Consider the following 71,610-nt stretch of genomic DNA (forward strand, 5'->3'; position numbering starts at 1 on the left):
TGATTCTCAAACTTGGGTCCTCAGGTGTTATTGGACTTCAACTCCCATAATCCCCAACCAAAGGCCACTGAGGCTGGGGATTATGGGAGTTGAAGTCCAATAACACCTGAGGACCCAAGTTTGAGAATCCCTGGTCTAAAGTATCATTCTGCAACATTGTAGATTTCAAAATAAGCTATTTGTGATAAAGCAGAGGGATGTTCAATGTGAGGTCTCATTCTCATGCAGAGCATTCAGATTGTGCTTATATAACTAATAAAATAATTTTGAATGGTATAATATTGAACATGTTTGTGATAACTTTTTAGCCTCCTTTCCTTAAGGAAAGTAAGCTTATGAGATCACCTGGCATTCTCTGTGTCTGTGAATCTGTGTGTGTCCATTTGTGTGTCCATGTGTCCACCGCTATCAACTTTGCAATGCCTGGACCAATATGAAGCATATTGGGTACAGTTGTAGGGACACATAGGGACCCCTCAATGGTATAGTTTGTGGTGATGTCATCCACTCCAGTTCAAGATGGCAGACATGTAAACATTTGAGATTCAAGTTGTGAACCACCTAACTGATTTGAACCAAATTTAATACAACTCTAGGGACACATAGGGATTAACAGCGTAGTTTGTGATGATGTAATCCACCCCAATTCAAGATCGTAGACTTGTGAATGTGTAAAGCTGAAGTGGGCAAACTTGTGAAGATCTGTCATGGCTCAGACTTCTGACTCAGAAGAGTCAGAGAAGGAGGATTCACCTGCTAGTGAGGGCTCAGAGGCACAGCAACAGGCTATGGCAGGGAGACCAGACTCTGGAGCTGAGGATTCACAACAGCTGCCAGACATGATTTCTGATGAGGAGGAGCCTGGGATTTCACCTGTCTTGAGAAGACATCTCAGTGGGAGTCACGCAGGCGCAGGAGATAACAAGAGAGGAAGAAGAAGTGCTGACTCAGGGAAGCCTGATTGGCTGCTGGTTCTCTTGAACCATACTAGGCTGGATTACTGTAACGCGCTCTACGTGGGGCTGCCCTTGAAGAACATCCAGAAACTACAGCTAGTGCAAAATGCGGCAGCTAGGGTTTTATCCGGAGCTGCCCGGTGGGAGCACATCACACCGATTTTGAAAGAGCTGCACTGGCTACCAGTTTGTTTTCAGGTCCAATTCAAGGTACTGGTTTTGACCTTTAAAGCCCTAAACGGTTTGAGCCCGGGATACCTGAGGGACCGCCTGCTCCCAAGCATTGCTGCCCGCTTGACGAGGTCATCTGAGGGGGCTCTGCTCCGGGTGCTGACAATGAGGGAGGCTCGGTTGTCATGCACGCGGGACAGGGCCATCTCTGTTGCTGCCCCCAGACTCTGGAATGCTCTCCCAGTGGCTATTCGCTCCTCAGTTTCCATCACAGCTTTTAGAAAAAATGTAAAATCTTGGCTTTTTGCCCAGGCATTTATTTGATTCTCTGCTGCTGCTCCTTATAATCTTTATTGCTTTTATGCTTTTTGTTTTAAATTTTTTAATCAGATTTTTAAAATATTTTTTCCCTACTTAATATTTTAATTGTGTCTTTTTTACCATCTTGTGTTAAAAAAATTTTTTGCTGTAAACGGCCTTGGAATTGCTTTAATGAAAGGCGGTATATAAATTTAACAATCAATCAATCAATCAATCAATCAATAAAATATTTAGCAGTCTGTCAATTGCTCAGATGCTGTTAGCAACATCGCTGACCGCAGTCCATGTGCTATTCTGAATTCCTAACTTTTCTGAATTCCGGTTTGCCCTTGTTTATGCTTTCCTGCTTTGTTCTGTTAATTCCTTGTTTCTGGTGTCCTTCGCTCTTTCATTCTTCGCTCTGTGTTTTCTTTTCAGTTATTACTCAGTTATTGTTAGGGGGGTACCTAGTTCAGTTCAGGGGGACTTAATTCATTTACTATTTTCTTTGTGAGCCTTTTATTTTCCTTTGTGTAGCTTTGCAGCTTTCTGTTAACTCACAGGGGGAGTGCTGAAGGGGGTTGTAAATCCTGTTGGGTGAGCTGAGCTAACAGATTTACGACAAGATGGTAATTATCAATTAAGATTATAGTGAAAGGAAAGTAGACAGATTAGTTCTTATGTAATGAATTAAAGTTTTTTTCTCAGAGCAGCTCACGTGAGCAGGGAAATGTGGAATCATCCCTGGCGAGTATACAGTGTACTGTGCTTGATTGGCCAGCAAACTCGCCTGACCTGACCCCATAGAGAATCTATGGGGCATTGCCAAGAGAAGGATGAGAGACATGAGACCAAACAATGCAGAAGAGCTGAAGGCCGCTAATGAAGCATCCTGGTCTTCCATAATACCTCATCAGTGCCACAGGCTGATAGCATCCATGCCACGCCGCATTGAGGCAGTAATTGCTGCAAAAGGGGCCCAAACCAAGTACTGAATACATATGCATGCTTATACTTTTCAGAGGTCCAATATTGTTCTATTCTTCAATCCTTGTCTTCTTGGTTCCATGTAATATTCTAATTTTCTGAGATTGTGGATTTGGGGTTTTCATGAGCTGTACGCCATGATCATCACAATTATAACAAATTAAGGCTTGACTTATCTCGCTTTGCATGTAATGCGTCTGTCTCATATATCAGTTTCACCTTTTAATTTGCATTACTGAAATTAATGGACTTTTGCACGATATTCTAATATTCTAATTTTCCAAGTTTCACCTGTATACTTTCAGTTTAATTCCCAAACTCTTAGGAAGTTATGTCAGTGATATGTGGGATTTGTAGCAGGACTTTGATTAAGGGGTTTCCTGCTGAAGGTGAGATCAACATGGGAATCAGGGAATCAGCAGCTAGAGAGCCAACCTAGCCAGTCAGCAGCACAGGTGCCAGAGAAAGGGTAAGAATATGGGACTTTTGAACACTGACACCATGTAGCTACACTGTCTGGAGAGAAGCACCTGAAAAAAATCAGTAGAATTCATTAAAGCAATCTTCCTGCTCAAATTCCTGGACATTTCATACCCAGAACAACACTTTTCCTCCATCCTAGACAGGATGTCCAATTCCTGAACTGCCCAATCTTGGACATGTGGCAAACCTACCATATTTAGCAGCTTTTTAAGGCCCATCGGCCATTTTAATAGGCCTGTATACACTTTTCAGAGATTTCACGGCTTTTCAAAAGAAGCTTGTAGCTTGACAGAAGTTAGCCTGCCAAGCAATGTTTTAGGTATTAAAAAGGTACACCAAACTGCAGAAGGAGATTTGGAATAAGAGCAACAAAGACTGCCCAGACTCTTCATTAATTTATATTTTATGTGTTGCTGGTTCTGTGTGATGATGTGGCTACAGAACAGGATTGTGCAGACGTTACATGGGGAGAGAGTGAATGTGCATAGAGGGGATGACAGTGGAATTTCACCTACTGGTCCCACTCTTGAACTTGTTCAACATAACCTCTAAAGTGCCTACCTGCCTAGAAAAAGTATGTATGATGTCCCTGTGTAATAACAAAGATAACAATCTTTGTTATCTCCAGACATGGACTGGGAAAGACTCTTGCCTGAACTATCAGGGACCTTGCTTTTTACAGGGCTCCATATCTCACTAGCAGAAGCACCTACACATGTATATTTGGTATGTGCATAGCTTCTTACAGAAACAATGTTGTATTTGTGTAGGGGGTAGGGGTAGAAAAAGCCTGCTGTCCCCCATCTACATTTAGTCTACTCCAGTGTAATGTCTGCCCAGTCCTGTTGCAGACACACAACCCTGGCTGCTTGTTGTTAGGTGGAGCAGCAGGTGAGGTGGGTAAAGCAAAAATAATGTGTTGGAGAATTACCCAAAATCTAAAGCTCTAAAGCACAATATATGAATAATCTGTTCTCATCAGTGCCCACTAGATGACAGTGCCCACTAGGAAATCTCAGTTCAAAAGTGGCAACATAAAAACTCACCTAGCATTTTTCCTCTGACTAGTTTATTATGGTGTCACAATAGAAGGAAAAACCCTGGATCCTTTCACTTGTCATCTGTAGTATGCATGCTGGCATTATATGAATTTAAAAGTTTCCAGGGTGATGTACACGGACTACAATAAGAGATGATACGTGTAGCAGGTTGAACTTGGGTCACACTTTATTAACTATTTACAGGCTCTATAATGGCATAATATCACTAGAGTGCAAGTAATAACCCTCCAGGGAGCTTTCCAGATTAGCCAATCAACAGCAGCAAAATGCTTCCATTCAGGCAAATCGCTTTCAAAACATAAATAGCAAAGCACACAGCAGGGGGAGCAGTCTCGCAAAAACTAACAACTAAAAAAACCAGCAACTTTTTACGCCAGATATAAGATGTCACAGCACTATATTGCAGTGATTAAATTCAACTCGCATTGGAAATATGAATGGCACCCTGCTGTCAGCGTTGGGACTGCGGTGTCACAACACCGGAAGTGTGGAAACACACTTCAAAGATACAACATGACCCTGTTGCAGAGTCTAATCTGGACAGCATCCTGGGGAAAGAGCTTCAGACACAATGACTGCCTTTCCAAGTAATAACCAAACTTGGAAACTGTTAGTGCTCCTGTGACTGCTCCAACCTGGATGGAGCTGCTCTGGGAAGAGCAGAAGGTTCCAAGTTCCCGCCCTGGCTTCTCCAAGATAGAGCTGAGAAAGACTCCTGCCTGCAACCTTGGAGAAGCCGCTGCCCGTCTGTAAAGACAATACTGAGCTAGATAGACCAACGGTCTGACTCAGTATATGGCAGCTTCCTATGTTCCTAACCTCTTCCAAGTCACACAGTTTACTGCATTGAGGGAGGATTGCTCAAGGCACCACCCACACAAGCTGCAAAGCTTTGAATGGGTGAGTCAAACAAATCCCTAATGGCATTTCATTCTCTAATGAAATCCCTAATGGCATTTCATCCACAAAACCCTGAGTGGCTGTCCCATAGATTTCCCCTTCCATACCTATGGTGCCTCTGCGTGAACACCAGGAGTTGGGTTTAAAAACCCCATACCTGCACTCACCTGACTGGGGACTACACAAATTACTGAAAACCAGTCACCAGGCACAAGGTACTTAGTGAAAAACAGGTTTTACCCCCAAAAGACAAGCCAAACAGGGGTGGTTAAAAAAAAATGTTCTTGGCCCTTGAAGCAACCAGCTGTGTCCTCAATGAGAAAAGGAGCCGGTGGGTGAATGTTGTGTTTATGTTGGACTGTGCAGGACATGGGCAGGGTTAGCTTAAAAGGCAACTGCTCCACTCCCTGGAAATTGGTCACCTCACCTCACCTGACTCAGGCAAGTGTACCGAACAAGGCCTGCTGCAACCCTGCCCACCCCAACACTGCATTGGGAGTCATACAAGGAGTGGCATTGTGGGAGTAAGTGTCATGGATCTCAATGAAACATAGTCCTTTCATTTAGGAGTGCAGCAGAAGTCCCAGCTCTTCCCTTCTGACTTATTTTACAATGAATTCTCGTCTTCATTCTCACCGGCTCTAACCCTAACCCTAACCCTAGGGTTAGGGGTGAGAATTCATTGTAAAAGTGCTGTGCACTTTGAGTGCCAGCATCATTTATTTACCCCAGCAGATCTGATGTTTGATAGTCGCACAATTACCCTCCAGGTTGTGATGAGAAAAATGCAATGTGTTACAGTTCTCCCCTCAGACACACTTTTTAAAAAATTGAACATGAAAAGAAAATACAAAATGTAGCAAAATGCCACTATGTGCATTTAGGAACATTTAAAAAGACCAGTTTCCACCACTTTCATACATAGATAATTATTACATCATCCTGATAAGAGCACAGCAACAGATTACATTAGAGAGCTAGACTCTGCATCCTTGAGATGCTTTCACTTTTGGCTGGTGTCTCTGTGTCAACTCCTACAATATCTCAAGTCTTGTCTCACAGCAGCTTGCCTATGAATTGACACATACCTTTGAAATAAATGCACCCAGAGTAGGGGAAGAAACATTTATACTTTTTCCCCATCAGCCCCTTTTGTGAGATACATTCTATGCACTTCTTACAAGACCCATCATGGAGGTAAGTGATTTTAAAACATCTCTAATGTTATAATACAGCACCTATGAAGGTGGAAGCAGTAGTGAGTTAGGTGAGGCTTGGAGCTCTCTCCCCTGCTCCATGCAGGTCCTCCACTGCTGCACTTCCTCTCTGGAAGAGGTCATGGAGGAGGAAGGTGGCTGATGGGATTTGGGGCTCTGAGCAAGGGAGCCCATCCCCCATGGCCAACCCCTAAAGGCAGCCCGGCTTATGAACCATTTACACAGTCTCCCAGTTATTAACTGGTGCTTCCAGAACAATATTCTGTTTGCTATCTTATTTCTGTGTTTCATTAAGGAGACACCTTTTACAGTGGTGATCAGGGGTGAAGCTACCATTGAGTGGACAGGTTCAAAGAACTCAACCATGAGCCACAGATGGACCATGCATGCTAGCCCTCCACAGTTCATTCCCAGCCAGTGTTGGCTAGCTGGGTGCATTTATTTTCTCTCCTCTCCCTCCCTAGGAGATGAAGGGAGATGAAGGGAAATAATTGTGCCCAGGCAGCAAACACTGGCTGGGAATGAGCTCTGGAGGGCTTGTGCAGGCCCTCTGGAGACTGGGCCATGCCTTTTTTGTGCATGATGCGCATGTGGGCATGGACCAGTCTCCAGAGGGGTCATGCTCATTCCCAGCCAGCATTTGCTGGCTGGGTGTATTTTTATTTCCCCTTCTCTCCCTCCAGTGAACGCTGGCTGGGAATGCACTCTGGAGGGCTTGTGCAGGCCCACTGGCGAACAGGCCATGCCCATTTGCGCATGATGTCATGTGCAAGGGGCATCACTGGTGTGAGCGGCTCATGCAGGGCAAGGCCACCGGGGATAGGGAAGAACCCATGCCTCCCTTCCCTGACTCCACCACTGGTGGTAATTCTTTTGTTTATCAGGGGGTTGGATAGCAGCTGTCCTATCCACCCCAAGCACAGCATCCTTCCAGTGGTTGTTGCTGATGTCTACCTTATATTTTCTTTTAGATCGTGAGCCCATTGGTGACAGGGAATGTTGGGGACTCCCCCCTTGACCTCAACATTCAACCCAGAGCTACCAACCCAGAATTATATGGAATTCAGGCCTGTGTCTAGTTCCATTTTACTAAGGAATAAATTGTGGAAGAGACCAGGGGCTGATCTCCCCTTTCCTGTTGCAAGAAGTCTATGTTAATCTTTGTCAATGATTGCTCTGCTATGCCAAAGAGGATTACTCAGTTGCTGTCTATAGAAATTCCACCCTAGAAGAACACCTGTAGATTTAGTCCTTTTACTAACACCTTCTGGGACCAGGCCCAAATCTGGGGACAAGAGAAGATGCCCATTTGCAGCTCAGAGATGCAGATTTGCTTTGGGCAATGTCCCCTCCTCAAGATAGCAGCTAACAGAAGATGAGATTAAGATCTCCCTGGACTGGGCTAATATCTTGACTAATTAAAAGACATTATCCAGAAGGTAACAGCATTGTCACCTTTCTGGGGACTCAAGAAGGGTGAGGATTTTTCAAATAGGCTCTATGGGGATCAAAGAGTGAGCAGCCTTTTGCCTACTAGCAATCTTGTGCCTAGAAGCAAGGTCTGCTCATGAGTAATCCAAGAATTTGCTGCCCAAGCCACGGGGCTAGAGGCAGGAACTCTTTCCATGGGAGAAGAGACTGTCTGTTTGTGTCTTCTGCTGCGCAGTGAGAAGTCAAGACTTCCTCAGCTATGGTACCTTCACTCTCTGCCTCGCTCTGAGCAAACTGTCTGCTTGACCAGCCTGCTTGACCACCAGAAGCCAGACCACCGCTCCCAAGTTGCTGTTCCCAGCTACAGCCTCTCTCCTTCAGCTGAAAGCCCCACCACTCTCAAGCCTCTGATCCTGGTCATATGCTGCCTTCACAAGCCTTGGATCCCTCTTCCCTCCTTCCTACTAATCACTGCTACCCCCTTCCTAAGCCCTCCCTCCTTCCTTCTTCTCTCTAAATGTTTTATTAGGATTTGTTAGATTATTAGATGGCTGTAATTACTGATTGCACACACATATTTTAGTTAGGCACATTACACTACACTTTGAATCGGAAACATGTTTTTATTTTGTCCTGATGAGCAACTTTTTATAATAAAGCCTATTGAACTTTCTGAGTGTGTCTCTCTCTATCTCTGTTTGTGCGCCCAGATCCTACATGGTCACCATCACCAAGATCCAATTCAGTTTGTGTGTGATGTGACTTTGCCTCTTTCCCTCTGAGCATGTACAGAGTGCGAAATCAGGTGTAGTTCACAACAGGAACCATTTTTATTCACCCATCCATCCATTCATTATATTTCTATGTAAACCACTGTGAGCATTTTTGTTGAAAGAAGTATATAAATATTCATTGTAGTAGTATTAAAATACTTTCAGCTAACTTAATAATTTCATATCCATTTCTCTTACAGTTAAACTATCCATTATGTAAACAAGTACAGGCTCCAGCAGCCTAACATATTAGAGTTCAGGTGGCCGTTGATATTCCATTCCAGTCTACAGCTGTGTATAACGAAACCGCGAATAATGAAACCTTGAGTCAATGGAAATTGGGGGATTAGGTTCTGGAACACCAGAAAATGACACCAAAAAGTCACCAAAAAGACAGGGGTGGTGGTGCAGAAATAAGAATGGAGCACAGCACTAGACCTTGGCCACCCTCAGCTCTCCTACTCTCCTAATCTCCAAGTGCTCCAGCAGTGGTCCTCAGCTCCTCCAGTAATGTGTACTTGTGAAGTTTCTCCACCCCGCAGTTGGTCCAATACATAGCAGCTGTCCGAATGGGTCCACACCACCATGGCTGCGAGGAGGGTCCTTGGGGTCAAGCCTCAGAATAAGCAAGGGAGGGGGCTACTTGTCATCCCAGTTCTCCTTCTTGGCATTTGTCAGTCACCATCACAGCCTTTCACACTCTGTCTTACTGCCCTTCATCACTGGCTGTCTCCATTTTATAGGCCCCATCACATGCTTCACATTTCCAGCCACTCTTAATTAGGCCCCCTCTTTACTACTCTTATTAGGCTTTTACAGGCATCACCTGTGGCATCCCCTTTCCCCCTCCCTCCCCTCCCTCACTCAGCCCCCTCCCATCACCTTGAGGTGCATCACTGACATAACTGCAATGCCCGTCATTCTCCATCCCTGTGTCACACCATCCTTCAGCAAGAGTTTCCTGGCTTCTTGCACTGCTTGTGGCCTCCAGCACCTTGTTCATGCTGGGAGGCCCCACCACCACTTCACCTCTCAGGCTGATGCCTGCCTCTGGAGCTCTGTCAATCCTAGAAGACAAAGCCACAGTTGCTCCAATAAGGCCAGTGGACAGAGGTGCTCTTACCCCTGGACTTTGGGGCTGATGTCCAGGCCTCCACATCCCCTGGGGCCCCCCAAATCCTCTGTAGTCTGTCCCAGGTGGTTTTTTCACCCAGCAGATCATAGTTATACTTAATTTGCAGGGGAGGGCGACCTCTAAAGGCCTTTAGGTCCAGGCTCCAAAATTACCTAGGTGCACCTCTGCAGGTGGACAGTCCCAATGGACAGCAACACAAACCCATGGTCTGACTGGTTGGTAGGCTGGCCAAAGAGGCAGAAAAGAATTGGTTTCAGTTCAACTAAACAAACATGGGAGTTTTTTCACCCTCAACAGTTGAAGTCCAACACTTAGCAGCACAAACTCCTGGCCTGATTGGTTGGTAGGTTGGCCAATGAGGCAGCACAGAATTGACTCCAGCTCAAGTAAACACACACGGGGGAGTTTCTTTACTCCACTGTTCCACTGCTAGAGTTAGCAGCACTCTAGCTCTCTCCAGTATCTACCCTGCAGTCCCAAAAATCAAGTTTAAAAAGCAGTGGCGTTCCTTCACTCTATCGCTGGAGTTTGCAGCACTTAATCTCTCTCCAGTAGGGATGTGCACGAAATGAGCTCGAAAAAAAATGCAAAATGCTCAAAATGTTTTGAGTGTTTCAGGTGCCATTTTGGAGGGCGTTTTTTCCAGAGAGAGCTAGTCTACCAATGGGGATCAGTAGGCCAGCTCTCCCTGGAAAAACAGCCCTCCAAAATGGCGCTTGAGACACTCAAAACATTTTGAGCATTTTGCATTTACTAATTGGGGTCAGTGGGTAGACCATGCCTCCACTCTGGACCTGGCGTGTTGGCCAGCCTTGGTGGACTGGTCAACCTGCTGCATGAGGTGGGTGACACTGGGAAAAATATATTAAAGAATAGTGCTGGGTATGGCAGGATGTGTCTAACTATTTAATCAATGTTGATTTGATGAAACACTTATGTAAAATCCAATTTCATTGAAATTAAATACTTTTCAGATGTGTGTGTGTGTGTGTGTGTGTGTGTGTACACACACACACACAACCCCACCAAAGTTGAAATGGTGAGTAACTTTAGCTGAGAAATATGGAGCACATTGCATCCACACTAATGAAGACACAGGGCAAATATGTGGAAGGAAAAGGCTACAACTTCAGTATCCAAACAGCCAAATTAAACACGCAATGGACTTGGGCTCTCCACCCTGGACTGTCTGAAGGGAGAGTGGAGAATGTTTGCCCAGGGCATCATGCTCACAAGTAGTCAGCAACAGAGACTCTTCTAGTTCTGGCATGGCAGGAACAATATTGATTCACCACAGATACCCCCACAAATTATTATTGCCTTGGGCCCTGCATAAGCTAGATAGCCTTGTATCCACCCATTGTGCAGGAGCAAACAACTCAGCTCCATAACAGTTTTTCAGACTATCGGGTGATTACACCCCTGCTCAGAGTAGGATCACAGCCCTAATGTTGATCCTCACTCTATGAGCAAGCCCAGCTAGGCTGATTAGTCTCTGCTGTCCAGCCTTTAAGGTTAGCAGTGCCTCCATATTAGAGAAGTTCTGTACCTGCCAGTTATGGCCAGGGTGAACCTACCTAAGGAAAGCAGTGAGAGGTAGGGAAAACAACCCCATCACAGGCTAATTGAATCAGGCAAAATTCCTATCTGATTCTCAAAAGGACAGCCAGCTAACGCCCGTGCTGCTTCCTTTGATGGGTGGCATGGATGTCTCCAAAATGCCAGGTGAGCAGCCGGGCAAGCACATGCACCCAACAGCTGTAACACCATGCCCATACAGCCCTCATTGCCAAGCAGATAGCTCTGTTTGCCACGTGCTTCCTAAAAGAGGCTGGGGGAAAGGTGCTGTACCCAAGGTGCATTTGGGTGAGCAGCAGCATCTACACTATAAGAAAAAACGAGGAAAACATACTCTCATTACAATTCACAATCTATGTCAACAATGGACACTTAATTCACCAGAGGCAACAGCTTCTCTACTAGCGTTAGAATATTCAAGGCAATTTAAATGTGATTGATTTATGTACTTGGATCCCCCTGGATTTTATAATGTACCTCTGATCTCTAATAAATGGAAAACAAGCTACTAGAAGGGCTATTCACATGTTATGTTGTCCAAGCTTACAGGTATCTATATGGACATACATGTTTTAATGTAATATGTGTATATGTGTTTATTTTAGAAGTCAACATGAGGACTCGACTTTTTAAAATGTAGAGTACAGACTGTGTGTACTGTTTGACAAGAGTTGAACATAATGTGTGTACTTACATACAGAACATACAGAACTGCAGTCATATGTATACCGTGTATGCTGATTGTACATGCTTTTAACAATGTGTGAATAAGAGTAGATGCAAGAGCCCTATTCAGGCATATAGGAGCTGTACAGTATACACTGTTACAACACCAACTGAAAGCCCTGCCCCCTATACTGATGCCTGCAGAGATAAATACCAAAGCTCAGAAGAGGAATATTTGGAAGCACTAGTGCATGATCTCCTGAACAGAGCTATAGGGGGAAATGATAAATGTTAAATGTTGCTTTAAGAAATAGAAAGGGTTGGCCAGATGATCAGCATAGTTTTATGTGCATTAAATCCACACACACACCCACACACTCTCTCTCCCTCCCCCCACCCACCCTGCCGCTGTCTCTGTCTCTTCCATGTCAAAAAGGGGGTTGGCAGGATCTTCCTGTACTTGTACCCAAAATCATCCCTCCTGAAGCTCCTGAGCTCTGATGGACCAAGCATTGTCCATTGGAAATCCTATTCAGCCACCTCTCTGGTTTCTGATATTTCAGCAGGTATTGCCTAGCCAATTTCAGACATATTTTCATAAGCATAAGGGCTATAAACTTCCTCTTTTAAAACAAAAATTAAAGCTCAGATTCTTAGAAAGTCATTTGTTCTTAAGCCTCATGGTGACAACCATGTTTTTAAACCACCCTGCCCTTCATGCTGGGATACTTGCTGCTTCCTGGAATATTGAGGGAATTTAAGTGGCCTCCACAAGAGTGTTTTCCAGGTGGCAACTTAACATTGCTTGGCTACATATAGACTTGGTGTACGTTTGTACAATCTGGGTTTTGACACCATCTTGCAAATGGAAACAGCAAGGTGCCGTTTGAACAGCCACAGCCTGTATTCAGATCTTATCTTGACCTTTCAGATTTAAAGCATTGTACTTGTGTGAGAAAATAGTACTGGATTTTCTTCATTTTGAGAACAGTTTGCAGGCTTGCTCTGTTTTCCCTGGGGTGTCACATGGAGGGGCTTATCAGTGGATACATCTTAATCTCTGCCTCTCTGCTTTTGAAATCAGCCTTTTTAAAAAAAAATCCCACTGTTCTTATGCAAAGCAACCAGCCTCTGCAACTGGCTTAAAGAAAACTTTCCCCCCAGTGCTGCTCTTGTGCAACAGTACCAGTGGTGCCTCCTTCAGTTGCAATTATTTTTCCTGCACGATCCCAGCGCTCTTACACAAATTCACCAGCGGGGTCAGGACGGGAGGGAAAGCTGACACGTCACCCGCCCTCTGCTCCTCTTCTCTTTCTCTCTCACAGGGAGCTGGGGGTTGCTTCCTCTCCTCCACCTTTCTCTCACTCTCTCCCCTGAAAGTCTTAGCATGAGAGGAAGTGGTGTAAAATCTGGTGCCTAACCCTAACTGGCTTCAAAACGTGACATACTTTGAAGCTGGTTAGGTTAGCTGTCAGGTTCTGCTCAATTTCGAAGTCTGGAAAGCACCGTGGCGATTATGCAGTGGAACTCCAGCCAGGAGGAACAAATCAAAGTAAAAGATACACTCCCTTTTGTTTTTGGTTTTTTTTTAATGAAAATGAACTGTAAAATGAAAATAATTTTTAAAAGAATAAAATAAAAATGAATGGAAACAAAATGAATGAAAATGAAAAGCCAAACAAAAAAATGAAATGAGAAAAAGTTGCATATTCCTAAAGTACATTTTTACTTTCTCATTTCGCATAATAATCACAACAAATACAAATTTTGATTTATTCCCTCTAAAGATAAAATAGGATAACTGATTAAAAATCAGGTTCTGGGCTTTAGATAGATAGTTCATATGCTGCAGACATAGGAGAATATTGCATGGGTGAAATGTCAGTTGCTAATAGTCAAATGAACATTGTTATAGAAATAATAATATCTACCATGTTAATACCATTCTTTTTACCACCCTTCTCAAATCATCCTTTACATCCTTGTTCCTAAGGCTATAGATTAATGGGTTGAGCATAGGAATCACAAGAGTGTAAAACACTGAGACAACTTTGTCTTGATCCATTGAGAAACTGGAGCTTGGCCTTAAATACATGAAGATGATGGTTCCATAAAAGATTACGACTACTGTCAGGTGTGAGGCACAGGTGGAGAAGGCTTTGCGTCTACCATGGATGGAGTGGATCCTCAAGATGGTCGAGAGGATGTGCATATAGGAAACCAAGATAATCAGAAAAGTAGTCAAGGCAATTATGGTTGGCAGGATGAAGTGCACAATATCAGTGATATGAGTGTCTGAACAGGACGGCTTCAGAATGGGTGGGGTGTCACAGAAAAAATGATTGATGACATTTGAATTGCAGAAGGACAGACCAAATATTAAAACTATATGAACAGCTGAATTTACAGTGCCACAGATATATGCACCTGTCACGAATGCTACACAGAGTTTGGTGGGCATCGGAGTCAAAAACAGCAATGGGTTGCAGATAGCAGTGAAGTGATCACAGGCCATCACAGCCAGAAGGCTACCTTCAGTGGTTACAAAGCCACAGAACACAAAGAATTGCATAGCACATCCTGTGAAGGAAATAGTTCTGTTCTTTGCTATAAAGGTCAGCAGCAACTTGGGAGCTATGGCAGTGGAATAACCAACATCTACAGCTGACAGGTTTCTTAGGAAAAAGTACATGGGTGTATGAAGCTGGGCATCAATCTTGGTTAGTATGAGTATTCCAAGATTCCCCATCAGTGTGACAATGTAGATCACCAGGAACACAGTGAAAAGTGGAATTTGGAGTTCTGGATGGTCCATGAATCCCACGAGGAAGAATTCTGTCACTACAGTGTGATTATATTTCATTATTTTTTTTCCAGAATAAAGTTCTGTTGTGGGGGGAAAGTCGCAATTTTGTGAGGAAAGAGCACATTATTCACAAAGTCTGACTGCTATTTCACCACATAATACATTAATTAATTCATTGATTCAGATATGTGAATAATATTTTAGAATATGTATCACTGAAAAATTGTGTCAAACTCATTAATTAATAAAATATATTACTCTGAATCATAGATCTGTTTCACACTGGCAGTAGCAATCATGTGGGTGCAAATTTATTCATTCATTCATTCATTCTATTTTTATACCACTCTTCTGAAATGGCTCAGGGTGGTTTACAATTAAAAACAGAAACCATTAAAACCAATAACAATTAAAACAGAAACATAAATATGAACACCAGATAAAAAACATCTTAAAAAACAATTAAACTATCAGAACAATTAAAACCCTGCAGCATCTTTAGGCTCAAACACACGTGGTGATTGTTGGAAGGCTTTATCATGTGTGTTTGGGGTGTACAGAACTGGTTCAGATTGAACCTTGTTTGATTTGAACCAGCCCGTTTTGACTGGTTCAAATTTGAGCCAGACAAGCCTCCCAAAAGAGAGGGCCAGTCTGAGTTTGGACCAGACCAGACCTGGTTAGGATCAAACCAGTTTGGCCCAGTTTGGCCAGTTCAATTGCCTTGAATTCAGTAGAGATTCCCCTTTACAAGCAAAGGGGGATTGCCTATCTTAAAAAAAGGTTTGGGGTGGGCAAGAGGACACCTTCCCCACTGCCACAGTGGTGGCTATGGCGATTGCTTTCTGGCAAGGGTGACTCTATGGTGGTGGTGGCCCCTCTTGGCCCTGCTGGTTCTCCCACACACACAAACTGTGGGCTGTCCTCCAGCCTGTGGTGCAGGGAGGAAGTGCCTGTGGAGCCGAGAGGGGTTGCTGCCAAAGAGCCACTGACACCGCTGGGGAGCTACCACCACAGCCGCCACCATGTCAGTGGGTAAGGTGCCCTCAGACGGCCACCCCCTGAGCCGCTTTTAAAATAGGAAATAACCCTTTGCTTGTAAAGGGAAAAACTTACCAGATTCCCCTTTACAAGCAAAGTACTCAAACATGGTTGAACCAGGTCGAACCAGTTCAACAGCATGAACTGAACCACAGCTGGTTCTAATGAACTGGTTCACAAACCAGGCTGTTCCATGCACACCACTGTGTGTAGTTGGGTGGTTCAAATTCGAACTGAACTGCCTGTGCCAGTTCCGTGCACACTCCTAATGTGTGCAGTCACTACACATTCACTGTAAATGCCAAACCTCAGCCTTCTAACAAAAGTATCCCTTTTGTTGTCTACTCACCCTTCCAGATTAATACACAAGCCTCAGATCAAGGTTGTAGGATGTTGCTGTCTGGACAACAGTCAACGCCAGCTTTTTTGCTAAGCTAACAGAGGATCGGGTCTCACAATCCGTGAGACCCGGTTTGGGGCGGTGAGCGGGAAGAGCGGGCTAAGTCCGCTCTCCCCACTCACGAGCGGGGAGGGCTCCCTCCTGGATCGGCTGCCCACACAATTGCCGGCTCCGAGATGAAGCCGGCGGGGGCTGCGGAGCTTGGGAGCCATGCGGCCCCCGGAAGCCCCAGTCTGCCCTGTGTGAGCCTACAGGGCATATTGGGGAGACCCCCGGAGCTGGGAAGCGGCTTTTTGCTCGCGCTCGCTCCGCAAACCTGGTTTTGGGGCAGGAGTTCTTGAGTGTGTTACCTGCTCCAGAACCACCGGGCTTGCAGCCGAGCCCAGTGGTTCTGTCGATTGGCAAAAATCGGGCTAACGGAGGCTAGCCCGGTTTTTGCTGATCGTCAGAATAGCCCCAGAGTATGATTTTATGATATTCCAAATTGTGCAGCCCCAAAAATACTTGTTTTCTCATAAATAAGCCACAGTGGGACTTACTCCAAGGTAAGTGTGCTTAGAACAGCAAACTGTATTTTTTTTCTCCTATGAAAGAAATGCTATGAAAACTCACAAGGTTTATAAACTTGGACTGGATAAAAGGCAAATCAGTAAAATAGGTTGTGTCACCTCCCACTCAAAGTTTAATGAGGCCACCTCGCACCCTCTGCTCCTCTAACTGAATCCTAAAAGGGAAGGCTATCCTACTGCTGCCTTTGCTCCTGCTACCTCCATACCATGAAGTTAATTTACTACATGTTTAAAAGTAACTGTGTGATTAGGTGACATTTGGATTTTCCACCCCCATATGTTCATGCAAGGACATCTGGGGACAGGGACGATGTGCTAGGTGAGCAGGGAGGGATGGTTGTTCCTTTCCATGTGACGGGCCAGTCTGGGGGAAATATATTGTTCAATTCAGCCTAGTCTATCCTGCTGAGAATATTTTTGGTCTAATTTAATAGGTGGAAGATATAAGTAGTTATATTGCAGAATGTACAGGCAGAAGGATATAATATTCATATATAGCATATATAGATTGCACAGGACTGTATTCCATTTTTAGTAACTTGAATTTATGAATTTTTAAAAAAAATTCATGTCACACTTACTGAATCTTCCTTGCTGTTATCTGGTAGCTGTGCTGCACACAGCTTGGCTTGTTGACGTATATGCATCAGGCAGATTCAACATTACATGGGTCTAGGGTTCTGTGCAGGGCTGTCCCTAGGGTACAGCAAATCTGGTGAGCAAAAGGTTCCATTGCCCCTTTTAGAAGGGCAGTTAAAACATTTATGGCCTTTGCAGGTCACAAGAGCAAAGGTTCTTACCCTGATGCAGGTGTAAGTCAGAGGGGTGTGCCTAGGGAAACATTGGCCCAAGACTCATCCCCTATGTATCCAGTTAAAAAGCTTTCAGACTTCCTTCTGGCACCTTGGAGAGCCACTGCCAATCAAAGTAGACAGCATTGGAGTAGACAGACCAGTGGTCTGAATCAGACCATTATTCCCAATGGCAGAAGCAGTGCAGCAGTGATGACATAACAGCTTGTTAAGACATGGAGCAGCCCCCACCTTGAGAAGCTTCATGGATGGGCTCTTGGCTGGTGTGGAAGCAGCAAGCCCTCTTAGTTTGCTGAGGAATGTGTCAGATAGATATAGATATAGATATAGATATAGATATAGATATAGATATAGATATAGATATATTAAACAACTTTAGATCAGATTCTTTAAGTATGTCAAAACCTAAACATATTTTTGCTCTAGATTGTAATCTGTTGCTTCCCCACTCCCCCCCCAAAAAAAATATCAGTCTCAGATATCACCAGAATAGATTGCCAGTGATCAGTCTTCCAGGAATCTTTAGACAGAACATGGATTCCATCTCAGATAGAGCTAGGTTGAAGAAACTTACCTGTGAAGAGGAAAGGATCTTATTCATTCCAGATATCTGAAAATAAAAGGCATTATATGTAGCTGTCACGTTAGTAGTTGGTTCAGTGTCTGCAGAGAATTGAACTCCAGAGGCTGAAGTCCTGATGGCTTCATTAAAATGTTCATGTCCTCTGGGCCCAATCACCTGCAGACTTGCTGCGTACAAAATATTTGTGGTTGCTTTGTATTTGTCTGCCCATTGTCTCAACTAGTTTGCATTGAGATGTATCATACAAATAACAAAGGTTCTATACAAATATGATGAATACAATAAATATTTGTATACTGCTTTTCAACAAAAGTTCCCAAACCAGTTTAAATAAATATAAATATAAATAAATAAAATAAAATGGCTCCCTGTCCCCAAAGGGCTCACAATCTAAAAAGAAACATAAGGTAAACAGCAGCAACAGCCACTAGAGGGATGATGTTCTGGGGATGGATAGGGCCAGTTGCTCTCTCCCTGAAAATAAAGCCATTTTAAAAGGTGCCTCTTTGCTCAGTCAGCAGGGGTCTATAGATCTATTAAAACATCTGGTGCTTACCATACCTTTTGTTCTTTTCCTAATCTCTCAGAGGAGAGCAGGTCTTGTGGTAGCAAGCATGATTTGTCCCCTTAGCTAAGCAGGGTCTGCCTTGGTTGCATATGAATGGGAAACTAGAAGTGTGAGCACTGTAAGATATCCCCCTCAGGGGATGGAGCCGCTCTGGGAAGAGCAGAAGGTTCCAAGTTCCCTCCCTGGCTTCTCCAAGATAGGGCTGAGACAGATTCCTGCCTGCAACCTTGGAGAAGCCGTTGCCAGTCTGTGAAGAAAATACTGAGCTAGATGAACCAATGGTCTGACTCAGTATATGGCAGCTTCCTATGTTCCTATGTTCCTAAAAGAAATAAAAGATAAAGCGGATGATTAATCCTGGGGAAGGGCAAAGACAAGCACAAAGGCAAGGGAAGGATGTCAACAAAGCTTTCAACAGGGGCGTGGTGGGGGGGGGAATCTTCTTCTCAAGCCTTCCCAGATAATCAACTCTCACTCAGCGCCTAGCTTTTATTCTTCTTATACTAGCAGAGCCTTATTCAGTGTAGTGGTGCAATACCGCATCATCACTGAGGGATAGCTGTGCTGTAAGAGAAATAACTGTACAACAGGAGTGATGAACTTTTTACTGGGTCTATAGTTCAGTGGAACAGCACATGTTTTACATATAGAAGGTCCGAGGTTCAATGCCATCTGTCTCTGAGTAGGGCAGGAAAGACTCCTGCCCGAAATCCTGGTGAGCTGCCAGCAGTTAGTGTAGAAAATATTGAGATAGGTGCATCAAGGGTCTAACCTTGATGTACCTAACAGCCCTCAGCCATTTTGGAAGGGCGGTATACAAATCAAATAAATAAATAAAATAATAAAAATAAATAAATAACCTGGTGTATGGTAGCCCCACATGTGTTCCTGTTCTGGGGGTGGGCACAGTCACTAATAACTTGATCTGACTAAAGTTAAGCACTCTCATAAGCCGCATTCAGACATCGCAGGAACTGGCTTAGAACTGCAGTTTGCAGTTAACATTCTAAACTGGGAATTCCGTCACAGATAATCCTCCACCCCCAGTTTGGGAAACTCCAGAGGCAGGTTAGAATTTCCCCTCCCACTTTCTGGTCCTCCGAGCTTGGTTCTGCCCACTTGTACAGGCATGCTGGTGCCAGGCTGTGGGCATGACTTCACAGCTCCAGGAAATCGCTTGGGGGGGGGGTGGCGAGGTGGTTCTACAGCTCCAGCACAGCCTTACCACTGCCGTTGCTGCAAGGATTAGACTTCAAGAAGTGCTCCCTGTAGTGCTGCTTGCGCTTTAATTAGAAGAGTAGCAGGGCCTGGTGTGCCTGTTGGTAGGCAGAGGAAGTAGGGAGTGTGCAGGGAGGGGAGGGGTATTCCATCAGGGAACACACCATGGAGTGCTGGGTAAGGCCTAGAGCATAACTGCTGTTGACGCTGCTCCAAGCTGGCCTCTCACTGGTCGCATAACCTGTAACCACAGTTATAGCAGCGGATGCATGCAGGCAACACAACAGCCCCTTCTAACAGAAGTTTAGAGCAGTGAAAATGAGGAGTAATCTCAGCTCCAAATTCCAGTTTGGTAAGTAAAATGAACCCTGTGGTTTGGTTGTGAGGCCATGGTTGCATGCATTCAGACATCGCACGAAACTGGAGTTACAGGTTTGCCAGTAACCTGTAACTCCAGTTTTGTGCAATGTCTGAATGCAGCCATGGTGATGCTGGCTGACATTCTCCACAGCACTCCAGCAGTAGAAGGGTGCACAAGGAGCCTTCAGCATCCCTATGCTGAAGGCTTCTTGTGAAGTATAGCAGGTGCACAAAGAAATGGAGAAGTGATTTCCCCATCTCTCCCCTCCCTTGAAAAGGCTTTTCCACTTGTATAAATCTGATCCTGTGGGTTGCTCAGACCTTGGAAACATATTTATACAAGTGTAAAGAGTTTTTGAAGGGAGAGGAGAGAGGCAAAAATTGCACCCCCCCGGCTCGCTAAACAGGAAGCCTTCAGCACAGTGATAACAAAGTCTCCTTGCAACCCTTATCCCTCCATCTGTTGCTGGAGTGCCACCGAGAGTGTCAGCCATTAATTTCAATTACACACTTAAGCACTTTGTGATAGGGGTGTGCACAACCGGTTCATCCCAAACTGGTTCTCCTTGAACAAGGATCAGGAGAACCAGTTTGGAACAAACAGGGACAGTGGGCAGGGGTGGTAAGAGGGGAAAGAAGGCGGCTTACCCTGCTCAGCTGGCGCAGTTGGCACCACTCACCACTGCTCACTCTCCCAGTGTGGCAAGCGCACTCCCCGCTCCTTTGCCAAGCTGCTCAGTTCATGAAAATGGCCGCCATGTATGTGCCGAGGCCAGAACCAAACCACCACCGAGCTGGTGGCTCAGTAAAGGCGTGGGGAGCATTCTTGGCATGCCAGGAGGGTGAGTGGCAGCAAGAAATCACTATCTAAAGAAGATTTATATATCTATATCTATATCTATATCTATATCTATATCTATATCTATATCTACTGTATATATTGGAAAGTTCACAAAAAGACTCAGGCATGCAGGAGGACAGTTGCTGCTTATCAACCGTGATGCCAAGGGTATTATGTAATATATTCTAGCACCTGGTTTCAACCAGGGCAACTATGGGCTCTGCCTCACATTACTTTCACAGTATGGGAAGTGTTGAAACACAACTTTTTCTGCAAAGGTAATATCAGAAGACCTGGGTCACATCTGAGGGGCATGTTCTGCAAAAATTTCCCTACACAACTGTCCCATCCAGAAACTGAGGTAAGGATGGTATGGGGAATAGCTGAAGCGTGGGTTATACCTTTCCTGCCCAGCATTTCTGTTCTTATTATACTGTGAACAAAACTAAAGAACAGGCCCAGGATGAGTCCTTGCTGCTAGATCACATTCTACAATCAAAAGTCATGATTTAATCTTTCTTCTAACACATGGAGAGAATACTATTTTGAAGATACATTAATAATCTGACAAACAGTTGGAAACATGCTCTGAAAAGTGTAGCAGGGTGCTTTCCAGATTGCACACTATCACAGTGTCGCAACTGGTCCCTTGAGTGTGCTTCCAGATTCCCTGTATTTTGACATTGCAGCCCCTGTGTTGTAAGGAAGATGCCTTTCATATTTCTGACGCCTTCTTTCAGATCTTATTGCTGTGTCACAGCCCTATAACATTGCATCTGCATTGAGGAGGAGGAGGAGGAGGAGGAGGAGGAGGAGGAGGAGAAGAAGAAGAAGAAGAAGAAGAAGAAGAAGAAGAAGAAGAAGAAGAAGAAGAAGAAGAAGAAGAAGAAGAAGAAGAAGAAGAAGAAGTTGTATTTGCCCCTTGTAGGAGGCTTACCCCCTTACAATGGATCTATAATGTGGTTTGAATTCGGCACCACAAAACGTTGCAGTTTACACCACTTTTTGTGGTGTAAGGCTCACAATCTGGAAAGCCCCCAGGATTTTTTTCACTGCCATATATCTATGGAGTAGCTCACATGAGCAGCAGAGAAAGCATTGAAAAAAAGCTGAATCAAAGTAGAACTTCCTCCCTTTTGCAGAAAATGCTTTCCAGATTAGGGTGAATGGACCTCTACAGGGCGTTTTCCAAGTTACACGCTGCAACGTCATCGTAACATATCCACTAAGTGCCCCTCCATATTGCCTGTGTTTCCACTTTGGTATCGCTGCATTGTCAGCAGGGTGCATTCACATTTCCCATGCCTTGATTCAAATTTTAATGATGCATTTTTGCCCTATGATGTTGTAAATGTGCTGCAGGAAAGTAACTATGTTTTCTGTTGTAGGGAGCCTTTCCCTGTATTTTATGCATTGTAGTGTTTTGCAGTTGTGGCAAACACAGACCTCCCATCATCTTGAAGCAAGAGTTCACCAATTTCCTAATCTTATCTGGCACAGGAGATAGGGCCACTTTGCATCACACCTCCCAGTGGGGAGGAAATTAGCATACTTGTTGAACAACGGACAGGTGTGAGACCCACAGTCACCGGAACCAGATCACCCCCTCCATTATGGCTTTAAAGTCACTTACTTAAAAGGAAGCCCAGTAAACTGAAACATGATTCATTTACTTCTGTGCAATCCCACAGCCCTCATTGGTGGAGTGCTCACCTCCACCTCCTCCCTCCTATGCATGTATGTATGTATGTATGTATCTATCTGGAGGTGCACTGCCGCCATCCTTCCTCCTCAGAAGGCCAGGCATGAGGGAAGCAGCAAGGGCAACGGCAGAGAGGAGAAAGGCGCCCCACCACCATTGCAAGGCTCCCCAGGCCTAGTGAGGCTCTGCCTGGGGCCCTGACTGAGAAGGAGTGGCAGAGGCTGCTGCTGTTGCTATGGCTGCCCCCAGCAGTCCCGGAGGAGGAGCTGAAGGGCCTGTGGCCACCACCACCATAGAAGAGAGCTCCCACCCTAGTGCACCAGTTCCTCTCTTCCCCGCTTCCAGGCTCGCCACAGGATTCCCGTTCGCTCTCCCATTTAAAAAACATTTTTTTAAAAAATCATGTCACACGCACTCCACAACACATTTAGCAAAATGGAGCAGGAGGAGGGGCAGATAAATGTTTTTTCAGTGAGAATATGGGCGCTCCTGCCTGGAAAATACATTTCAGTGGATGGAAACTATGAATGGCCACCAGCTTACAACAAAGCATTAAACAACCCTTTACTCTTGTTTTGAAACGGTTGCACTATTCCGTCACAGTTTACAATGCATTAACCATTGCAAATCTCGTCGTCCAGTAGATCTTCCAGTTGCTCTAGTGTACTGGTGTACTTGCACAAGAACAGCCTCAAAAAATTATATGTATTATACAGTATATAATCCCTTAGCCCAGTTTTGCATTGCTGAACTTCTTAAACATTTAGAGTTGGAAATAGATAATACATATCATTCTACAATACACCACACCAAGAACCATTAGCATTTCTTCTTCTAATGAGGAAAAAGAGCTTGATGAATTACCCGACTGTATGTGCTTGCAGTATAATTTTGGATATAAGCTTCCATAATATTATTGTTGTTTCTCAACACTGCAAAGGCATATGATAATATAAAATGCTATCCTTATATGAGCTAGTGGAAGTGTTTAATTTGGGACAGCAGTTTTAAAACTAGATAGAAGTGGTAGATGCTTAACCTGAAGCAAGACTTATGGTAAACAGAAACTTTCCCAAGTCTTTCCCCCTCATATAAACCGGCTTCTACCTTGAGATGGAGCAGCGCTCCATCTAGAATCCTGTGTGGGGCTCCGGGGCGCCTGGCATCCCTGCGGGGTGGCAGAATGGCACTGACCTCTGTGCATGCCCAGACCCTCTGCACACAGGCGGCGGCCCACACAGGATTCCGGGTGGAGTGCCGGTGCTCAAGGCAGCTTGTGGGTGCAGCGCTAATGCCGGCTAGCACCAGTTGATTTATTTTTAAAGGTGCCTCTCCCCACCCGCCCCCCAGCGCTGCCCTCACCGGCCGCTACTGGCCATTAGGTTTAGGAAGGAAGGAAGTTAAAATAAGTCATACAAGTTGAATAAAGGGAAGGAAGCTGATCATTAAATACACAAACTAAGCTTTAACACAGATGATATAACACTAGACAAATCGTACACTATTCATTGTCATCCTTTATAAATAACTGGAGTAGCAAGAAACCTGAGGCACTGTATGTGTTATGTTGATTTAGAACTCTATTACATGGTTTATTTCAACCACACACTATATTTTTTTCCTTTTAGAAAAAGTTCAAAGAAATATTTTAAAAATATGAAAGAGACATAATTTGAGTTAAATTAAAATAAACAATAATCACTTCATATGATTCAAATAAATGCTCAGCTTTATTGGCAAACCCTCCACCTGGACCCATCTGACTCAAGAGATTTTTTTTTCCCCTGGTTCAATTTCTTACATTAGAAAGCAACAGAATAATCAGGAGAACATATTCCCAAGTGCTGAACCAGCTCCTGTAATAATAACCATAATAAAAATTGAACACTTCTCTAAGAAGCAGAACTGCTTCCCTATAATTAGAGGTAAGTTTCTCAGTGACAGCATCTATCTATCTGTATATGTATGCATTTATCCCATTCTGTTCCTCTCTCACCTCAGTTTCTGTGCGCATTTAAAAATATATTATTGGCAAATTGGAGAAGGATTGCTCTTAAAGACTGATAAAGAAAGGGAAACAGTATCAGAAGTGGATGAAAGAACTAGATAGGTCTTTCAAATGGTGGTGAAAGACATATTTATAACTTTAAATTAAAAAAAAATACTTTTGAAAGAAGTGGGAGAACAATTATTGATTTCATCCATTGAGGACAGGAAGAAATTGCTTTATATTAAGAGATGGTGCATTTAGATTAGGGTCAGTGGGGAGGGGGACCCTAACTTAATCTGGATCACATTCTGTTGCCACTCCCATACATTCCAGTGGGGCATACACAGACCTTCATGATGTGTTTGTGTACTATAAAATCATTTCATGAATAGAATGCGTTGTTCGGGGAGAATGTAGGGAGCCATTCCAAGAGTCCTCAAAGAGCTCAAAAGTGAAATTGCTGACCTCCTTGCTAAAAAATATAACTTATCCCTGCAATCAGGCTCTGTACTGGAGGACTGGAAAGTAGCAAATGTAACATTGATTTTCAAAAAGGGATCCAGGGGCAATCCGGGAAATTACAGGCCAGTTAGCTTAATATCTGTTCCAGGCAAATTGATGGAAAGCATCCTCAAGGATAAAATTGTAAAGCGCATAGAAGATCAGGCCCTGCTGGGGAGAGAACCAGCATGGCTTCTGCAATGGTAAATCTTACCTGACAAACCTTTTGGAGTTCTTTGAGAGTGTCAACAAGTGTGTGGATCAAGATGATCCAGCTGACATAGTGTACCTGGACTTCCAAAAAGCTTTTGACGGAGTTCCTCATCAAAGACTCCTGAGAAAACTTAGCAGTCATGGGATAAGAGGACAAGTACATGTGTGGATTGCTAACTGGTTGAAGGACAGGAAACAGAGGGTAGGGATAAATGGAGAGTTTTCACAATGAAGGGAAGTAAGAAATGGGGTCCTCCAGGGATCTGTATTGGGACCAGTGCTTTTAAATTCATTCATAAATGATCTAGAAGTAGGGGTAAGCAGTGAGGTGGCCAAATTTGCAGATGATACCAAACTCTTTCGGGTAGTGAAATACAAAATGGATTGTGAGGAGCCCCAAAAGGAACTCTCAAAACTGGGTGAGTGGGCGACAAAATGGCAAATGTGGTTCAATGTTGACAAGTGTAAAGTGATGCACATTGGGACGAAAAACCCCAACTTCAAGTATAAACTGATGAGATCTGAGCTGTCGGTAGCTGACAAGGAGAGGGATCTTGGGGTCGTGGTGGACAGCTCATTGAAAGTGTTGACTCAATGTGCAGCAGCTGTGGAAAAAGTCCAATTCCATGATAGGGATCATTAGAAAGGAGATTGTAAATAAAATTGCTAATATTATAATGCCCTTATACAAAACTATGGTGCAGCCACACCTGGAGTACTGCATACAATTCTGGTCACCACATCTAAAAAGGGATATTGTAGAACTGGAAAAGGTGCAGAAGAGGGGAACCAAGATTATCAGGGGCCTAGAATACCTTTCTTTCTTATGAGCGAAGACTACAACACCTGGGGCTATTTAGCGCAGAAAAAAGAAGACTGTGGGGAGACATGATAGAGGTCTATAAAATCATTCATGGTGTGGAGAAAGTGGATAGAGCAAAATTCTTCTCCCACTCACATAACACTAGAACCAGGGGTCATGCCATGAAATTGATTTCCAGGAAATTTAGGACCAGCAAACGGAGGTACTTTTTCACACAACACATAATCAACTTGTGGAATTCTCTGCCACAAGATGTGACAGCCAATGACCTGGATGGCTTTAAGAGGGGTTTGGATAACTTCATGGAGGAGAGGTCTATCAATGGCTACTACCTGGAGAGCTATAGGCCACCTCCAGCCTCAAAGGCAGGATGCCTCTGAGTACCAGTTACAGGGGAGTAACAGCAAGAGGGAGGGCATGCCCTCAACTCCTGCCTGTAGGTTTCCAGTGGCATCTGGTGGGCCACTGTGTGAAACAGGATGCTGGAGTAGATGGGCCTTGGGCCTGATCAGGCAGGCCTGTTCTTATGTTCTTATCCTTGACCATGGATTTATGCTCCACACCTTGACAATACCCTGCTTTAGTCCCATGCCATCTGTTTATATGGAAATGTTTTTCTCGCTTTCATTATATAATGCCCTGCTAACCCCTGCTAACTTGGCAAAGAGGCACCTTTTGACATGGTGATTCTCTTTATTTAGTAGGGGGAGAGTAACTGGCCCTATCCACCCCCAGCACAGTACCTCCAATGACTGTTGCTGGTGTCTATCTTATGTTTCTTTTTAGTTTGTGAGCCCTTTGGGGACAGGGATCAGTCTTATTTATTTATTATTTCTCTGTGTAAACTGCCCTGAGCCATTTTTGGAAGGGCAGTATAGAAATTGAATTAATAATAAATAAATAAATACATACATACATACATACATACATACATACATACATAAATCCTAAGAAAAGGGAGATAAACATATCTAGGCTACAGCCTTTCAATTTGTTTTTCAGTACTCAAATTCAGTCTCAGAATACGTGATATGAAGTAGTGGCACATTTGCAGTTGTTCCCATGCACTTGCCTAAGACTGAAGCAGGGATAGGAGTGGCAGCTTTATGGAGGCATGAAAAGGATTGAGTAGAGCTGGCACATTTTCCATATTTTTACTGAAGGTTAACTGCCTTTTCATTCTGGAAAATCTGTTCTTCCTTCCATAATTATATCTATCAGACTACCTATTTTATTCACTTTTGTCTTTAATTTTAAAACCCTAAAATTAAGCATCAGATGACATTCTGGGTCACTTAAGATATAAGGGATAACTCTTGTTACATTTTATGATTCTTACACCTTTATCTTATTTTATTATTAGGTCAGTTAATTTGTGTTTACAACATGAATAAAAGAAACAACTCAGTGACTGAATTTATCTTCCTGGGACTTTCCATTTTTGAAAACAGGACAAGTTTACTTTTACAGATATTGTTCCTTCTGTATGGTACGATCCTGGCCTTCAACATCACCATCTTGTCAGTCATACTGCTTGACCAGACTCTGCATAGTCCTATGTACTTCTTACTCTTTGCATTTTCTGTCTCAGAAACTTGCACTACATTTGTTACCATCCCCAAGCTGCTGGCATCCCTGTTAACAGGCAATCATTCCATTTCCTTTGTTGAATGTGCTGTACAGATGTTTTGCTTCTTTGGCTTGGGGGCAAACAACTGTTTCCTGCTAGTCGCTATGGCTTATGATCGATATTTGGCAATATGCTGCCCACTTCACTACCAGGTGCTGATGAACAAAAGGGTTTGTACCAGACTGGCAGCTGCATTGTGCGTGATTGGATTTCTTGTGTCACTGAGTATTGATGCTCTTATCTTCAGGTTGCCTTTCTGTGGGCCCAATGGAATCAGACATTTCTTCTGTGATCTCTCTCCTGTTCTGAGACTGGCTTGTACAGACACCCACCTGACTAATATTTGGATTATTCTTTTGTGTTCCATTGTTTTGCTGGGCACAGTCATACTGATTTTCATCTCATATATCTACATCCTCTCTGCTATCCTAAAGATCAACTCCAGCATGGGAAGGCAAAAGGCCTTCTCTACCTGTGCTTCCCACATCATTGTAGTGATAACACACTTTGGGTGCGCTGCCTTTGTGTATTTGAGACCTAAATCTGCCTCTTCTCTAGATCAAGATACACTAATCTCAGTAGTTTATGTCTTTCTAACCCCTCTGCTAAACCCTATGATTTATACTTTACGAAACAAGGAAGTTAAATTAGCCATCAAAAAACTACTAAGAAATTCATTCTGTTATCAGAAATTCGGGGGGAGGCATTGTGGCCTTTGTTAAAGCTCTGGCATAAAGATCCGCCAGACCATAATGATTTCAGAAAAGGGTAATGGACAGAAAGATTGGTATTTTACAGGAATTAAGGGTCAACTCTAATTTTAAGAAACACAAATCTTTGTGGACAATATAATTGACCAGCCCATCTTTTCAGTGTTTGGAGCACTGACTAGCAATAAATGAATCAGAACTCTGTGAATCAGTGTACAAGCATGTACAATGTAAGAGTTGTTATTATCTAGACTAATCTAGACTATTAGACTAATAGTCTCCAGTGCTGAAACCTACCTTTTGCTCTAACCTTCAGCCTGGAGGCCACTTTTATACCTTTTACCATATTTCTCTTTCTCCCTGAAGGTGCTAAAGATTTCTAGCAAATTCTTCTCTTCTTCTTTGGTCATATAGATATTTTCTAGTTCTTCAAATTCTTTATGGGGGAAGTCAATGCCATGACAATTAAATAGGTTTCAACTTAAAGGGATATACTTGAATAAAATTATATAATTGTTGCATTCCATCTAGTAATCTTTCATATTTTATTATTTTAGACGTTTGTCCTAGGGGAAAACCTGTAGAGAATGCAGAGGGTAGAGGCAGAAAGGGAAGGGAGGGAAAGAGGAAATGGAGTTGTGTTTGAATAAAGTCTTAGCACAAGACTACTTTGTGTTTACAAGGGAAGCTTCTATATAACATCTGGTGGTGAGATTTTGAACCAGCTAAGCGTGTGAACCTGCAAAGCTTGTGAATATCCCTGCATCTTCATTTCTGTTCATTCCTGGACTGCTTTCTACTACCACGGCTGCTGGTTGTTTCTCCACTTTCCTGACCTGCACAACCCCTGAAGGTACTTTCCCCTTCTCTATCATGATTTCTGTTGTTCACTGGATGCCCACTGCAGCATGACTCAGATCCCACCACCACGCTTTTTCTTGTCCATCTCAGGAAAAGCTACTCTTCCATGGAAACAATGGAGGCCCTATTTCTTCAATTACCTCCTCACTATACCAACCCGATTTTACTCCAGCAAAGCACAAGGTTATATTGATTCACTGCCTGGGCCCTGAAGGCCAAATCATATATACTTGTTTGCCCTTTCCAACCAACTGGGAAGGGGATGCCAATTCTTATAAAGCTGCTCTTCAAGCCTTAGATCATCATTTCAAACCTACTTTGAATGTGATTGCTGAATGTTACAAATTTTTATTTTAGATCCTAACTGCCTGGTAAATCTTTCATCAATATGTCACAGTGTTGTATGCCTTGAGTTTGCCAACTTTACTGATGAAATGATCAGAGATGAGATTGTTATGAAAACAAACTGTACCAAACTGCATGCAAAGCTGCTACTGAAAGGAAAACCTTCCTTGGATAAAGTTATAGAGATGGCCAGGAGGGTGGAATATAGTCTTCTCTGTGACAAATAGCTCTCTTTGGTGCCCCAAAACCAACCTCCTGAAATCTGCACTTGTTCAGTCTAAATACTTCAAATCCCAATCTTCTCTTATGGCACTGCCCCAAAAAGTGGCAGCACAAAAGAAAAAGCTTCCAGTGCTACCAATGTGGAGACTCTGCCCACAAAGCTGATTTTGCTCACTGTCCTGCATGGAAGATACAGTAACTTGCAACAGGTGCAAGAAAAAGGGACACTTTGCTAAGGTTTGCAAGTCTGCTGTCCTCTCCATTCACTGCTTACCTCCATTCACTGAGGTTTCACAAAATCAAAAACTGTGTTCTTCCCAGGTTTGGGAGCTGTGTGTGCTCCCAATTTTTGGTTGTGTGGAAGAAAGGTAAGAGGAAATCCTGGGTAGAAGTGATTGTGCAAGGTTTGAGGAAAAATTACCCAGGTTTTCCTCCTATTGTGCTTCCACACAATCACTTCTACCCAAGTTTTCCTAATACTTTGCTTCCAAAAATTGGGAGCACACACAGCTCCCAAACGTGGGTAGAACACAATTTTTCAAAATATATGATAGGGATGAGGCAGATGAGCCACTTCCTGACAGCATTTTAAGTGAGACAGACACAGAGCCTGTCTCCACATTGTCAAGTAAAACTTAATGGCCATGGAGTCTGGATGATGGCTGATTCTGGCTCTCTGTACACTATCATTTCACATCTACTTTACAAGAAATTCCTTACTACATCAGATCTGCACCTGCAGCCTTCAGACGTCCTTGCATGGGGATATGGAGGTTTCCCTATTGCTATAAATGGATACTTCACTGCTGTCCTAGAATACAAAGGTCAGAGTGCAGAAGGGAAAGTGTACATGTCACAAAAGGAGTCTCAATATTGGGCTGGAAACATCAGAAAGATATGCAGATAGTGTTAGACCCAAATAGCATGGCACTTGTATTACAGATGATGAAGTATTCATATGCTGATAGATTGCTGACTTTTTTTACATTGTTGCTGATACTCTGGCACTGTCATACATTAAAAACATAAAATTCAGATGAAGGCAAATGTAGTACTGTACAACACAAAGTGAGGAACGTACCTATAGCATTGCACCAACCACTTAAAGAGAAGCTTTTAAGACTACAGCATCCTAACATAGTAGAACCTGTTGATTCATCAGGATTGGTCTTTCCCTATATTGTTCCTGTATGGAAATAAAATGGTACACATCAGATGTGTGTAGATTTAAGAGATGTGTGTAAATTTAAAGGTTCTGTTTTTGTCATTAAAAATACAATAAAATCTGTTTTTGTTTTTTGTTTTTTAAAAAAATGGCCCAGCCTCAATTTAATTTAAATATAAAGTTTGCAATAGGTTAACACTTCTCTTAATGCTGTAGATTTCATGTTGGAATGTATGTTTCATTCTGCATGGGGAGGGAGGAACAAATATTGGGTGTGGGGTGTGCACCAGCTTGCTTCACCCATAGGGAACAATGGGGACTTGGGAAAAACCCCATTATCAACCATGGGTAGCTGCCAGGGATGCCACAGTGGATTGGGTGGTGGGGCACCATGGGTGCTATTCACCACCTAACCCACATAGCAATTGGTCACTTTGTTGATTTTTGGTGATTTTAAAAAAATTCTGGGTCATTCCAGGTAAGTGACTTGGAATGACAGTCTAGGGCAGGCCTGCTCAACTTAGCCCCCCCCCCCCGGCTGCTTTTGGACTACAACTCCCATAATCCCCTACCACAGTAGCCAATAGCCTGGGATTATGGGAGTTGTAAGCCAACATCTGCAGGAGGGTCAACGTTGAGCAGGGTAGGCCAATGGTTCCCAGATATCATGGGCCTGACATGGCAGCTACTGACAATGCTTTGGGGTGCAGAGATGAAGGTCCTGTTCCTCTATTTGGCCGTGAGAGGAGAGGTACTGAAAACTGCCGTGTGTGGCTTCTTCCAGACACCCCATTGTAGACATCCATGAAATGCCCCATGGAGCCTGCAATGGTTAGCAGGGTCATGCTGTCTCAGTGCTTTTGCAGGAACCCTGCCATCACTACTGGGGGTTTCCCCCTGGATGATGTCCTCCAGGAAGGGCTCATTCAAGTGCTCTTCACAGAAAATCTCACATCCTGTCAAGGTGCACACCACAAACAGGTTGCAGTGTGTCAAATAGTTCATGTTGGAGGCCAACTTGTAATCCTGCACTGGCATGGCATGGCATGGCATGGCACATGGTAATGTCCTGGCAGCGAAGGATTGGTGTCCTGGCAGTGAAGGATTGATTTCACTGTCAAGGAACTCAAAGGTCTGTCTGGACATTCTGAAGCTGCCCATGAACTGCTGGTCATCCCACTCTGTCACGTCTTCCCTGGATCGCTAGATGTTGTCATCTTGGCAGTGCCCACCTCCTGTCTGCAGACAAATCCTCATGTAGAAGGTGTGCCAGGGAGGGAAAAGCCCTGCATTTCTTTGCACACTGACAACAGCAGCTCACCTCACTAGGTGAAAAGGAAGTGGATTTTCCCCATTAACACTTCCAAGACTTTACAGTGTACCAGTCATCAGATGGGTGCCTCCCTTGTTATGGAGTGTCCTGAGAGTTCCTTGGCTAGCAGATCAAAAGCTGTGGTGTCCCTGCAGAGGACACAAGGACCTGGGGAGTGGGTTTTGCTGAGGTCTGGGGTGGGTGGAGATGTACTGCCTGTTCTCCATGCAGAGCAGAAAGCACAGCAAAGTGGGTCTGGAGCCTGTTTGACTTGTGGGCACACGGTGTGCCCTCCATGGCAGTGCCCTATCCACCTGCCCCTAAACAGTTGTGTGCTTAATGTTCCCATGCTGTCCCTCATACATTAATCAGGGGCAGATGGTGCGCTTTAAGACAGCATTTCTGAAAAGAGAGCCACTGAGACCACAGCATCTTCCTGCGACCACTGTGAGCCACACTCTCCCCTTTAGGTGGGCCCAAATCAAGGAAGCGACCAATGTGAGCCACACTCCTCCCCACATGCCCGGTGATACAGAAGACTTTGGACTTTGGTTGGAAATGCCTAACTAAGCGCCTGTGCAGAGAAAAAGTGGTCTGGTTGACTTAACTAGCTGAGGCCCAGAGGAAATTATAACTGCTGGCTTTGCAAATGGTATCATATTTGAGAAAAACAACTTGCATAAACAGGTTGTGTGGTGATAATATGGCCACACAGGATATGCTGATTTGTGGCAAAATGTGAGGAGACCTGCCAACAGCAAGAGAGTGCATGCCAAACCATAAGAAGGGATCTCCACAAAATGGAGGTGAGAAGTGAAAGTCATTAAGCTGACATGAGAAGTTAAGCTGGCACAGGGAAAGCTACTAGGTGGTGAACAAAATGGACTTGTTGGGTAGGAACGTCCCAGTCCATCTGGATGCCACAACCTAAGGATGGGATGTTCTAGATGACCACAAATTTCACCCAAGATAATTGGGAGAGCCAGAAGAGGCAGAGACCAGGGACCCATTGATTTTTATGAGGTAATCAGGATCTGCACAAACCTATTGCCCATCCCTTTTGAGGTTTATGATTATTTAGCAAAGCACCAAAGAAGCTACCACTCCAGTTACAGAGTGCAGAGTAGGGATGTGCAAACAGATTCGAATCTGAACCAGTTTAAATTTGAACTGATTTGGTTTGAGGGTTCGAACTCGAACCAAACAAGACATTGAATTGGCAATGCCATTCCAAGTTCAGACCAAACAGAGCCTGGTTCTATTTGAACCATTTTGGACTGGTTCAAGCCTTCAAAACTGGGTTGGGTGGTAGGCACCCATGGGTGCCAACTACCACCCAAACCTCAAAGCAATCAGACACTCCTACAATATTTAATGATTTTTTGAATTTTTTAAAAGTATTTTTCTCATAGGGTATAATGGGGACTCAAACTGGCCCATTATTCCCTATGTAAAGCACCTAGGGGCAAAAACCAAGGTTGGGTGGTAGGCCAAAGCAATCGGACCACTGAACGCCAAAGCAATCGGACACTCCTGTGATTATTAATGATTTTCTTAAGATTTTTTTTCAATTTTTGCATTTCTCCCATAGAGAATAACGGGGATTTGAGGATGCCCCATTCTCCACCTTTGAGGGGTGCCAGGGCACCCCACAGTGGGTCTGGGGACATGGCAGGTATGACCTCAACTCCCCACAGGCAGCCTCAAGTTTGTAGGGTTTATTGGGGCTTTTAAAAGTATTTTTTTTAAGAATTTTTCCTTTCATTGCAATGCATAGAGCCTCTCTCCATTCATAAGTAGAACTGTCTGTGACCTTAATTGCTGTGAACTCTAAATCCAGAGTTCACAGCAATGAGGATCACTCTCACTGTTCTACTTCTATGAACCCACCCCAGTTTTTTGCCCCTAGGTACTCCACATAGGGAATAATAGGCTGGTTCAAATCCCCATTATACCCTATTTAGAACCTTTTAGAGTGAATTTGAACCTGTCTGAGCCAGTTTGAAGGTTCTAGAGGCCATTTTAGATCCTATCCTCCATTTTATGTCATTTGTTTTGCTTGATTTTCCTTTGCTGAGCTCATGCTTTCCTGATTGGCCAGATGAGTCTGGCTCTCTGGTAGATTATGGAGTAGTGCTAGACCTTGAGAACTGGCACCCTATTGGCCAGGGGGGAGAGCAAAGGTGGTGGCTCCCAAAGGAGGAAGTTTCAAATCCTATTTAAAAGCCAAGCCTCTGGCCTCACTCTGGTTGCAGTCTTCCTTGGCTTCCTTCTGGCCTGCTGCTTGTGGTGAGAGTCTGCTTTTGAATTTGAATTTGAACCAAATAGGTCAAGCTGGTTTTGTGCACATCCCTAATGCAGAGTTTGTTGCAGCTATTTCACATGAAGAGCACAGTAGGGTCTAAACTAAATTGATCTATTGATGCAGTACATTTGAAATAGGAAAGACTTATCCTATCTATCAGCTATATAATGACTAGGTATTGAGAGAGAGATGTTTCCATCTTCTCTCTAGAAGGAAAGGTAGAGGGCTGACTCACTGAGAAGTCAAATGCAAAAACTGAGTCACAGAGGGTCTCAGGGGTCACAGAGCAGAGGCAAGTAGGGACAGGTAAGGAGACCCTCACTAGCTACTTCTGCTCCCAATGACCCTAGTGGTCATTAGGATAGTTGGTGCAGAAGGTTGAGGCACTAGAACTCCATATCCAACACCCCTACTCATCACCTGTCGCACTGTCTCACTCCCATCTTCTCATGAAGCATCTGGAAACTGTCTCTGGGCAGTGACTTAATCGGTCCATCTGGCACCATATCTTCTGTTGGGCAGTACTCCAGCTGGACCACCCCTTTTTCTTGCATGCCTCAAACATAATGATACGTTATGGGGATGTGCTTAGTTCTAGATTTCATCTTCTCCATCTAGGAGATCTGGATACAACTTTGGTTATCTTCAAATGTTGTTGTGGGCTTTGGTTCCTCAATCCCAAAGTCTGATAGTAGCTGGTGTATCCACACCACTTACTTGCATGCTTCAGCTGCGGAAATATATACTGCTTCTGTCAATGAGAGTGCAACAAGTGACTGCTTGTGGCTAACCCAACTTATGGCTCCATCTCCATATTAGAACAAGTGTCCACTTGCGGTCTGTCCTGTCTTCAGCCCAGTCTCCATCCATGTATCCCACTAGTCTGGGATTGCTGCTTGGTGGAATCTCTAACACGAAGTGTGCAGTACCCTTTAGGTATTTTTCCAATCTTTTGACTGCAATCCAATCATTGTTGGTTGGTGAACACAATTTTCTGCTCAGCATTCCCACCGCTGAAGCAATATCTGGCCTTGTTACTGTAGCTATATACAGGAACTTTCCAATTGTCTTTCAGTATTGATTGTTGGCTGGTAAAGGCTCTCTGTCTCCATCTTGCTTCCAGAAATTTGCATCCATTGGTATACTGACTTCATTGGCATCTGTCACCCCAAGCATTATAGAAGATGCTCTATCTTCTGCTTCTGGTTGAGAAGGAATGTCCCATCCTCTTCTTTCCATTTGGATGCCAAGGTAATAGGAGATGCTTCCAAGTTCCTTCACTTCTATTTCCTTGTTCTGGTGCTGTACAATTTTATGGCTGTCTTGTTTTTTCTAGGAGTGTGCCCGAACCAGTCCGGGGCCATGCAAGAGGCCTCCGGAACGGTTCGGACATCGGCCGGTCCGGCGGTCTGGTGGTGGTGGTGAGTGTGGCTTTAAGGGCAGGGGGTAGTACTTACCCCTCCTGCTGCTCTTCCCCCTCCGGCGCTTGACTTTGCTGCAAAGCTTTTGGGGCAGCAGAGTTCCTCCTTGCCGCCCCTGCCCCCATCGTTGTCTGCATCCTCTGTAACAAGTAGAAGTTGGTGCTACGCATGCGCCTGCTGCGGCGTGCGCCACCGCCGGCGCATTAGACAATGAGGGAGTGAAATGGATTATAAGGAGTATATGGAGGTTGCAGAGAAGCGAAATGAGTTCTTTGCATCCATCTTCACAGCAGAGGATACTGAGCATATACCTCCTTCTAAACCAGGCTTTTCAGGGATGGAGGCTAAAGAACGTGAGTCAGATAGAAGTGACAAGAGATGATGTTCTAAATTTTCTGGAAAAAGTAAGAACTAGAAAATCACCAGGGCCGGATGGCATCCATCCAAGAGTCCTCAAAGACCTCAAATGTGAAATTGTCGACATCCTTGCTAAAATATATAACTTATCCCTGCAATCAGGTTCTGTCCTGGAGGACTGGAAAGTAACAAATGTAACACCATTTTCCAAAAAGGGATCCAGGGGCGATCTGGGAAATTACAGGCTTGTTAGCTTAATGTCCATTCCAGGCAAATGGATGGAAAGCATCCTCAAGGATAAAATTGCAAAGCACATAGAACAACATGCCCTGCTGGGAAAGAACCAGTATGACTTCTACAAACGGAAATCTTTCCTGACAAACCTTTTGGAATTCTTTGAGAGCGTCAACAAGTGTGTGGATCAAGGTGATCCAGCTGACATAGTATACCTGGACTTCCAAAAAGCTTTTGACAGAGTTCCTCATCAAAGACTCCTGAGGAAACTTAGCAGTCATGAGATAAGGGCACAAGTACATGTGTGGATTGCTAACTGATTGAAGGACAGGAAACAGAGGGTAGGTATAAAGGGAGAGTTTTCACAATGGAGAGAAGTAAGAAGTGGGGTCCCCCAGGGATCTGTCCTGGGACCAGTACTTTTTAATGTATTCATAAATGATCTAGAATTAGTGGTAAGCAGCAAGGTGGCCAGATTTGCAGATGATACCAAACTTCACAGTTTTGGCGGCCCGGAGAATGGCCCCCACTCCGGGGTGGCATGACTCACCAGCTCAGAGCTTTGGCAGCTTGGGTTTGGGGGTCAGGCCGCTCTCACCTCTGCAGGGTGAAGCCTCATGATGAGGAGAGGTCAGGACATGGTGCCTGACCGAATCAGTACTCGGCCCTTCGCCTTGATGTAGGATGGCCATCACTGGGGGGGGGGCACCACACGGGAGGAGTACCTGCACTCTGATTAGTTAGGGACCTTGCTGCAAGTTTGTTATCTGCTGTACATTTATAAAGTGGCCCTAATTAACTCCAACTAAGCATGTCATGTCTTCAATGGGGCCTGGGGGTACAATGGTTCTGGCACAGACCCTTCAGTCTGCTTGCTGTGGCAAGCAGCCACGGCTGGCAGACATCAATAAAACGGGGTTAGGAGAGCACTCACTCTCCTAATGTCATTTTTGAGAGTGGCTCCATAGGTGGATTTGCTGCCGCTGTTCCGCCGGGATTGGGCCCGATGCCGGCAGTACACACATGTGTGTAAAACTGGGCTGTGCTTCCTTAGCCCAGTTTTTCATGACCGTGTGCATAGCTTCTATGATTCCCTTAAATAAATTAGTATTTTTATTTATTTTTTATTTATTTAATATATTTCTATACTGCCCAAAACACAAGTTCTCTGGGCGGTTTACAAAACAATAAAAACAGCCAATAAAAGATTAAAACATTTCAACAATTAAAATTAAAAAGTTAAAACTATTAAAACACAATTAAAACAGTATCTAATTAAAAGCCTGGGTGAACAAATGCACCTTGGCTGCCCTTTTAAAAGTTGTAAGATTACAAAATTACAAAAGTTGTAATTATTACTTTTAACTGCTCTGTGTCATGAGTTTTGAATACTGAAACATACAAGGGATTAAATTCTCAAGGGCATATCTAGAGCAACTATGATAAACATCTTGTTGCATCTTTTTTTATGTTCTATACTGCTGTAGACTACATTACCTAAACCAGGTGGGTCTTGGGTTGCACCTGCCTTTCTGGCAGCTTGCAGAAAAGTGAATATTTCTACCATTCTTACTCATCATGGTCCATGAATAGTAATATGCTCTGTGTTTAGTTCCAGGTCTATACTCAAGCAGTGTATATTTTGTAACACTGAAGCAGACACAACAGAGTCTTTTTTTTCCTTTTTTTTAGTGCTTCAGGATAAATCCAGGGAAGTTGTACTCTGCATTTGCTTTTCAACTCCTGTTATCAGAATTTTAAAAATCTAGTAAAATATGTGGGCAGGAAGATATCACTGAAACTGCCCAATCCACCTGGATGCATTTGCAGTTAATGCTGACACTGGCAATGAATCTCTGCTAAACTACCTTCCTCCTTTCAGGTATATTTTCCTCCTTCTTTTCACAGGTTAAAAGCCGTAGACTAAATGGCTGGGGAAAATCACACCCGTGTGACTGAGTTCATATTCTCAGGATTCATAGACTATCCGGAAATGCAAGTTGTCTTTTTTGTCATGTTCCTGGTGATCTACATTGTCACTCTGGGTGCAAATCTAGGGATGATCTTGTTGATCAGGTTGGATCCTCAGCTTCATACCCCAATGTACTTCTTCCTCAGTCATTTGGCTTTCCTGGATGCCAGCTACTCTTCAACTGTTACTCCCAAGGCCATGGTTGACTTTTTAGCTGAGAGGAAAACCATTTCCTTGGCTGGATGTGCTATACAGTTTTACATGTTTGACGGTTTGGTGATGACTGAATTATTCTTATTATCTGTCATGGCATATGATCGCTATGTGGCCATCTGTAACCCATTGCTTTATTCTGTAGTTATGTCTAAGAGGCTGTGTATTGTGCTAGTGGCTGGTGTATATATCTATGGATTTGTGAGCTCCGTGGTTCAAACAGCATTGACCTTCCAGCTCTCCTTCTGTGGATCAAATGTGATCAATCATTTCTACTGCAACGACCCACCACTTCTAGCCCTGTCCTGCTCTGACACCCGGCCTAAAGAAATCCAGCTTTTGGTTTTATCTGGGATCAATTTAACCAGCTCCCTCTTGACAATCATCATCTCCTATGTGTACATTCTGTATGCCATCTTTGGGAAACATTCTGCAGATGGAAGGCACAAAGCCTTCTCAACGTGTGCCTCTCACCTGACAGCTGTTATCATTTTCTATGGTACTCTCTTCTTCATGTACCTGCAACCAAGCTCCACTCATTCTCTGAATTATGACAAAGTGGTCTCTGTTTTCTATGCTGTTGTGATCCCCATGCTGAACCCTCTAATCTACAGCTTGAGGAACACAGAAGTGAAGGGGGCCCTAAAGAAACTGCTGGGGAGAAAGTGGTTTTCACAGTGAAGCTCCTAACCATTCACTTGGCAGTGTTTTGGTACTGCAGTGCTCTTTATAATAGCCATACCAAATACAACCTTTATTCATGTGCCACAGCTAGAAAGACAACCCAAGAGTCAGGTCAAGAACTTCCCTGTGTTCAAAAACACAAAAGATTCCAAGCTCAATTAGGTCATAATAACGGGCTGGTAAGACAACTGTTTCCTCTCTATGCTATCCGGCAGTGTTCTTCATTAATTGTTCACTAGTCCTGTGCAAAGCTTTGGCCAAAGCTGAATACTCTGTTCAGTCCCCCTGACACCACGTGAAGCCAACCGTTCCCACCAAAACTTTGCCCAGTGCTGGTGGGGCTCTTTTAAGTGAAACTGAGCCCTCTTCAGCCTCTGCACCATTTTGGAAAGCATGCATGGAGTGCTGGGAAATGCTTTCCCCACAGAGCTCTTGAGAGGGCTCTGTCTTTCTTAAAAGGCCCAGCACAGAGGAAAACACAGTGCTGTGCAGAGGTCAGCACAGTGTGAAATGGCTCTCTTATTTATTTGTGTGTTTATGGATTGATTGATTGATTGATTGATTGGATTTCTATAGCACCTGATATAGAAATCCCCAGGTGGTGTACAAGTTAAAACATAATATAAAAACATTATAAAACAGTTAAAATTCATAAGACAGATAAAAATCTCAATAAATAAAAACACATTAAAATTTCAATTTCAATTGAAAGCCTAGGAAAACAGGTATGTTTTCAGGGTCCTCCTAGAACCACAGAGAAGGAGATGCTCTTACTTCAGCAGGGAGCACATTCCAAAGTTCCGGGGCAGCCACAGAGAAGTCCCCATCCCAAGTTATCACTAAACGAGTCAGCGTCAACCATAACCGGATCTCTCCAGATGATCTTAAACGGCAACCGGGTACATGACAGAGAAGGTGCTCTCTTAAGTACCCTGGACCCAAGCCATTGAGGGCTTTATATATAATAGCCAGCACTTTGTATTTCATTCTAAAACATATTGACAGCTAGTGCAGTTCTTTCAGAATTGGTGTTATATGGTCCCTTTGGGTAAACCCAGAGACCAGTCTGGCTGCCTAATTCTGGACCAGTTGTAGTTTCTGAACTACATACAAAGGCAGCCCCAAATAGAGTGCATTACAATAGTCAAACCTAGAGGTTACCAGCATATGTACCCCTGTTTTAAAATCATTTGTCTCCAGAAATGGACGTATCCTGCATATCAGCAGAAGCTGATAAAAAGCACTTCTGGCTACTCCCTCAATCTGAGAAACCAGGGAGAGTTTGGGATCCAGGAGCACTCCCAGACTACAGACCTGATCTTTTAGCGGGAGTGTAACCCCATCCAGAACAGGCAGATCTAAACCACCTCTCAGATCCTGACCTCTTACAGACAGTACCTTTGTCTTGTTTGGATTCAACTTCAGTTTGTTATCCCACATCCAGCCCATTATCACCTCCAGGCAGGTATTTAGGGTGGACATGCCATTTCCTGATGAAGTTGATATGGAGAAATAAATCTGGGTGTCATCAGCATATTGATAGCATCCCAGACCAAACCTCCTGATGACTTCTCTCGGTGGTTTCATGTAGATGTTAAAAAGCATTGGAGACAATATGGAGCCTTGTGGAACTCCACATTTTAGCTCTCACTTTGCAGAATAATAGTCTCCATGAAATACCACCTGGAATCTACCAGAGAGGTAGGAATGGAACCACTGTAGAACAGTGCCACCCAATCCCATCTCCTTCAAGTGACCCAGCAGGATCCCATGATCAATGGCACTGAAAGACACTAAGAGATCCAAAAGGATCAGCAGAGTCACACTCCCTCTGTTGATCGCCAATTGGAGATCATCCATCAGGCCAACCAAGGCAGTCTCAACCCCACAGCATCACATTAAAGGTTGGTGTTTGTTTGTTTTGGGGGGTTGTTTTGTTTGTTTTGCCAAAGTGGCCCCTGATTTGAAAAATAGTGAAGATCACTTTGTATATGAATTTGTTTCAAGATGGGTAAATGGAGTCTTGTGTCATAAATGAAACTAAGCAAGGACTTTGTCCTCTGCTTGATTTAGGAAGCATACTGGGAAGTTTAATGAATGGAAATATACAGGGAAGAATTGATGCAGTATTGTCTGCATCAAGAAGTCCTTAAAACAAGTCCAACAACAACATTGCTTTTGAGAGGGTGGGGGGCACTATTGGTGGTTGTACTGGTCTGAGGAATATGGGATGCTGAACCAATGGCAGTCAGTGAGGAGGTACAGTGCATAATAATCAGCTGCTATGATCACAGAGCTATTTAGGGTAAGGAGCATAATGACACTTGGAGGCAGGGGGCAGTGAGACTTAGCAGCAGAAGCCATTTACTAACTACTGTTTTCTGCTTTCAGATGAAGACCTGGCCTTCACGTATAGCAGTGCCAAGTTCTGCGTGGGAGTGTATAAGATCTGCTGGGTCGTGATTGTCAGGCCACACCCTTGCATCAGCTTTGCATAGCTTTAAACTGCTGACTATTTTATCTTTTTAGTGTTCCTATTTAGATGTTTTATTTTTAATATTCTGTTTTAGCCACCGCTTTTTGCATTTTATTTTGCTCACATTTTGATTATAATTTTTTTAAATACAGCTGATTAATAATATCACAGCTACTCCCTTTTCTAAGGGTAGCAGCTTTATAGTAATATTATAGCTTTATAATATTAGAGTAGTAATTTTATAGTAATATATTTTTATGGTTCCATAATTTGTGTTTAGTATTATGAATCATGCCCTACTATTCTATCTTATGCTGGTTGTGGACCGTAATAAAGATGATTGATTGACTGACTCCTGCATCTCATCATCAGCCACCACTGCTTGTTTTTTTGCAAAGGGGAGCAGAATTTTTCACGGATCTCCCCTTACCTCTGCAACCTCCTACACCCCTGAAAATCTGCACTTGGGGGACTCACAGGAACAGATGGAGGGTGCAGGAGCCTGTGGAGGGAAAGGGAGATTGGAGATAATTGCCCATTCCTCTTTGCACAAATGCCCCATCCCAAGGCCTTGTGCTGGAGGGATGGGCCTTTGTCCCACCCACCCACTCACCAGACAGCCTCAAGGTGCCTTCCCATTGGCCCATGGCTAATACAGGGGGTGAGGGTTTCGCACCACTCAGGTGGTTCCTCCCTCCAGGCAGTCAGTATGTTTTCTGCAGACTTCAGGTAGGGAGCTCGCTGCTACGTCTCCCTCCCATCCAAGTGGACTTAGCAGCCTTTGAGAGTTCTGGTAGGCAGCTGGTGGAGTGGCCAGAACTTTGAGTGGGTGAGGCCCACTAGTGGTGCAGTGTCAGCAGCCCACAGTTTGCGGCGACTTTGGCTTGGGATGGCTGGAAGAGCAACGGTGCCCCAGGTGACAGACAGACAGCGTTTGGTGCTGACAGCAGCAGCTGAGGCAATGATTTGATCGGGGCAGTGGCCCCTTGCCCTGAATGGGCTTTAGTTGCTGGTTTCCAGGGGTGATTTTGGCAGGCCTTGACACTAAGGAGTGAGGGGAGTAGACCTTTCAACCCATTTACGTGCAGGAATCCACAGTTTTGGGGATGCAAGTAGGCATCCTTTGACATTACTAGCCCTTATCTGAGGTGTGCTTTTGAGCAGGGGGAGGCAATATCAGACAGACTGGCCATCTTTGACTTGGGGGGGGGGCAATTGCTGCATTGACCTTCTGCTTCTTTTGTATTGGCAGTCCTTGACTGGGTCCAGGTATTAACTTGAAGGGTTTGGGGCGAGGGAGTTCGGCTGTTGCATTCTATGTTTGGGCTATCTAGACACAAGATGTCACCCAAGAAAGCATGCAGGGGGAAAGGTGGACATCCGGTGAAGCCCAACACTTCCTCAATCTTCTTCATCGAAGATGAAGCTGATATGGCACAGATTAGGGCTCTCATTAAGTGGATGGAGGCACTTGAGCACACAAAGAAGACACCATCAGATAAGGGGTGGGGCCATCTGGGGGCCCCCCAAACCCAAGAAGCATACTCGGGATGCTGTCTAGATGGAGTTAAGAATTTTGTCTGACAGGCTGGCTATCATGGGTAATATCTCCATTTGGAGGGTGGGGATAGAGCCCCTTCTGGCCATGCCTACACAGTCTTGGACTACAGCTGCTCCTCCAGGCATGCCAGTTGGGCCATGTACACTGCAGGGGCTGGAAGAACAGGTATGGCACAGGGCAGTTCCTCAGGGCAGCCAGGTAGCAGCATCAAGATTAGGGGGAAGGTATCCTATGGGGGTTGGCCCCTCCCCTCAACATTCACTTTATGGAGCTTTGGGCCTGCCCTTGGGTGATCATCTTTTGCCAGCCACAAAGGTCAAGATCTTGAAGGAGGTGTATGAGGACATTTTTAGATTGCTCTTTCAGGAGACAAGGTTAAACAGAGAGGTTGAATTAGGGAAGGATAAGGAAGTGCCCAAGTGGAAAGCGGCTGAGAAGACCTGGAATAACTGGCTATCCAGTTATAGCTGTTGTTCTGAGGACGCAGCCTGCCATGGGCCTGGCTTTAGTGAAATATCTGGATATAATCCACTGGACCATCATGGACTTTGTGGGTGTGCTGTGATGAAAATTTTAGGATGAGAGCAGCCTTAGACCCTGCCTTCCCATGGGATGCCCTGCTGAATGAGTTGTGGCTCTAAATTAAGTCTCCATCATGCCCTGTGGACAGTAACCATGCAAACAGTGGTAATCTCCTGTCCAAGGCACCCTCTTCTTCAGTTACCAATTCCTTGAATTCTGGCCAGCAGTGGGTTCAACAACACCTGCTGTGTTGGGAATTCAAAAGTGGGGGGCACTGTACCAGGTGCTCTTGTAGGTTCCACCATTCATGCAGCTTTTGTGAGGCCAGGCACCCCAGCTCCACCTGTACTAGGGCTAAGGGCTGGACTGCAGGTTTCAGGAACTGCCCACCCAACTCGAAGAAAGGCAACTCCCCTTCCCCATCTCTGGGAAAAGGGACTCAGCCCAATTAACTTAGTGGTATTGTATCAGCTGTTGGGGGACTACCCTGACAACCGGGCTGCAGCCTTTTTGAGGGATGGTTTTAGGGAGGGTTTTAGGATCCCATCCTCATCCCAGCAGGTGGCTTTTGTTGCTCACAATTTGTGATCTGTAGTGGGGATGGAGACTGTGGTGGTTAAAAAGATCAGCAAGGAACGGGCAGCAGGTAGGGTCCTGGGTCCCTTTGACTAACCCCCTTTCCCTAACTTTTGAGTGTTGCCTTTAGGAGCGGTTCCTAAGAAGACCCCTGGCAAATTTTGCCTGATGCGCCATCTTTCTTATCCCAAGGGGTCTTCCGTTAATGAAGAGATTCCTGAGCATCTATGTTGAGGGCAATACACTTCCTTTGATGAAGCAGTTAGGGTGGTAAGGGGCTGTGGCACTAGGGTCCTGTTAGCAAACTGTGACATAGAGTCTGCTTTCCACCTTTTACACGTGCATCCTTCAGACTTCGATCTGCAAGGATTTTCCTTTTCAGGAAAGTTTTATTTTGACATGGCGCTCCCTATCGGTTGCTTTGTTTCATGTGCGGCCTTAGAGGTGTTCAGCACTTTTTTGGAATGGGCACTTCAGAGGAAGGCAGGTTTCTGGTCCACTGCACACCTTCTTGATTTTCTCTTTGCTGGCCCTGGGGCTTCTTCTGTCTGCCATCACCTGCTGGGGAGCTTTATACAGTTAGCCAAGGAGTTGGGCATGCCATTAGCTAAGGATAAGACCAAGGGGCCAGCTACTTGGCTATCTTTCCTTGAGATTGAGCTACATACCATGATGGGGTTTAGTGGCCTCCCTAGGGAGAAATTGGAAGGCTCGAGGGAGCTGATTGGGTCCTTAAGATCAGTCAAGAAAACCACCCTTAGGGAGCTGCAGGTGGTTATTGGCCATCTTAATTTTGTATATAGAGTGTTGGCTCCCAGCCAGGCCTTTTTGAGGCACCTTTGTGATGCTGTGGCTGGGGTTAGCTTACCACATCATAGTGTGTGAATCATGGAAGGTATGCAAGCTGACCTGGCTGTGTGGGAAGTCTTTTTGCAGGACTCTAATGGGGTGTCATTCTGGAGGACTGAACAGCTGTTAGAAGCTGACATGCAGGTACATTCTGATGCTGCTGAGGGCATCAGATTTGGGGTTTATTTCAGGGGCAGGTGGTACTCCACCCAGTGGCCCTTGTGATGGGCTGAGAAGGGGATTACAAGAGATCTCACATTCCTGGAGTTTTTCCCCATCATTGTGGTTGTCCATCTGTGGGCAAAGAGTTTCTTGACTCTACTGTCCATTTTTGGTGTGACAACCAGGCAGTGGTTCAGGTGGTGAACTCTCAGACTTCCCATTTGTTGGAAGTTAAGGACTTTGTGCTGTCTCGTCTCAGACAGTGGAGGACAGACTAGTGAGTCAGAGGGCTAGAGGGTCAAGACATTGGTCATCCCTTCTCCACTGCTCTGACATGATCCCTTTGAATATGTAGATTGCTAATCTCAGGGACTAACTTCCTTCCTCTCTCTCTCTTCCCTTCCCTACCTGCCCTTGCAACATGGCAAGCCTCTCTCCCTGCACCATATGTGCAGAGAAGATGCAGAATCCATCTGCATCCAGCTAGATAGATAGATTAGAGATCCTAACTCCTCACTTTCCTATCTAGAATGGAGTTCCTTAATAAATACCTTATATATTGATTTGAAACTATGAATTGGCTCCAAGTTACTTTACTCTCAGCATACACGCATGCCTAACTAAATCCGCTGTGTTGTGCCTCTGTGCACTCTGCTATAATGAGAAAAGGATTCTCTCACCACAGAGAATTTCCAACACCATTCACCCGGGTGATGGGGTTGCTGCATGATTTTGTCCTCCAATGCTTGTAGTTTAATATTCTCTTCCTGGTGCAGCATATCCTGGGGCTCCAGAATGATATCACTGATACCCTATCTTGTTTCCAGGTAGTCAGGTTTAGGGAGTTAGCCCCAGAAGCCAGTGTGGACCCAGAAATGCCAGATGCCCTGTGGAGGCTTAGTGACTAGAGGCCCACTGGGCCATTGACTAGTCTCTGGCTCGAAGTAGAAGGGTTGGCTATTCCGGTAAGGTAGCTGCTTTTCGTGCATTTATACTGAAAGAGGGCCTTTTGGACAGCGGGCCTATTCCACTCAACAACCTTATGAAGTTCTTCGTGTCCCTACACACTTCTGGACGAGCATTTTCTACCCTCGCCGGCTATTTGGCTGTACTGTCTTTTGAGGCTCAGGCCCTAAAGACATGAGACACTACTGGGGACTGTAGGGTGCAACGTATGTTAGAGGTTTGGACTAGTGAGAGACCCTGGGCTATAGATCAGAGGCAGCCAGCTACTATTGAGCTGCTATCATCTATTTTACAGTTTCAACCTGTATGTAGCTCTCCTTGGGAGTCAGCACTTTTTAAGGTGGCGGTAGTAGTGGCTTTCTTTGGGGTCTTTCAGCCATAGGTGGAACTGGGGGCAGGCCGGGCACGTGCCCTAGGTGCCACTGAGGTGGGGGCACCACTCCAGTTCCTGCCACCCCCACCCCATTGCCCACCTGCCCAGCCCCAGGGCCCCTCAGCCACTTGCCTCCAGCTCCAGCCTAGGATCGGAGCAGCCTGCAAACTGCAGAGCTCTTCTCTCCCCGCCTCTCAGCTGATCGGTGGGTGGGCGGGGCTTCCAGAGAGGCCTCTGAGTAGTACTTGGCAGGCCCCAAGGGAGGCAGGAAGCCAGGAAGGAGGCAGGAAGAGTTCCCTGAAGCAGACCCTCTGCCCAGACCATCCAGTACAGCCTTTGCCAGGTAGGCTGTGAATTGCTTTTTGTGGTTACCCCCCCCACACACACACACACCCAATATAAGGATCTGCTTGCCATAGGGCTTTGATATGGAGGGTGGGGCGAGACTGAGAAGTCTCTGAATATTTAATTTAAAACAGACTGAAAAATGTGCTGGCTTTAAAAACAAAAACTATCTAAAAAGGCCTATAAGTAGCTTGTTTCATGTCAGAAAATTACAAACACTTCTGGAACAAATATTCATTCATTCATTCATTCATAAATACGCTTATGTTCAAGTTGTTTTGCAACCCGGAAGGTCTGAGTGAGAACTGTGAAGCATGTGTTGTGCTTTTATTTTATTTTATTTTTCTTGTGTGTGAACTGCTCTCCAATAACTTGCAGGGACTTCAGGGTCAATCTGGCCAACATGTGAATGCAGCTCCTCCATTCCAGAGGAGAGGTGTGTTAAAGGGCTTTAAAAGCCTCATGTGAAAAACCTCCTGGAATCAAACTTTGCTGAATTTGTTCAGAATTCTGAGAAAACACACATAGGCTCACCCTGCATGGTTGAAAGTCTTCTTTGCTAATCTGCAGCGAGGGGGCCATTTTAATAATTAGTGTTTCTAGTGTGTTCTAGGCATTAAAGGTAGCACAAATATATAGTACTCAATGTATATCACTATATACTGTGAAGTGTGCATGTGTGTATTCAGTGAAATGTATTTCCAGGCAGCATACTTATTTTGAAATATCAGACTTAAATCCTTGGGGGCCTGGGGTGTGTGGAGGCCCTGGACTTTGAGGGGCTGGGGGCCCATTTTAAAATCTCATCTTGGCCCATTCCAACCTTGCTATGCCCCTGGCAGTCACTACACATGGATTTCTGCACAACACCTGCACAGACGAAACTTCCATGTAGAAAATGTGTCTCTTGTAAATTGACCCTGAATTTTCCATCCATGACTGGGATATTTGAGAGTTAGAGTCAATAATAAAAGAACAGCACGCTGCTTGTGACAGGAAGGGGCAAATTACAATGATTTCTTAGCCTGGCAAGGGCTGGTTTTGGCCCTGGCAGAACTTGGCTGTCTGATCCTGTTGCAAATGCCTCTGTCTAGTGTGGCAAACTAATGTATCCTCCTCCCTCTTGGTGTCAAAGTAAGCACTGGTGTGGTGAATGCACATATATCCCATCATGAGCCAACAGTCATCATAGGACAAAGTCTGGCAGGAATCATTCACTAGTTTATAGACCACCCTTCCCCCACCACCTTTTTCTTCCCCTATTTTGCTAGTGGCTATTTGGGCAGGTGATCCTCTAGGACAAAGTCATGTTTTTTTAAAAAGAATGAGATGAGACAGAGAAAATGACACCTGGAATCCTCACATAACTCCTGACTGTTGTTCTAAGTCTTTTACAGAGATGGCTCATGTTTTCAGGTTTTGATCAAAAACCATGTCTAGATGGTACAGTGTTCCTTTTAACAGGGATTTCCAGATATTGTTGACTACAAGTCCCATCATTCCTGTTTGGACAGGGGCGCAATTTCAGTGCTTGCCCTAGGCGTTATTTCCCCTAGATACGCCTCTGCTTTCAGCCCAGTGAGGTGCTTCCACATAACAACCGGTGCCTGCAATATGAAGACCTCTCCTTCTCTGGGGCAGCTGTGCCGCTGCACTTATGTTGTTCCAAGACCGATCAGAGGGATAGAGGCCAGGTGATCTACTTGGCTGCAGCAGTGACTGCCATCTTATGCCCAGTGCAGGCCTTGCAGCTTTATGTCACATTTCAATCTGGGTCAGAAGGGTGCTTGTTTGTTCACACAGATGGCATGCCTCTGACTCAATACCGGCTCTGGGCTGTGTTGTGTAATGCGCTTCGGCTGGGTAAGCCAGCCCAGCTTTTCATTGTCCACTCTTTTCCCATTGGTGCTGCAATGACGGCACGTAGGCTGGGTTTTGCATACACAAGATATTAAGTGTATTGGGCATTGGAAATCCAAAGTGTGTTTGCATGATGTGCATTAAGCACTGTTTTGTTATGACCAGCCTGTTGCTGGGTATTCACTGTTGTTCTTTTGGCAGGTGCTGGAGGAGCAGTGCCTCCGGTGCAGGTGCTCATCTGCAGCCATTCCCTGGTCTTCTGGGCTTTCAAGCAGGCCAGCACCTTGCATTTTTGAACCCAGCTTGGTTTGGGAAACATGCCAGCATGCGCTGGTTGGGCTTTCAAGGGATGCTATGGAGCCAGTTGCTTCTAGCACTATCGGATTATTTAGCAGTTAGTGCCCCTCCCAAGGTTTTGGTAGTGCATCTGGGGGGAAATGATCTAGGGACACAAACTGATCTCTCCTTGATACAGCAAGTCACCCCCTACTTCACCACCATCAGCTCATGGATTCCAGGGGTGATTATAATATGGGCTGATTGGCTTCAGCACAGGGTTCAGAAGAGAGGGGTTCAGAATTTGCAGTGAGTTGAGTGGGCCAGGCAGAAGGTCAACCCTGCCATGGGGAAGCATGTGGTAGCTCGAGGGGATGCTTTTATCCCGCAACTGGTGTTGGGGACCCCCCCCCCCTTTGACCCCAACATTCAACCCAGAGGTCCCAACTCAGAAGTATGTGGAATTGAGGCCTGTGTCTGATTTCATTTTATATTAAGAAATGAATTAAGGCCTGGACTCAAGGTGAACAGCCCAGATCTGCCTGAGTAATGCTTGGTAAATGATTTGTAGAGGCAGGGGTAATCTAGCATTGGGTATCAGTGTTTGTGGAAACTCACTGAGACACAATGGGTCAGGCTTAATTACCAGTCTCACACTGCTGAAATCATCCCTTTTGCTCACTAACAGGATGCTTCTGCCTCAGTCAAATGTATTGATTAACTCACATGTGCCCCTTTTGATGTTACTTTAAATATTCTTTTGTTATAAATACACACTAGATAGAGGTACACAAGAAATAATGTAATTGCTGTCTCATACTAACTCTCCTGACTTTTAACACCTTTTGGGACCAGGCTAGCACATCTGGGATGCAGATTTGCTTTGGACTATGTCCCCTCCTCAAGATAGCAATTTACAGAAGATGAGATGGAGATCTCTCTGAACTGACCAAATATCCTGAGAGATTTTTGGTAATTAAAAGACAATATTCAGAGGATAGCAGGAATAAATGCCTTTTGTGATCCAGAAGACTCAAATGGACATCAAAGGATGGAACCACTATAAGAAGGAGTCTCTGGACATGGCAGTTTAGCTATCTTGTGCCTCCAAGCAAGATCTGCTCACGAGCGATCCCAGAGTTTGCTGCCCAAGCCGCAGGGCTAGAGGCAGGAATTCTGTCCATGGACAGGAACTGTTTGTGACTTCTACTGCGCAGTGAGAAGTCAAGACTTCCCCAAGCCACGGCACCTTCACTCTGCCTTGCTCTGAGCAAACTGTCTGCTTGACCACCAGAAGCCAGACCATCGCTCTGTTGCTGCTCCCAGCTACAGTCTCTCCCCTTCAGCTGAAAGATCCACCACTCTCAAAGCCTCTGATCCTGGTAAATATGCTGCCTTCACAAGCCTTGGATCCCTACTTTCCTCCCCCTTACTAATCACTACTAACCCCCTTCCTAAGCGCCCCCCCTTCTTCTTTCTCTGCTTCTCTCCAAATGTTTTATTTAGGATTTGTTAGATTGTTAGATAGCTGTAATTATTGATTGCACACACATATGTTAGTTAGGCACATTACACTACACCGTGAATCGGAAACATGTTTTTAATTTGGATTATTTTATCCTGATGAGCAACTTTTTATAATAAAGCTCATTGAACTTTCTGAGTGTGTCTCTCTCTATCTCTGTTTCTGTGTCCAGATCATACATGGTCACCATCTCCAAGAACCAATTCAGTTTGTGTATGATGTGACTTTGCCTCTTTCCCTCTGAGCATGTACAGAGTGCGAAACCAGGCATAGTTCACAACACTGGGTATTTTGCACTCCTTGCCTCATCTTTTTTGCCCTGATGGAGTACATCTGCCAACAGCTGGGTGCAATGTTTATTTGGCTAACCTTCGGAGGGGGCTTGCTGCAGTCTTGGAGGGCAGAGAAGCCAAGATAGGTTGACCTCCCTTGGTAGAAGGTACAGTGCAGGCTGGGTGGAGGTATAATTGGGTTAAAATTGGTGAGCACCCTTGGGCAGTTAAAAGGGGGAAATTGGTCAATCGATTCTTAGAGGTTTTGCGGCTCAGGGGTTTTGATTCACCATGAAACCTGCTCCAGGGCTTCCCAAACCTTAATGGCTACATGGCATGGGGGGTGGGGGGTGAAGCCCTAGAAGTTGCCCTGATCCATTGGGTCGACTATGAAGGGGATGAAGTGAGTTTTGCCTGCTTCTATCCTGAGTCAGGGTGTTTTAATTATACATGTGGTCACATTGAGCTTGCTTTTCTTACAGTGTTTCATGAATGTATACCTGCAACTGTAGAGAAGTACTTGAAAACTAAGGTGAAGGAAGCGTGCATGCTCCTATTCCAGAATTAATTTTAGAAATTCTCCAAGGACTCTTCTCCAGTGACTGACATGATGCACAGCCTTTCACCACCGCAAGGATCTGTTGTGTGGTTCTTGTGGAATTCAAAGAAATCTGTGATGCTGCCCCAAAGTTCTGCAGCTTCCCCCATTCAGGACAATGGGGAAATGTGGAAGTGCCACTTCCATAATTGCCGCCTCAGGGTAGCATTGGAGCTTCTTTGAAGTTCACAAGAACCCACAGCAGATTGGTAGGCTACAAATAATGTCAGCCAGTAATTTATTCCAACTTCAGTGCAAATTCTGTCAGGAGATATAAACCACATAATCAAGATCACAGAGTATCACAAACAAAGATTAAAAGTGAATTAAGTCGTCATAGCAAACAACAAAAAACGTATCTTACACTTCCCCCCACACCCAGATGCAAAAGTAGAGATAAAAAGACATTCTTAACCACATATATGGTGATTACTTAATCATGAGCATGCAGCAAGCCCTTCCATCCAGTGTTTCCAAGCAACATTTTATTGGGTCACAAATCCACACCACCCAACATCCTGAAGAGGTAACAGAATATCATTACATATAGGAACATAGGAAACTGCCATATACTGAGTCAGACCATTGGTCTATCTAGCTCAGTATTGTCTTCACAGACAGGCAGCAGCTTCTCCAAGATTGCAGGCAGGAATCTCTCTCAGCCCTATCTTGGAGAAGCCAGGGAGGGAACTTATGCTCTTCCCAGAGCGGCTTCATCCCCTGAGGGAAATATCTTGCAGTGCTCACACATCAAGTCTCCCATTCATATGCAACCAGGGCAGACCCTGCTTAGCTATGGGGACAAGTCATGCTTGCTACCACAAGACCAGCTATGCTCCAGCTGTGTTGAAGCCAGATGCTTTGCTCAGATACTACACCTGACACAGAATCTTAATCACTGCGCAAACAACTTTTCAGTCTGAGGACTTTCACCAATGCCCTTTTAACTTCCTTATTCCTCAGACTGTAAATCATTGGATTTAACATGGGAGTGATGATCCCATACAACATGGAAACAATCCTATCATGCTTTGGTGAATAGGCTGAGGTGGGACGTGCATAAGTGAACATGGTGGCCCCATAGAACAGGCAAACCACGGTCAAGTGTGAACCACAGGTAGAGAAAGCTTTGTGCCTACCCTCAGCGGAAGGCATGCGCAAGATAGCAGAAATGATATAGATATATGAGATCAGGGTGACTACAAAAGCGCTACTTCCTAAAATACCAGCCACAAGAAGAACCACCAATTCAGTGATGTAGGTAGAAGAGTAAGCAAGGGCAAGCACTGGGGGAATATCACAGTAATACTGGTGGATTTGGTTGGATCCACAGAAAGATAATGTAAAGGTCAGTGAGGTATGTACAAGTGAATTGATAAAACCAGCTATCCAAGTCCCTGCTGCCAGTTGAGCACAGAGACGTGTATTCATTATGCTTGCATATTGCAAAGGACTACATATGGCAACATAGCGGTCATATGCCATCACGGCTAGCAGGAAAATTTCAGTGCCCACCACGTCAATGAGAAAGAAGAATTGCAGCACACACCCGGAGAACGGTATGGTCTTGTCCTCTGACATGAAGATCTGGAGCATCTTTGGCACAGTGACAGTAGGGCAAAGGACATCCAGGAAAGATAAATTGCTGAGGAAGAAATACATGGGGGTATGGAGGTGAACATCCGTCCCTATTGCCATGAGGATAGCCCCATTCCCTGCTAGGGTGATCAAATAGACCAGCAGAATCATCACAAAGAGAGAAATCCGCACTTCTGGGAGATTAGACAATTCGATCAGATAAAAGTTATTCAGTACAGATACATTGGCTTTCTCCATTTTCCTGCCAACAAGGTTTATCAGTTGGAATACCTAAAATGCCGAGGGACAAAGAAGATTTGTTACAAGCAGTGCTGCTAACTAATAATGTCAATCTGATTAATATTCTGACTGTTAATAATGTGGGACACAATCTAGTCTTTGCCCTACATTGATCTCTTTCATGCACCAAGCTCTCTATCAGCTGGAGAGGGCACAGGTTGTACAGGATGGAAACTGCATGTGCTGGAGCACAGTTTTGCAAGAGAAGAGAAGATGATTCAGCAGGGCAAGGGAGGGCCTTTTAAAGACTCTTTTGAGCCCCCACCAACACCACTTTCTTGCACCCAGACACAATGAAGGCACGAGACAAGTAAACAGAGTTAAAGGGGCCACTATTCAAATTATTCAGAAAAGGAGGATTGACTCTCCATTGGCTATCATGCAGAAACTAGAGATTTGCTGGCTACAGCAAATCTCCCTAAGCATAAAGGGTGATACACCTTGGCTCTGGTCAGCATCAGGCTTGTGTTTGATGGTGCCATCTCAGCCAACTTATCTGAGATCACTGCCCCCAAGCAGTAAAAAGCTCTTTAAGGTTGGCGATTTCCCAGCTGCAAAGCATCTAAGGACTGCCAAAGACTCCTCCTAATGCCAAACGTGTGCTTTAAGGTGCTCATCGCCCTACACTGCCCATTTATTCCACACTGTACTTGCCACAGGGGAGGGGCTAACCTAGCTTCCCACCAACCATCCAAAAATGCAGCCAATCCCCTTCTTAAATCTGCCACAAACAAATAAGAACCCCTAGGAAACAAATGCACACCATCACACCAAAACAGCTCAGGGCAGGAAAACTGGATAGCAGGTTGCAGGTAAACCGTGCCCCCAATAGATGAAACAAATCTATCCAGGTCTTGGTTAACCTTCTTACAAGACTTGTCAGGTTTCAAAAGCACTGCACCAAAACAGGTTTCAAAGCACTGCACCAAACTCAGCACAGCAGAAGGTTGGACCAGAGCACCCAAACACCTAGGATCCAACTTCTAATTGATTCAATGTCTTTAATTGACTGGCACAATACAGCCATCCTTTATCTATCTACCAAACTGTTTCCCACAAAATGTACCGGGAGAACATCCAGAGGTCCATTAACCTCAAGGAAAACCCAGCCCATAGGCAAACGCTGATTGAAAACCATGCCCCTACTACCGATCCATGAGATTGATGCTCAGTGAGCCAAGGGCCAAGCCAAGTTATGTCCCCCAGTTGAATTTCTGTGCCTGCTTGTGAGCCCAAAACACAACTGAATGTCCCATGATCACCACCCTTGCTGTCTGAAGAGACAAAACAGGACCTGCCAAAAGAGAGAGAGAAATGAGTACCAAAATAACTGCATTAACTAACTCAGTTCTTGTAGGCCTGAGAGTGCCATTACCTCAGCTACTTAATTTTGGGCTCCTTTTACACCTGAAATTTAGAGAAATTTTAGTGAAAGCCAACTAAGCTGCAGTGCACCTATATGGAAAGAGTGGAATGAGAAGGCACCACAGGCAAGCCCTCTGCCCTCAAGGCCCATTGCAGAACCACCCAAAACTGATATTGGGTCAAAGAAGACTCATAACTCTGCCCAGATAAACACCCAGTGGACGGCCCTGCCAAGGACACTTAGTGTTCCAAGGCTGCAACCAGGCACAAGACTGAGTCCACGGCTCGATGAAGAGTAACCATCTGCCCTTCGCCCTCTTATCAGTTTAGGAGTAACCAAGTTTAATTGTAACATGCTGGGCAAACAATTTTAAATCAGCCTGATGCATTACCCAAGCCCTAAAGCCATATTGACCCCTGGGAAAGAGTTCCAAAGTCCAAAATGCTCCCCCAAAGCCTATTAACATGGCAGCGTGAAACAGGGCAAACTGCATAATCAGATTCACAAATGGAAGGCAGGAGTCCAATAAAGGACTCTAAATTTTCAGGTGTAAAAGGATAAAGGGCATCAGGCTGAGGTGGATGCTCTTGTGTCCAACCTTCAACTATCTGCTGGATGTGGAAGTCTAAAGTGTTGCCCGCAAAACCTTGGGCTTTGAAAAAGAAGGCTAGTGCTGCCAGGTGTCTAGCCACTGCAGTGGAAAAGAGACCAGAGGACTGCAGGTATACCAAATACTGCATCAGATGATCAGGTGGTGCAGGCTATACCTGAGCTAACCCTACCTGAAACCTGAAGTACTAGAAAGCCTTGACCTTCCTCTCATAGGCTGCCCTTGTGCTTGGTGCAAAAGGGGCCCCGATTGCCTTGTGCACCTCTATGCACCAAGTTTCCACAGTCAGAGCAGCATGGTATCTGGTTCCTGCCTCACCCCTGGAGCTAGCTGGTGAAAACATTCCTCCTGTGAATGAGAGAGCCCATCCTCAGTACCATTCTGCAACCCCAGGACATGACTGGCCATGAATAAAATGTTGAAGTGCAAGCACTGTAAGACAAATGCCCACACAATGTCTTCATGTTAATCATATGAATGGGGGCAAGGCTGTCACACCAAAACCAGACTGTAATTGGCAAAAAATTCCTCCCAAATGTGCATGGCCACTACTATGGAGAAAAAACTCGAGAAAAGTGATGTCCCTAGTAAGATCCCGAGTTTCCCAATCACTGGGCCATAGTGCAATGCACCAAAGGGCCCCTAAAATAAACCGGCCCCATCTGAATGCACCTGGGGATCTACTTCAAGAAGCCACTCTGCTCACCAAAAGGAAAACCCATTAAATGAGTTTAGTACATCACCCAAACTGCAAGATCAGCTCTCATCTGCGCTGACACCCATAGCCTGTGGTGAGGTTCCTTTAGCATTACAGAGATGCCACAGGAATGCAAGCTACCACCTTGCATGCTAAGTTCAAATGTCCTAAGAGATGAATGGCCATCTTTCAAAGTGCAAGACCCTAATGAACTTTGGCTTTCAGGATGTCTGTCTTCCGGCAGCCTTGAACAGCCCACAAAGGTTTCCAGCTCTATCTCCAGGAATACAAGTCTACTAACAGGGCCCTCAGTTTTGTCTCTAGCAAGTGGAATTCGCAACTCCCTACAACATTCCATAAAATCCTAGCCAGATTCCCCTTTACAAAGATAAAGAAAAGAAAAGAAAAGAATACTGAGAACATAAGAACAGCCCTGCTGGATCAGGCTGAATAATTGAACTGATAATTTCAAATACTCTACCATATATTGGATTCCTACTCCCTCCACATGTGGGACCTGAGAAAATTGCCCTCCCTAAGTTTTACATCAAGAGAATGCATGCAAAACACTAAAAGCACTATGCAATGCTAAGTATCATTTGTCTACCAAAAGCCTCCATTCATTCTAAGTGTTAAAACTAAACAGATTATTTGGTGGTTATAACCAAAGATTGCAAAGATGCTATAAGTTCTACCACCACCAGCAAACCCACACCATATCTATGTATTCCCACAAAACTTTTCATTTTAAAGATGGGCACGTTAAATGCAAAACGGAACTTCCCCATTTTCAGCATGGCATGAGCTTGGGTATGAATTCAGATCTCTGATCTTTATTTTGCTGAATGACTGCAATAAATATATTATTGTGTACATTACAATTTAGAATGATCTAGATTGGTGATCCAATTAATTGGTGATCTACTTGCCTTTTTTGTTTCCCTTCTAGCCTGGACCAACCAGAAACAACACCTTAGAGAACCTGCATGGAGTCAAGAAAAATACTGGCATACCTATTCTTGAAGTAATATTTAAAAACAGTTGTCTCTATCATAAGACAAAAGAGCAATGCAATATTTATTTATTTTTGCCAGTGGAAAGAAACATGTCATCCAAGGGTGCATCTTGGGACTAAGGCTTCTGGGGAATCTTGCTGTTACCAATCTGAAATCTCAAGACATCATGCGGAAGTTAATTTGACCCCAATGTCTCATTGAGAGCCTTTGGATGGGGTAGTATAGGAATGTAATAGATAGATAGATAGATAGATAGATAGATAGATAGATAGATAGATAGATAGATAGATAGATAGATAGATAGATAGATGTGTTTTTTGAAAACTATGTCCCCAGTGCAGAGAAATGTAGCTGCACCCAGCTGAACTCAAGGGACTTCAGATTAATTTGTCTCACTGAGTTCAAAAGGACTGAAGAGCAAGCAATTTTCTTATAATGCCATTTGATCAAAAAGATTCCTTTTTATGTGTATCTTGCATTTATTATTCATTTATTTACACAGTCAGACAGGTGTTATAGACTGGATTGTTTTATCCAGACATCGAGTCCTTCCCAAGGACCTGGGATGGCTGACTTTAATTGTCAGTGTTGTTGCTGTTATAGATATCGTCGCAGAATATAGGCTCTTCCCAGTAAAGCTGCTTTTTGTCATTGGCTGATGGTGATTTCTGTGGCCCCTATGGTGTTGAGGTGCTCTTCAAGGTCTTTTGGAATTGCACCTAGGGCGCCAATTACCACTGGGATGATTTTGGTCTTTTTCTGCCACAGCCTTTCAATTTCTATTTGTAGATCTTTGTATTTAGTGGTTTGTTTGTTTTTTCCTATTTCTTTTTCTTCTATTCTGCTATCCCCTGGTATTGCTATGTCAATTATTTTGACTTGTTTTTCTTTCTTCTCGACTACAGTTAAATCTGGTGTATTGTGTGGCAGAGGTTTGTCTGTTTGTAGTCAGAAGTCCCATAATATTTTTGCATCTTCATTTTCTACAACTTTTTCCATTTTATGGTCCCACCAATTTTTGGCTACAGGTAGCTTGTCTTTTTTGCAGATGTTCCAGTGAATCATCCCTGCTACCTTGTCATGCCTTTGTTTGTAGTCAGTCTGTGCGATCTTTTGACAACAGCTGATTAGGTGGTCCACGGTTTCATCTGCTTCCTTACAAAGGCGGCACTTGCTGTTTGTTGTTGACTTTTTGACTTTTGCTCTTATTGCATTTGTTCTTAGTGCCTGTTCTTGTGCAACCACTATTAAACCCTCTGTTTCTTTATTCAAGTTGCCATTCTTAAGCCATTGCCAGGTCTTGGTGATGTCTGATTATTATTATTATTATTATTATTATTATTATTAATTATTGTTGTTGTTGTTACTTTTATCAAAAAGGCTCCTTCTCACACTGTGTAATCTTATATTTTTATTATAAACCAGAAGAGTTGCTCAAAGATAAACCAGAGATAGATTCCCATAATAACCTATCTGAGTTTTAACCCATCAACATCCAAGGTACACTACTGGGAAGCAGGAAAGGGCCTTCACAACAGCTGACTCCGAATTGGGCAATTCCCTCTGAAAGGAGGTTAGTCTTTCACATTCTATGATGGCCTTCTGCTGCCCAGCCAAGATGTGTCTAGTTATTCGGGCTTTGAAGTTTAAATTGGTTTTTAACTGCTGTTGCTTTGGAGCTGGTTTTATGTGTTTTGCTGCTGCATTTTTCTTGCCTTTTATTGTTTGTATGGTGTTTTGTGATTTTAAAAAAGTTTTATAGATTTGTTTTTATGGAAATATTTTATGTTGTTAGCCACTTTGAGCACATTTTGGCTGAAAAGCTGAGGCAAGTATAAATATGAGGGGAGGGGGGAGAGAGAGAGTGAGACAGCGCACTTTAAACTCCAGATATGGAAAGGGCACAAACAGGAAAAAGTGAGAGTTCCTTGGGAGGCGAGGGATAGTGATGCTAGATTGTTCTTGACATACATACATATTGGCTGACATACAATACAGCAATACATGGGTGGCACAGGACCACTAGCCTTGCCATGTCCCCCGGAATTTAAGGTAGCCCCCAGGTTTTGGCTCCTCCATCTGGCTGCTAAATTCCACCTGGATTTACATGGATTTCAAATGCGCTGCCCGGATTGCCCAGATTTTACTCTGGTTCCGATCACATGGGAGGGCAGGGAAGGAGGGGAAAGTGTACAAATCTGTCAAATAAATAAATAAAATGCAAATTAGTTGTCACATAATTTGCATAATATGCAAACTAGGCCACCCGGATTTGGGAATCCTAAGCACCACCCATGCTGTTGTGTGTGTCTAAAACCCTGCCAGTGCTCTTCTAAAACAGGGCAGTTCAGCTCTGTCTTAAAGCTGTGCAAATGCAGTAGTGTATTGCCACTGGAAATAATGGGGGTTGCATCACACAACTATGTCTGTGTGACATTAAGATGGAACAGAAGTGCCCTATTCCACAACAGTGCTAGAGGGGTTTTACATACACAGCAGAAGCACGGGCAGTGCTCTCCCATCTGCAGATCACTGTGCAGTATATGGATGAACATCACCAAACTATTCATTCATTCGATTTCTATACCACCCTTCCAAAATAGCTCAGGGCGGTTTACATTAACACGCAATAATGTTAGCCAGCAAAATAAATGTCAACTTGGGCACTTCAAACCAGGTTAAGGTCTTCTAAATGTACAGATGGGTCTGATAATGTAGGGCTAAAGTGGGCCGGAGAACACAGCAGAGCCAATGTCTCAGTACTCATCTTTGCCATTCTCTCACTCCTTCAGTTGTATACAGCAGAAATCATCATTGCCTCTGTGGGGATACTAGTATCTTCTCTTGCCCTGACTTACTGTCTGCTTTTCCATCCTCTCTGTCACTAATTCAGTGTTTTCCTGAATTCTAGCAGCCAATGCACTCTTCTTTTCTGAACTGACATTTGGAAGTACACTTTACACTGAAACTCCCAAAGCTTTCCTTTGAGCAGGGGCGTATCTAGGGTGGGGCAGGCAGGGCATGTGCCCCGGGCGCCACTTGAAGGAGGGGTGCCATATTTTAAAATTTTAAAAAATGGCTACTGAAAACAAAATGGCCACCATGCATGCTCAAATGGCCTCTGCAAGGCCCTAGGCCATGCCAGGCCTTGCAGAGGCCATTTGAGCATGCACGGTGGCTATTTTGTTTTTGGCAGTCATTTTTTAAAAAATAATATTTTTAAAAATGGCCACTGCACATGCTTAAATGGTCCCTGCGAGGCCCTAGGCCTTGCCAGGCCTTGCAGAGGCCATTTGAGCATGAGTGGCAGCCTCCAAAATGGCCACCACACCAATCTGTGTAGGCCCGAACAGGCCTAAAAATCATCCCAGGATGGGCTGCAGCAGTGAATTGAGGCCAGTGTGGGGAGGGGAGATCTTTGCAGACCCCCGCATGGCCTTTAGGAAGCCCCCCAAAGGGGATACAGGTTAAATTTATTTATATATTTATATTTTTATATATATATATATAGTTACTGTACACATATACAGTTTGGCACTATGTACAGAGAATTGGGGCTTGTGAATACTGAGCTGAAGCTTATGAGCTAGGATTGTATTTATTTGCTCTTACTTTGCTTCTCGTGATAAGTGAGTTAAATGTGATGTCTTAATAATATGGCTATTAATGGTGAGTTTGTCTTTGAATCAGTGTGAAATCCTTAGCATTAAGGCCCATTGGGAGTTTCTTGCTCTCTTTCTCTCATTTTAACTGTCTTTCTGAAATACTAGAATATATTCCAAGCAGTGATACAGTTTACTCTGCATATCCTTTAATTATTTTCAGAGTATCTGGCAAAAGTCAAATTCTCCATTTATTTTTAATACTTATGTAATAGTGATGCTACAATGCATAGTAGACAAGCACTTCTGTTTAGTTTTCCAAGTACACCTCCACATAGTATTTGGGTATTTCATGAGTCCCAGCATACTGAAATTTGTCATTGTCCAGCATTTTTTTGTCTGGCTATGTCCACTGCTAAATAGTTTTTGAAATATTAAAAGATTAATGAGCTTGACTTGTATTTTGGAGCTGATATTATGGTAAAGTTATCTGAAAGATGGGTGTCAGCTGTTTGGACAGGGGGTGAAATTTCAGTGCTTGCCCTAGGTGCTATTTTCCCTTGATATGCCTCAGCCTTTGAGGATGAAGATAGGGGGGTGTGTGTGTGTGTGTGTGTGTGTGTGTGTGTGTGTGTGTGTGTGAGAGAGAGAGAGAGAGAGAGAGAGAGAGAGAGAGAGAGAACACTACCCAACTTCCTTTTGGCTTCACAACTGTATTGTTACAGCTGAAGGTTTCTGAATTATCTCTTCGTTTGCATTTCTAAATAGGAAAATTGCCCTGAGGCAGCAATTGTGGAAGTTGTGTTTCTGAAGCTTTTCTCATTCAGGGAAAGGAAACATGGAAATGCAGCCTCTTCAACAAAAGATATAGCTTACATTTTCTTACCAGTCTCAAAAAAGATAAAAATGCAATGTCACTAGCCAATCTGACAAGGGAAAAATGCATTTTTAAAAACAGATATGGTGATTACTTTATCCCTGTGCATTAAGCAAGCCCTTACATCCAGTGTCTTCAAATAATATTTAACTGGACCACAAATCCACATGACCCAACATCCTGATGAGGTACCAGACTATCATTACATGTGCTCCAGCAATATGGAAGCCTAATGCTTTGCTCAGATACGATACCTGACACAGAATCTTAATCACTCCACAAACAACCTTTCAGTCTGAAGACTTTCACCAATGCCCTTTTAACTTCCTTATTCCTCAGACTGTAAATCATTTGATTTCACATGGGAGTGATGATCCCATACAACATGGAAACAATCCTATCTTGCTTTGGTGAATAGGCTGAGGTGGGACATGCATAAGTGAACATGGTGGCCCCATAGAACAGGCAAACCACGGTCAAGTGCGAACCACAGGTGGAGAAAGTTTTGTGTCTTCCCTCAGCAGAAGGCATGCGCAAGATACGAATACAAAAACTGCAAATATTTAAATAATGCTTTTCAACCAAAGTTCCCAAAGTGGTTTACATAGATATAAATAAATACATAAATACACAAATACATAAATAAATTAAATTAAATTAAATGGCTCCCTGTCCCCAAAGTGCTTACAATTGAAAAAAAGGTAGACACCAGCAGCAGCCTCTGGAGGGAAGCGGTGCTGGATATGGATAGGGCCAGTTGTTCTCCCCCTGCTCACTAAAGAGAATCAGCATTTTTTTAAAGTGCCTTTTTGCTCAGTTAGCAGGGGAAAATGATATCAGGGTGATAGCAGAAATGATAAGAAATCAGAGTTTATGTAACTACAACGGCACTACTTCCTAAAATACCAGCCACAAGAAGAACCACCAATCCAGTGATGTAGATAGAAGAACAAGCACTGGGGATATCATAGTAACACTGGTGGATTTGGTTGGATCCACAGAAATATAATGTAAAGGTCAGTGAGGTATGTACAAGTGAATGCATAAAACCAGCAGCTATTCAAGTCCCTGCTGCCCAATGAGCACAGAGACATTTGTTCGTGATGCTTGCATACTGCAAGGGACTACTAGGAGTGTGCACAAAACCAGGTTGCCCAGTTTGGTTTGAGTCTGGACCAGACTCAAACCAGACTGGGCATGTTTGGTTTTGGCACCCACGAACTATCCCCCCCACAACCCTGGGGGGTCTCCAGAGGTAGCCCCACACACACACACCAGCCTCCATTTATTCCCAAATTGCCTGGTTCAGGTGGTCTTCACCCTGTTCCATTATGGTGGCCATTTTGGAGGCCTCTGCATGGCCAGGTCATGACCCAGAACATGCTTTCCATCGAGAGGAGGGAGGTGTGTGGGCAGGATGGAAATTGCACATTCTGGAGCAGAGTTTTGCAAAAGCAGAGGAAAAGATGCAGTTGGATACTAATCATACTCTTAGATTTAAATAAATGTACATATTATTAAAACCTCAATACTTTTTACATCAAAATAATACATTAATGTACATAAGAATACATGCAAAACACCTTGTATACACAAAAGGCGCTATGCAATGCTAAGTATTATTTATCTACCAAAAGTTCCCATTCGTTTAAAGAGTAAAGACTAAAGGGATTTCAAATTTGGTAATAATAACAACAATGCATTGCAAAGAAGTTATAATTTCGACCCCTACCAGCAAACCCATAGCATATCTATGTTTTTGCTTGAAATTTCTCATTTTAAAGATGAATGCATTAACTGTGAAATGGAAACTTTCCTATTTTCAGCATTACAGGATATGACGATATGAATTTAGAACTCTGATCTTTGCTTCACTGAAGGAATGTAAGGAATAAATGGTTGCCGACCTTAAAGTTTAGACTAGACTGTCCGAGATTGATGAGCCCGTAAATGGTATCCGCTTGCCTTTTGTTTTTCCCTTCCAATCTGGACCAACAAAGAGTAACACTGTGGAGAAATTGCATGGAGTCAAGAAAAATACTGGCATGACTGTTCTGAAGTAATATTTTAAAACAAGTTATTTCTGTCATGAGACAAAGGAGCAATGCAATATCATTTTTTTTTGCCACTGGAGGAAAAAACATGGCATCAGAGGGTGGATCTTAGGACAAGAATTTATGAGGGATTTGGAGTTACCAGCTTGAAATCTTAGATATCATAGAGATGCTGAAGCTATTCACATGCACAGGCAAAACCAGGCTAAGGAAGCCCAGCCCGGTTTTGCTTGCCCAAGTGCACCCATCCCAGTGGCACCTCGGCAGCAATCCTGCCTAGGCAGCCACCCTCCAAAATGAGGTTAGGAGAGTGGATGCTCTCCTAACCCCATTTCTGAGATTGCCAGCAGCCACGGCTGGCAGACTACAGAGATCCCAGGCAGCATCGGGGTGGGGGAATCCCCATAATGCACCACACACTTGCGCAGTGCATTATTAGAATTCAGGGGGGCAGGGCAACATGAGGTGATGCATCCTAGTACCCCTGGCCCTCGTGAGCTACCGAAAGCAGCTGATAGTTGTCTGGGCAGGCGATCCACTCACCAAAGAAGACACTCTCAGTCGTCTGTGGGGAGGTAAGCTCTAAAGGCTTCCTCCCTGCTAACCCTCTTGCCCTTTCTCACCGCTCATGTTGCATTTAACTGCAACATGTTGTGAATACTATGTCGCTGATCCACAAAGAGGTAATTGCACCCAGTTGAACTCGACAAGGGTCCTACTTCTGTCATGATTAATTTGTTTCATTGGGTTCAATAAGAATTAAAGGCAACTAATTTTCTCAGAATGCCATCTGATCAGAAATATTCTTTTTCATGTGTATTTTGTATATTATTTAATTATCTATCTATCTATTTATTTATTTATTTACACAGTCAGACAGGTGTTATTGACAGGTTTGTTTTATCCAGACATCGAGTCCTTCCCAAGGACCTGGGATGGCTGAATTTTAATGTCAATGTTGTCGCTGTTGTTATAGATATCATCACAGAATATAGGCTGTTCCCAGTAAAGCTGCTTTTTGTAATTGACAGGTGGTGATTTCTGTGGCCCCTATGGTGTTGAGGTGCTCTTCAAGGTCTTTTGGAATTGCAACCAGGGTGCCAATTACCACTGGGATGATTTTGGTCTTTTTCTGCCACAGCCTTTCCTTAATCAATTTGTAGATCTTTGTATTTTGTGATTTTTTTTTCTATTTCTTTTTCTTCTATTCTGCTATCACCTGGTATTGCTTTGTCAATTATTTTAACTTGTTTTTCTTTCTTCTTGACTACAGTTATATCTGGTGTATTGTGTGGCAGATGTTTGTCTGTTTGTAGTCGGAAGCCCCATAACATTTTTGCATCTTTATTTTCAACAACTTTTTCAATTGTATGGTCCCACCAATGTTTGGCTACAGGTAGCTTGTATTTTTTACAGATGTTCCAGTGTATCATCTCTGCTACCTTGTCATGCCTTTGTTTGTAGTCAGTCTGTGCAATCGTTTCACAACAGCTGATGAGGTGGTCCACTGTTTCATCTGCTTCTTTACAAAGGCGGCACTTGCTGTTTGTTGTTGATTATTTGACTTTTGCTCTTATTGCATTTGTTCTTAGTGCCTGTTCTTGTGCAGCCAGTATTAAACCCTCTGTTTCTTTCTTCAAGTTGCCATTCTTAAGCCATTGCCAGGTCTTGGTGATGTCTGATTTTCCACTTATATTGTGCAAGTATTGACCATGCTATGGCTTATTTTTCCATTTTTCTGCTTGGTTCTTGACTTGTTCTTTCTTGTAGGCCTGCTTTGTTTCATTGGTGTTGAATAGTTTCTCGTTCTTGACCATTTTAAGTGCATCTTCTTCACTGTCCTTGATATATTCTTCAAGGCCTCTTTTCTCCTCCTCTACTGTTTGATGGACTTGCAGCATTCCTCTTCCACCTGAGCTGCGAGGGAGGTATAGCCTATCTACATCACTGCGGGGGTGCAGAGCATGATTGATGGTCATGATTTTCCTGGTCTTACGATCTAGCATCTCTAGCATTGCCTGGGTCCAGTCTATTATTCCTGCACTGTATCTGATAACAGGTATAGCCCAAGTGTTTATGGCGTGTATGGTGTTCCCGCCATTGGGTTTGGACTTTAGGATTTTTCTAACTCTCCTGATGTATTCACTTCCAATTTTTCTTTGAACTTCAGTATGTGCAATGTTATCAGCCTGGAGAATGCCCAAGTATTTGTAAGGTTCTTTCTCTTCCAGGTTCTTGATCTTGCTTCCATTGGGCAGTTCTATTCCTTCTGTTTTTGTTATTTTCCCTCTCTTCATTATTAATGCAGCACACTTGTCTAGTCCAAACTCCATTGCTATATCGCTACTGAATATGCGGACAGTGTTTAGCAGTGATTTGATTTCTGACTGGGACTTTCCATACAACTTCGATCGTCCATGTACAGCAGATGGTTGATTTGACTTGATGTTTTAGATGTTTGGTATCCAAGGCCTGTTTTGTTTAGTATTTGTGAAAGTGGAGTCATGGCTATTACAAACAGAGGGGATAGTGAGTCCCCTTGGAAAATACCTCTTCTAATTCTAACCTGTCCAAGTGTCTCGCCATTGATTGTTAACTGTGTACTCCACATGCTCATTGCTTTTTAAAAATAAATATCTGAATGTTTTTGCTGACACCAGTTGTTTCTAAACATTTTAGTATCCATATGTGAGGCAATGAGTCGAAGGCTTTCTTGTAGTCAATCCATGCAACACTTAGATTTGTTTTTCTTCTCTTGCAGTTTTCTAAAATCATTTTGTCAATCAGCAGCTGGTCTTTTGTGCCTTTGGTGTTTGGACAATTTCCTTTCTGTTCAACTGGAAGCTGTTTGTTAGTTAATAAGTGTTGCATTACTTCATCTGCTATTATTCCAGTTAATAATTTGAACATGGTTGGCAGACAGGTTATCGGTCTATAATTACTTGGAACTGCACCTTTTGCTAAGTCTTTCATTATGAGATGAGCTTTCCCAGTTGTTAGCCATTGTTCAATATCAACACCTTGCAAAATGTGATTGAACTGTTTTGATAGTTGTTTATGAAGGCTTGTTAGGTGTTTAAGCCAAAAGCCATGCAGTTCATCGTTGCCTGGCGCAGTCCAATTTTTAATTTTCTTTGCTCTTTCACTTATTAATTCTGGTGTTATTATTAGATCTTGCATTTGTTGGTTACATTTTCTGACCTCTTTCACCCAGCCTGCTTTTTTATTATAATCTATTGGATTGTCCCATAATTTCTCCCAGAATTGCACTGTTTCTTCTTTATTTGGTGTTTCTAGGTTTCTTGCAGTTTCTCCTTCTATGCTTTGGTAGAAACGTCTCTGATTCAACTGGAATTGGAGATTCTGCCTGTGTTGGGTAATTCTGGCTTTGTATCTGCTAACCTTCTTTGACACTGCTGTTATTTGCTGCTTTATTATTTCCAGGACTTCTCTAAGTTTCCTTGAATCTAGGTGGTATTTTTGGATCAGATACTGTTTGGTGTTTTCATTCTTCAGCTTCTTGTCTTTCATATCTTTCAATTTACTAGCATCTGATCTAAGCCTGGCGATTATATTTTCTAATCTAATCTTCCATTTAGGTGATGTACTACTTTCTTTTTTGACAGGTCCACTGATCTTATATCCGAGCTCTTGTGTTGTTATTGTTGCTGCACTGTACATTAGTTGGTGTGTTTCTTGCAAATTATTGGTTGTTATTTCTGCAAGTGCAGCATTTATATCTTTTAATGCCTGAGCAAGTTGTTTTTTGGCAACTGTTTTTAGCGCTCAAATTCAAACCCCGGTGGTTGCTTGGTTCATGTGCTCAGTTATTTTTTGCTTTAGTTCTTGTTGCTTTTCTGTTAAAGGGCATTTGGGTTTTTGAGGTGAAGGCAAAGGAGAGGTTGCCTGGTTTTGATTTTGAAACAGTTCAGCAACAGTGACATCCTCTGTTTCCAACATCATCATCATCATCATCATCATCATCATCATCATTATTAATTATCTCTTGTTTACACAGTCAGACAGGTGTTATTGACTGGTTTGTTTTTATCCAGACATCGAGTCCTTCCCAAGGACCTGGGATGGGGGAAGATCACTCCTGCCTTCCCCCACATGATCCAGACTGAAGCCCTGCTCGCCATGCCATGCTCACAAATAAGCACTGCTGCGGTGAGCAGTGTGGCAGTAGGGAGGCCGGGGAACGGATGCCCAGCCGCTGGATATCCCACAATGTACTGTGTGATGCTCCTAGACAGACTCTATGTGTGTTCCAACTGCATGCAGCCCGAGCACACACTTGACCCTGTAGCTGGGGTAAAGGGCATGCTCATGCCCTTTAACCCTGGTTAAAGCCTGGGATAAATTCCTGGGCTTACAGAGTTCAAATCCCCATTCAGCCATGATACTTGCAGGGTGACTCTGGGTTAGTCACTTCTCTCTCTGTCTAACCTACTTTACAGAGTTGTTGTGAGGAAAAACTTAAGTATGTAGTATACCGCTCTGGGCTCCTTGCAGGAAGAGCGGAATAGAATAAAATGTGTAAAAGAAAAATAAATAGGCCCATACTTTATTCATTTCTTGTCTGATCTGCAAAGGAAACTTTTTTTGTAAACAGGAAAATTGCTCTGGGAATCAGGTGGCAGGTTTCTCAGTCGCATGATGAAGGCTAGCCAATCAGCATAGCTTACTTTTGCCACAAACTTGTAATGTTACTGGCTGACATGATCCACAGCTCTCTGGCAACAGAAAGAGGACTGAGAGCCCACAAGAAGCCTTCAGCGTTCTGCACTGAAGCCTTCTTTATACAGTCAACCAGGTGCAGAGTGGGAGAAGGGAACTTTTTTGGCATCTCTCCCCTCTCTTCAAAAGCCCTTTACACTTGTATATGTTTCAGAGTGCTGTGCAGCCCTCAGGAGCAGATTTATACAAGCAGAAAGAGCTTTATGGGGGGAGCAAGGAAATACAAAAATTGCTCTACCTTCCCATGCCATGCCCAGTCTGCTGTGCAAACAAGCCTTCAAGGAAGGGATGCTAAAGGCTTCTTGCAGACCTGCTGACCTCCTTCCTTCATCAGAGGGCTGTGAATCATGTCCACTAGTGAGGTGATTCTCACAATGGAGAGAAACTGTGCTAAGGGAGACCAGTCCGGTTTTCCCCCATTGTGAGAACCACCAGGCTTGCGGGTGGACCCAGTGGTTCAACAACAGCTAGCCCACCTATTAACCCCTCCCCTAAAACAAGGTTAGTGGAGCACGTGCTCTGCTCACCATGTTTTACTGATCGTATGCCACCACAGTGACACATGAGTAGACCCCCGCCTGGGAAGCTACATCAAGCCTCCCGGCCTCAGGGGTCTCCCAAAGATGCCCCCAGTGCTCGCAATTATTGAATAATTTGCTCCCAGTAGAAGCTTACTGGGAGGGAGGGAGGATATGAGTTTGAGGAGGCTTACTATCTTGATCTATAAAATTATAAAACTGAATATAAATAATTGCATAATCAAACATTAAGATTTAATTGTTTAGATTTCAGAACAATATCATAAAATTCAAAACGTGACAGTCCACAGCATTTGAAACATTAAGTCCTTAGATTCCAAAATTTAAAAATGTTGGGAGGGAAAATGCTGGGATGAAAAATGTTTTCACTTCCCTTCTAAAAGGACTGACCAAGTGGATCTCGCATATTTGGGCATTCCATAGACCTGAAAAACTAGGTCCAAGGCGATGCAAGCCCTATCAGAAGATTTTTCACCAGAAATAATTCTGATGAAAAATTTCTCCAATATTGGGAAACCATTTGATACAATAATGCTTCATATCAGTATTGTATCAAATGGAATCCAACTGATGGGAGGGGGTTCCTTTAGCAAAGATCTGATTCCTGTGATTAAATTGGCTGCCCGTTGCGTTTAAAATCCCCATCTTTCCTTATGCCTAGTTTCACCTTCTAATGCACCAGGAAAGGAAGCAACATAATGACTTTTAAAAATCCTTTTCCTGATGCTTTTTTTGGTGGGGAGAGGGTGGTCACACCCTATAGTTGCAGGGCACAGCCATCCCCTCCCCCCCAGCAATGCACCCAGAAAAGAATGCAACATTATGGCATTGGTTCCTTTCTTGGTGCATTATAAGGCAAGACCAGGCAAGAAAAGGTAGGGGTTTTAAATACCTCTGCTGTGGGTGGCCAATTTTGTCACAGAAGCTGGATCTTTGCTAAAGGTAGTCCCCTCACCCCACCCCATCCCCACCACATCCTGATGAACTGAGCCAATACTAATTACTAGCTCAATGCAATCCTGGCCACCCCCTGCATGAATGCAAGAATGGTCAGGATTGGCCCAATAATCTGAGCTACACACAGCATTAATATTTACAGTGGAAGGCAACTCTATTTTTCAGGAGCCACCACTGAGAAGGTCCTAGTGTAAGTTCTGACAAATTTCACTTCAGATCGTGATTGATAATATAAATATATGAGAACATCAACATAGAGCAGACATCTTCTACTGACTCAGCTATTGATTGCTAAAATGTCACTGCATAAAGATTTAGAATGAGGAATATAATACCACCACAACTTATCTGAGTGCTGTCTCTAGTTTCTAGTTCATCTGGGCTTAAGATTCTTCAGGACCCCTTCAGATCATACAAACACAATCACACACAGGCTTCTGTGGCAAAAATGAAACTTTACTCCAGTTCTCTCATTTTACATTTTCATCCTGAGGTCTCCTAGGTGGCAGCTACGAACTGACCCACTTAAAACATGTAGAGATATGCCTCTTTGATACAGAAGTGCCCTTGTATATCAGAATGATGATTTTGCCACTTGAGATAAAAAGAAAGGCTATCTGCTGCCATGTTCATCACTGCCTATCTTCCAGCCATGAAGGAAGTGACCACAACACCTCATTGAAGTGATTTTTCACTTGGTGCAGGATATCTGAGAAGGGACTAGACTGTTCCTTTCAGGGAGGTCCGTTCAATGTGAAAGGGTGAGAAAATGGACTCAGCCTGGCTGCTATAGGACTCAGCCTGGCTGCTATAGAAAGTAAACTTTTCTTTTACAAGGAATCAGAAAAAGATATGCCAAAAATGTGCTGAAATACAGTGGTTCTCATGTTCCAGAACATTAGTAGAGTACACCAGGAGCAGCACCTTTGCAGCAGGGGCTGCTCTGAGCTCAATCTGCATATTGTTGAACAGCCAATCACACGGGCAAAAAGAGGGGGGAGCAATTTTTACTGCACTCTCTCTCCTCCCTCCAAAAGTACTTTTTGACTTTTGAAATATGTCCCTAAGAAACCCTCAGGCACATATTTCTGAAGCCAAAAGGTACTTTTGGAAAGAGGAGGAAAAAACTGAAAATAACTTCTCCTACTCCCTGTGCGTTGAATTAGTTGCTTAGCAACAGTTTGTCTAAGCTTGGAGAACCACTCACTGTGAGGTTGCTATTCCTGTTCTACCCTATCAGTGCTGTGGAACATGTCAGCCAGCGTATTACAATTGTGAACAAGGGCAGAAAGAACTGAACCACTTCATGAAAATCTTTTCCACCTGAGGGCTTTTACCAAGGCCCTTTTGACTTCCTTATTCCGCAGGCTGTAGATCATGGGATTTATCATGGGAGT

General features: G+C 43.9%; 5 protein-coding genes across 6 annotated transcripts in view; 2 read left to right on the plus strand and 3 right to left on the minus strand.

Moving 5' to 3' along the window:
• Positions 1-13,585: 13,585 nt before the first annotated feature.
• LOC128335100 (olfactory receptor 1019-like) lies at positions 13,586-17,159 on the minus strand. 2 transcript variants are annotated; one of them, XM_053272925.1, is made up of 2 exons: positions 17,056-17,159; positions 13,586-14,544 (listed from the first exon to the last, which is right to left on the minus strand). In XM_053272925.1, exon 2 carries the CDS (start codon positions 14,519-14,521, stop codon positions 13,586-13,588), a length of 936 nt encoding a protein of 311 aa, XP_053128900.1. In that variant the 5' UTR covers positions 14,522-14,544; positions 17,056-17,159. The 2 variants fall into 2 exon arrangements, with proteins under 2 accessions (XP_053128900.1, XP_053128909.1); XM_053272934.1 differs by lacking the exon at positions 17,056-17,159 and adding an exon at positions 14,933-14,960 and having other exon boundaries at positions 13,586-14,499.
• Positions 17,160-27,471: 10,312 nt separating this feature from the next.
• Positions 27,472-28,437, plus strand: LOC128327125 (olfactory receptor 10K2-like). The gene has a single exon (XM_053255469.1). It carries the CDS (start codon positions 27,472-27,474, stop codon positions 28,435-28,437), a length of 966 nt encoding a protein of 321 aa, XP_053111444.1.
• A 6,149-nt stretch (positions 28,438-34,586) lies between these two features.
• LOC128327645 (olfactory receptor 1030-like) lies at positions 34,587-39,513 on the plus strand. Its single transcript, XM_053256695.1, has 3 exons — positions 34,587-34,619; positions 35,759-35,886; positions 38,556-39,513. Exon 3 carries the CDS (start codon positions 38,575-38,577, stop codon positions 39,511-39,513), a length of 939 nt encoding a protein of 312 aa, XP_053112670.1. The 5' UTR covers positions 34,587-34,619; positions 35,759-35,886; positions 38,556-38,574.
• Positions 39,514-52,768: 13,255 nt separating this feature from the next.
• Positions 52,769-53,713, minus strand: LOC128327640 (olfactory receptor 5V1-like). Its single transcript, XM_053256684.1, has one exon. It carries the CDS (start codon positions 53,711-53,713, stop codon positions 52,769-52,771), a length of 945 nt encoding a protein of 314 aa, XP_053112659.1.
• A 17,804-nt stretch (positions 53,714-71,517) lies between these two features.
• LOC128327181 (olfactory receptor 5V1-like) overlaps positions 71,518-71,610 on the minus strand; it is a 936-nt gene continuing 843 nt past the window's right edge. Inside the window, exon 1 of the mRNA XM_053255601.1 lies at positions 71,518-71,610. This exon is cut by the window's right edge and continues 843 nt beyond it. Within this exon, the coding sequence (XP_053111576.1) occupies positions 71,518-71,610 (93 nt within the window).

Source organism: Hemicordylus capensis, chromosome 1, assembly GCF_027244095.1.
Source record: "Hemicordylus capensis ecotype Gifberg chromosome 1, rHemCap1.1.pri, whole genome shotgun sequence".
Lineage (NCBI taxonomy): Eukaryota > Metazoa > Chordata > Lepidosauria > Squamata > Cordylidae > Hemicordylus > Hemicordylus capensis.

What these genes read in the sequence shown, in the direction of transcription:
- LOC128335100 (XM_053272934.1), bottom strand. Translation starts at nt 14,960, where the DNA reads ATGCTGCAGGGTTTTAATTGTTCTGATA. An exon ending in GGGTTTTAATTGTTCTGATA is followed by an intron (nt 14,500 to 14,932) that starts GTTTAATTGTTT and finishes ATCACACTGTAG; the next exon opens with TGACAGAATTCTTCCTCGTG.
- LOC128327125 (XM_053255469.1), top strand. Translation starts at nt 27,472, where the DNA reads ATGAATAAAAGAAACAACTCAGTGACTGAATTTATCTTCCTGGGACTT.
- LOC128327645 (XM_053256695.1), top strand. Translation starts at nt 38,575, where the DNA reads ATGGCTGGGGAAAATCACACCCGTGTGACTGAGTTCATATTCTCAGGA.
- LOC128327640 (XM_053256684.1), bottom strand. Translation starts at nt 53,713, where the DNA reads ATGGAGAAAGCCAATGTATCTGTACTGAATAACTTTTATCTGATCGAA.